This window comes from Erythrolamprus reginae, chromosome 3 (genome assembly GCF_031021105.1).
Source record: "Erythrolamprus reginae isolate rEryReg1 chromosome 3, rEryReg1.hap1, whole genome shotgun sequence".
NCBI lineage: Eukaryota > Metazoa > Chordata > Lepidosauria > Squamata > Dipsadidae > Erythrolamprus > Erythrolamprus reginae.
In genome coordinates, this window is record NC_091952.1 from 116783649 (window position 1) to 116855737 (window position 72089).

The 72089-nt window shown below is 39.8% G+C and overlaps 1 protein-coding gene and 1 long non-coding RNA gene across 2 annotated transcripts; both read left to right on the forward strand.

Annotated features, from left to right (window-relative positions):
* The first annotated feature begins 5347 nt into the window (after positions 1-5347).
* LOC139165782 (toll-like receptor 13) lies at positions 5348-6734 on the forward strand. The gene has a single exon (XM_070749024.1). The coding sequence runs from the start codon at positions 5380-5382 to the stop codon at positions 6550-6552; it is 1173 nt and encodes a 390-aa protein (XP_070605125.1). The 5' UTR covers positions 5348-5379; the 3' UTR covers positions 6553-6734.
* Positions 6735-29273: 22539 nt separating this feature from the next.
* LOC139165783 (uncharacterized) lies at positions 29274-59636 on the forward strand. Its single transcript, XR_011558801.1, has 3 exons — positions 29274-29348; positions 34887-34932; positions 59589-59636. It is a non-coding gene; the product is annotated as an uncharacterized lncRNA (long non-coding RNA).
* The last annotated feature ends 12453 nt before the right edge of the window (positions 59637-72089 follow it).

The window sequence follows — 72089 nt, forward strand, 5'->3', positions numbered from 1 at the left end:
TAAGCAAACAACAGCCGCAATGACTGTAGTGATTCATATTTCCAACCCATTTATTTTCAATAACATCTTATAGGATGGTAGATGAACATTGACCCACTGAACCAACTGCAAATCATTATCTTCCCATCGGGTGTATATATAGCACATGGCCTCCATATGTAAGTGCACCACTTAAAGTGAATTAACCACAAGGTTAATTCAGCAACCCTAAGGTAGACTAGTACATTAGGACTCATTTCCTCTTCTTCATGTACAATGTGCAGCATTGGGATACACATTTACTACAAACTGATGAAATGTACAGTATATCACTCATGCAATAGTTTTCTTGTTGTGTCATTTAACTGGGCGAAACGGTGCATCATGGAGTCACAGATTTCAAACCAAGCTGCCCCAAATGGGCTAACTTTCAGAATACAGTGTTCCCTCGATTTCCGCGGGGGATGCGTTCCAAGACTGCCCGCGAAAGTCGAATTTACACAAAGTAGAGATGCTGAAGTAAATACACTATTTTTGGCTATGAACAGTATCACAAGCCATCCCTTAACACTTTAAACCCCTAAAGTGCAATTTCCTATTCCCTTAGCAACCATTTAGATCATTATTCACCATGTTTATTTATTAAAGTTTATTAAAAAAATATTTATTAAAGTCGGATGAAAGTTTGGCGATGACATATGACGTTATCGGGCGGGAAAAACCGTGGTATAGGGAAAAAACCCACAAACTATTTTTTAAATTAATATTTTTGAAAAAACGTGGTATAGACATTTCGCGAAGTTCGAACCCGTGAAAATCGAGGGAACACTGTATGTTCAAAATCCAAGACCCAGGATTCCAAAGGAAATGAAATCTGGCATGTTGTGGATACTTCAATGCTATTGGATGATGCTGACCTGTTGCTGTGGCCATGTGATCTTCATTTTCAACATTCTATGATAGTTTCCCAGCCAAACCTTCAATCCCTCTCCTACCCAGTAGCAGACACTTATCTACGTGATAGGAAAGGACGGGAACATCTCTGATGTTTCCTCCTAGCTTCCCACAACTCAGTGGGGAAGCCAGCAGGAAGTTGGAAATCGTTCTTATTCCGATTGTTTATTTTAGCTCACCCATGGTCATTCTGTTTCTGTGTTTAGGTAAGGAAATATCTCTGCAACGAGTACCCAATGGAGAAATGGATTGTTTACTTAACTTTTAAAGCTGTGACCATAGTTGGTATTCAGCTGGTCCAGTGATCCTAACCACTACTACCAGTTGGCCTAACTGGTAGTAGTGACCTGCGGGTGGATATATGCCATATGCCATCCTATTTAGGAACATATTGAAATTGTGCACATGCAAGTCACACATGCTCACATTTGTAAACCGGTAGGGAAAATAAGTGAATACCACCTCTGGCTGTGACTAGACATAATAGTAAATTCCACAGGAATCCTGTAGTTAAAAGGAAAGCTGAAAGAAAAAGCCAATAGCATTACTATGGGTAAACTTAGATGGATTTAAATTCCTTCTGTCCTTTGTCAACAAGGGATTAAGTCCCATCTCCACCAACTGATGGATGATGCACAGTGAGTCCATGTTTTAGGGAGGGAGATAGGAAAATATGTGGTGGAATGTAGGCAATATCCATTTGGCAGTAACAAACCAAAAGAAAAATCTCTTTCTTTGGTTACTTCTAGAAGCCAGCAAAGTTACAATATAAATTTCTATGGGTTCTGACCACAACAGTGAACAGAAACAAGTATCTGCCACTCCAACAGGCTGGCAGGGCAAATGGCATATCTATCCCCATAAATATATTTTCTTCCAGAATTTCTCAATGCAGTGTCATACATACTACTTGTTCCAGTTTCAACGAAGCTTCTAGATTGCAGAGATGTTATATTCTCAGGACTGCCTGCACTAGGCTAGACATTTGAAGTTTGAGCAACACAATCTGTTTGTGAATACACATTCATTTCAGAATCATAGTCCTTAAGGAAACAATGCATACTCTGACTGGATTGGATCTAAACATGGTTGTGCTTGCGGTAGACTTACTGAAAGCATTCAGAGTCTGAACTTTTATTTTTGCATTCTTCCTTCTCTGGATCCGATCTGAATCTTAACATTGAGTTTACTACTGGTATTACTTCAATATAGTGACTTAGTTATTTAGCAAGCATATGTAAATAAAGATATATTTAAATTTGCGATCACATTAAGTTCTGTAGATTACAATGGAAAAGAAAATGAATGTTCTGTACATATTAAATTGCTCTATTGCTAAACTGAAATCAACATTACATAAAAAGCAGTTTTGAAATGAAATGATGCAACAAAATACATTTTCATTCTATGCCATAAGTAGCCTACCTCATAATTGTAGAAAAGAGATTGCAGAATATTTTTTTTCTTGATGGGAAGATGCAAAGGGAAGAAGTGTGTACGGTATTTATAATTTATTTCCCCTTTGATAGAACATTTAATAGGAGCGCACATGTTTTGAAAACAATTTTGAAAAACTGCACTGGACCTTGCCCAACTTTAGTGTGGCACTTCTTTGCTGTTCATTAAAGGAGCCTAATCTTCTGCAGGCTTCCACAGAGAAAAATTAAGGCCAGATATAATTCCCCCCCCCCACCTCATGCGTGTGCATAAGCCTGAAAAGAGTGGACTTCTTTAATGAATAACGGAGAAGTTCTGTCCTTGAGCTCACAGGTCAGAAACATTTTTCCCTAATCATTTTTTAAATTTAATGTTTAATTTCTATAATCTGTAACATTTTAGTCATATGGTGCCCTAAATCTTCAGATCACATTTGATGCGAATATGGGAAGGGAAGGGAAGAATTTCCACTGCCATTTATGACATTTAACTGGCTTTATATCTTTCCAAGAGCATTTGTCAATTATCTTATGCTAGGTTTTGCCTTGAAGCTAGATGATTAATTCAAACTAAAGCAAAATGAGGGATCTCTTTAAGTACAACCCAAAAACAGTCTGTTTAACTTCCCATTTCCATTCCTGCATGACAGAGCCTGAAAATAATAAACACGGAGATTTATAGGAGCCAGACAACAATGTAAATGATGTAAAACTGCTGTGCTTTTCTTTACTTCTTTCACATTCTTACATGATGGGAAGTAGTGTCCTTGGAATAGACAACCCGACCATCCAAAGAAACCCTTAGCCAGAGAAGCTCATTGAGTGACTTTGGGCCAAGCACCCTCTCACAGTCAAATCTACCTAACAGGACCATCACTGTGGGAAAATATCAGAAGAGAGAGTTTTATGTATGCCACTCTGAACTTCTGGAGGAAAGATAACAGAGAAGTCTAATAGATAGGAAAAGTCCTACACTTCTGTCTGGTTATGTTTCAATTTGAGAATGCATGAAATTCACTTAATAGTTAAAAAGATGTCATCAAACTACTTGCTTGGTGTTTTCATAGACTTATGCGTGAGTAACGAGTCTGTGTTAAAGATTCTGTAGTAACACAACAGCGACAAAATGCTTCCTAGAGAAATGCTTGGTAGATCCAGTAACAAAAGTGAACTTGGCTTATTGTTCTTCACTCATTGCTTTTAGCAATATGATTCCATGATGTTGAAATTGTGAATCTTCAACCAGATTTCATATCAAGCAGAACTAAACTGCAGTCTTGGAGGGAGCATCAGCAAAGAGGGTTTGCCAATGAACTTGGCTGTCAAGGCTGTGAGGTTCCCTCAATTTCCCCCCTATAGCTTGAGCTATAAATGTTAGGCACAAACTGATGTGTGACAAGAGGAGCAAGAAAAGCATGGCATGGAAGCCACTTTAAACTCTACTGTAGCTGAACACCCATGGTATTTTCTGAATTGGATATAAAGTATAACATGGCTCAAGGATATTGGGTACATTAAAGTCCATATCCAAAATTGTGAAGCGCAATGAGGCAGAAAGTGCTAATGAATTTATATTCATTATCAAGCAGTGACGGTGTTCAGCTAAGGTTTAATCTAGGACTATTTTCAGCAAAATGAGCAAAAAACCTTCCAAATACCACAGAGCTGGATTACTACATTGGGCTACCATCGAAATAATATAGTTAACCATCCAAAGATAATAAATACAGAGAACGCTGTAAAATCTTTCAGTCTTAAAAAAGCTAAAATTATCTAAGCACTTAGAGTTAAGTGACATCGATTTAGACAGGAAGTTCCCAGATTAGGACCAAAAGTTAATGGCTTTGCTTTGTGGATTTGCGTATTTCAGCAGGCCACTGCTTTCCAAGAATTTCCCTCTTGTGTAGTCGATCAGATCCTATACGTGTTTTTGTTTTTTAAAATAATTGTAAAACAATTACAGTAATACCTCGTCTTACGAACCTAATTGGTTCCAGAAGGAGGTTTGTAAGGCGAAAAGTTCGTAACATGAAACAATGTTTCCCATAGGAAACAATGTAAAAGCGATTAATGCGTGCAAGGGGGGGGATCACAAAATGGTGCTCTGCTGGTCGCCGCCGCCCGGCTGTCATGTTTTAAAACAGCCGGGGGGCTTCTTGGCATTCTCCCAAACTTTTGCCGAACTTTTCGGGTTCGGGGGCCGCCGAGAAGCTCTGCCGCCCGCCTGTCACCTTCTGAAACAGCCAAAACGTGGCCTCTGTATTTACAATTATTTACAAGCTGGCAAGATTCCTGTACATTTGGTGTTCATCAATAAAGAAAACTTTTGGAACATTTTTCGGAGCCGTTCTGGTTGCTTGCGCCTAACACCAGAAAAGTTAATTCATACCAGGCAACTGGACTTTATTGATTTTTTTATTTATTTTGCACTAGGGATTCAAACTGCTGACCTTTTGATCAACAAGCTCAGCATCTTAGCCACTGAGCCACCGCATCCTTTACTCCCTACTTAGTCCCTAGCTCCTACTAGTTGTGTCCATTTTCTAAGTCATATTTCTTTCCACTGGATGCTCAAAAATTAGCCCCCACTTAGAACCTGCCATGTGCAACAATCTGCCCCATTAGTAAACAAAATATTATAAAATTTTTCTCTTAATCATTTACTCCATCGTGGTGTTCCATTTGATTACATTGATTCTCATCACATTGATCTGGGTATTTTGGTGAGTTAGGGTTTTCCCAACCATAGCAGGGCAAAGCACTGTCATATTAATTAACTTTGTTTCTGGGGGAGGGGGAATGGTATTTGAGACATGAAATATGCCAAACAATCAAACTGGGAAAGAAATATTTACAAGTCCAAAGTCATAGTGGGTGAAAAATGTCAAATTAGAGGTTTAGAAATATTTCCAGTTCAGAAACCCCCAAGATTCTTCAAAAATTCTTGGGCAGGATCTACGATCTCAAGCTTCAATCTCAGCGTCCTCACGGTTTGAGGGTCATTCCCTCAATGTTCCTCAAGGGCCTGACCTCTTTGCGCCATCTCTACCTGTCGGAGAACAAAATTCTGTCTATCGCCCCGGATGTCTTTGATGACTTAAGACAGCTGGAATATCTAACCTTGGCCGATACCAGCAATGGCATGGGGAATTTCCCCCCTGGTATCTTCAAGAACCTGAAGAACTTGACAACTCTCGACCTGGAGAATGCCGGGTTTCGCACGTTGACCCTCGAGGTCTTTGGCAACCTTAGCAACCTGCGTTACTTTATGTTGGGGAAGAACGAGCTACGGACGTTCAACAGCAGCGTAGCTGAGGCTCTCCCGTCGCTAAGCTACCTTGACCTCCGCAAGTGCCCTCTGGCTTGTAACTGCAATAATATTTGGTTCCGGAATTGGCTGAGCAATAGTTTGGTGCAAGTGGTCTACCTCTACAATTATACTTGCAATTCTGGACATCAGTCTAGTTATGTTTACAGCTTTGATACCCATGTCTGCTTCCAGGATATTGGGCTGTATCTGTTCTCCGCAACCTTCCCAGTTTTGCTGTTGTTCATGTTGCTGCCTTTCCTCTACCACCGCAGCTACTGGCACCTCCGGTATCACCTCTACATCTTGCGCGCTTGGGTCAACGATCACTGGAGGCGGGGCAAAGATGAGTATTACAAGTTCGACGCCTTCGTCTCCTACAACTCGGGCGACGAGAGCTGGGTGCTGGAACAACTGGTGCCCAGTCTAGAGAAAGCAGGCGCGCCAACCTTCCGGCTTTGCCTCCATCATCGAGATTTCCAACCCGGGAGATACGTAATTGACAATATAGTAGACAGCATCCACAATAGCCGGCACACTATTTGTATCATCAGCCGGAGGTATCTGCAGAGCGAATGGTGCTCCATGGAGATCCAGCTGGCCAGCTATCGGCTTTTCGACGAGCTGAAAGACGTCCTTATTCCCGTTATCCTCGAAGCCATCCCCGAGAGGGAGTTGTCGGTCTACCATCGGATGCGGAAAGTGATGCTGAAGAAGACGTACATCGAGTGGTCCCCGGATCCCAACGCTCAGAGGTTGTTCTGGGCTAAGTTGAGGATGGCTCTGAAGACCGGTAACTCTGAGGACCAAGAGGAGAAAATGACCGACTGGTCTGACCAAGAAGACTCAGAGGAGGCGAGCTTGTTGCAAGCCTGATCCCATTTGAGGTGTCACAGCAGGTAGAGTGCTATACTGCAGGCCACTAAAGCTGACTGCTAGATCTACAGATCAGCGGTTCAAATCTCATCGCCGGCTCAAGGTTGACTCAGCCTTCCATCCTTCCGAGGTGGGTCAAATGAGGACCCGGATTGTGGGGGCAACAGGCTGGCTCTGTTAAAAAGTGCTATTGCTAACGTTTTGTAAGCCGCCCTGAGTCCAAGGAGAAGGGCAGCATTTTAAAAAAAATCGAACAAATAAATAAATAAATATTTTGGATTGATTTATAAATTGCTTGGCATCTCTCAAGATCTCTCTTTAAAAGAATTTTGTCTATTTCTACATTTGTCCACTTTAAGAATGAAGCTGTTAAATTATGGCAAACACCATGACACCTATCTATCCACTTACTAGAAAGTTACTAGGTCAGGTGTAGGGAACACAATGGCACAAAGAGAAAGGGTGCAGGTGCACTAAACAATCAGAAGAGTCCAAAAGATACAATAAACATTTAAAATGTTGCAGCCTATATTTCTTTGGTTAACCTGTAGCTTTGGTTTTGCAGTAATGAGAATTCCATTTCCAATAGCACTTGCCTTTTGGCTTCATTGCTACAGGGGTTTTTTCCAAAGCACATTACATAATAAAATTGAATTTCCAGACAGAAGTCAGGATTTTACAGCTAAATGTATATCAAGGGAAAACCTTTTCTTTACACTGGCTGCTTATTATGTATTCTTGACTCTCCCCTCCCTTCCGTTCTTGCTGAAATATTTTCCATAAAGCCATTTGGAGAAGAAATGCATAGGATTAGTTTCCATTTTGTTCCAGCTCTCCAATAGATTTTCTCAGTTTTCAATTTTCTCCCATTGATCACTGCTGTTTTTTTTTTAACATTTTGTATTATTTATTTTATTTAGCCAAGCCACAAACTTACTACCAATGGAATAATTATATCACAATTTTAAAAGATTTAAAATTAATATTCATATTTAGAATCTTGTGTTCTACTTGTTTTGAAATAATGAATTTCCAGAGATTCTGAACTGCAAAGACAAAAAGAAGAAAGTGCAGCATGGTTACTGTAGCGTTCCAGGTGACGTTCAAAGTGTTGATGGTTATGTATAAAAGTCCTATATGGCTTGGAAGCAGGTACTTGAAGGATAATCTCTAAGTGTCCAGCTAGGCCAAACAGAATGGGCCTACTGCAGCTCCCATCAGTCAAAGAATGTCAGCTGTCACAGACTAGAAGGCAAACTTTACAGGTAGCCCCTGTGGGACATCCTCCCTTCAAATGTCCCCAACCCTTTCAATAACTCGTAAGGCCTTAAAACAGTGGTTCTCAAGCTTTCTAATGCCGCGACCCCTTAATACAGTTCCTTGTGTTGTGTGGACCCCCAACCATAAGTCTAGCGCCAATTCTCCCAACAGAGATTGAAGCTGATTGGCAGGAAGGTCAGAGTACTGTAAACACCTTATTGGTCGGATTGTAAAAATAGGTTCCAAGGTGCCAGAATAGAAGCTTTAGTTCTTAACACCATGGGGAATTTGTATTTTCCCATGGTCTTAGGTAACCCCTGTGAAACAGTCATTCGACCCCCAAGGGGGTCCCGAACCCCAGGTTGAGAACCACAGCCTTAAAAGCTTGGCTATGTTTTTAAGTCTGGGGCACTGAATGCACAAAGGATCCCCTTTGCTGGATATATAAAGCTACGGTGGAGCAGTGACAGTTCAATCTCACCAAGCTCAAGGTTGACTCAGACTTCCATCCTTCTGAGGTCAGCAAAATGAGGACCCAGATTATTGGGAGCAATATGCTGACTCTGTAAACCACTTAGAGAGGACTGTAAAGCCCTCTGAAGCAGTATATACAAGTGCTATATTGTCAACAGACCAAATATCTTGCTCTTGTTTACCTTGAATTGGATGTTTTAATGTTTTCTACTGGTTTTTATTTTATTGTTTTAAAAAGCTTTTAAAAATTTAATTGTAATTTATGTTCTAAATTGTAAGTTGCCTAGAGTTATTTACTGAGATGGGTGGCTATAGAAATTGAACTAATAAATAAAGATACCGTATATACTCGAGTATAAGCCAAGTTTTTCAGGCCCAAAAATGGGCTGAAAAACCCGACCTCGGCTTATACTCGGGTCACCACAAGAGGGCGCCGGGTGACCACAAGAGGGCGCACCGCGGGAGCCCGGCAGCTGCAAAACACACGCGAGGGGCGAATCGGGGAAACTGCCAGGAGAAAACTCAACCCCTGTAAACCACAAGATTCCTCGAACTTTTATTTTTTAAAAAATGCCGCCCGCCTCAGAGTAAACGCCCCGCGCGTATAATTAAGTGACTGGGGTTTTTTTCATGCGTCAAGAGGAAAGAATTAAAAACCTCGGGAAATAGAGCGCCCTGCTTGTAACCGCCACTAAAGCACACAACCTCCATCCACCCCCACTTCGCCAGCCGCCACACCTTCGGTGCAGTCCGGATAGAAGTGCGGGGCCACATCTTCTCTCCACCCCACCCACCTCCACCCAATATCCAAACTCTGTAGTGTTCAGGAGGACGGAAAGATGCTTTTTGGGGCGGAGCACGCCAGTCTCTCTCCGCGCTCCCGTCTAGTGCACATCACCCCCGGGGAGGGCGGGATTGACTCTCCGGCAAACGGTCCGAGCATCCCCCTCCACACCCGTGCATCTGGAGTAAGGCGGCGTCTTTTAACACCCCCCCCTTCAGCCATGCTCGCAAAGCCACCCATCCTCCTCCTCCTCCATCCCTCGCCGGGGGGAGACTCCCCTCCTCCGCCCCTTCTCTGACCTTGTAATCCTCGTGGCCGAGGTTTTGCAGGCGCTGTTTGCCTGAGGGGGGCCGGATTTCCACGCCGCCGGCCGGGGGCTCCTTCGGGGTTGCCTCCGCCGGAGAGTGCTGTTGCTGGGGCTCCTGGTGGTCCCGAGATGGGGCGCGGCGGGCTCCGCGCTGCCCCACGCTGAGCGCCGCGAAGTCCAACGTCTTGCTCTCGAAGGCGCCCTCCACGTTGCAGAACATCCCGCCATACTTCTGGCGGGGCACTTGGTCGGCGGTGCCCGGGCGTGCCAGGTAGACGGGCAGATCTTCCTCCCCCGCCGCCGCGGGATCCGGCCGCTCCCGGCCTCTCCGCCCGCTGTGAGAAGACATGGCCGGGAGTCACTGGGGTAAGTCAAGCCGGCGACTCCGTCTGCGAGGCAGAGAAAAAAGGGCAGACTGGCGGGAGACTTCCCGGGCGCCGCTGGCTCGGCTCAGGCGCGGAGTGACTTTATCAGTCACTCCACGCCTGAGCCGAGCCAGCGGCGCCCGGGAAGTCTCCCGCCAGTCTGCCCTTTTTTCTCTGCCTCGCAGACGGAGTCGCCGGCTTGACTTACCCCAGTGACTCCCGGCCATGTCTTCTCACAGCGGGCGGAGAGGCCGGGAGCGGCCGGATCCCGCGGCGGCGGGGGAGGAAGATCTGCCCGTCTACCTGGCACGCCCGGGCACCGCCGACCAAGTGCCCCGCCAGAAGTATGGCGGGATGTTCTGCAACGTGGAGGGCGCCTTCGAGAGCAAGACGTTGGACTTCGCGGCGCTCAGCATGGGGCAGCGCGGAGCCCGCCGCGCCCCATCTCGGGACCACCAGGAGCCCCAGCAACAGCACTCTCCGGCGGAGGCAACCCCGAAGGAGCCCCCGGCCGGCGGCGTGGAAATCCGGCCCCCCTCAGGCAAACAGCGCCTGCAAAACCTCGGCCACGAGGATTACAAGGTCAGAGAAGTTGGCTGGCAACTTTGCTGCGTCACTCGGAGCCCCCTTTTACTTCCCTCTTGGAGCTCCTGTCTTGCAGCTAGCTGCCTTCCCTTCCCCGGGTCCAGCAAAGTTTCCAGCTTGTACAATTACTGCACTAATTCCCTGATTAGATTTTGAGGTAAGTTCTCTCTCTGCTTTTTTTCCAAGTCTCCTTTCTATAGAACTTTGATAAAGTTCCCCCCTCCCTCCCCCCTCTCTCTCAAGAGACACAGAGAGCGAGACAGAGAGAGAGAGAGAGAGAGAGAGAAGGAAGAAGGGTAGAAGAAAAAGAAAAAGGAATTGAGTACTTTTTAAGGGCTTTGTTGGATTCATTCTGTAGATTTGTTATGGTACAAGTAATATACATTCGTACTAATTTTAGCCTGCCAGTAGATTGTAAAAATAAGATACATTATGCTGCTTTCTTCTACTCCAGAGATTCATGAATACTTAAGATGTTTAGCATTTCTGTACTCACTTAGCATTAAGTTTTAGTGTTAAATAATATTAATATTTACCTCTTGGATTTAAATCTATTGTTATTTCTGTGTGGATTTACCTCAGAATAAGTCTCAGTTTTTTGGGAACTTGCTGATAGATATGCTTAAAACTGCAGTCCATCTGTGCAGTTGCCTGTAAGTAAGTCCTATTGAAATCTGTAAGGCTTAACTCAGAATAAAGAGTTGATTTAATATGCAATCCTGTACATAAATTTACTCAGTAATTAACTTGGCTGCATGGCTTGGGGTAGTTTGGTAGAATGTTATGCAATTTTTATGTCTCTGAAAATCTTTTATTCTTAGATGGGAAAAAGAATTTTGTGAAATTATTGTGCAATTTGAATTTGAAAAAATATTGTTTTGTTCTTCTCTCTACTTTATCATTGGATTATAGAGAGAAAAATTAAGTCTCTAAAACACTGTTTTGAGGGATTTTGACTCATAGGTTTTAGCTTGGTTGCTGATTGAACTACTTTTTTTACTTTTTAATTTATTTAATTTTATTTAATTTATTGTAAATATCAGATTGCTTTTATTTACCCACTTTGAAATAAATATTGTTTACCCTCTTTAAAATAAATATTCTAAAACATTTAATCTACCGATGTCTCATTTAATGTAATTTTATTGGTTTCCATTTTTATAAGTTACCGGTAACCACTGCATTTTCTAACCTCGGCTTATACTCGGGTCAATAAGTTTTCCCAGTTTTTGTGCCAAAAAATGGTGCCTCGGCTTATACTCGGGTCGGCTTATACTCGAGTATATACGGTAAGTAGCTACAGCCATACAGTTCTACAATAGAAGCAAGGGAAATCCTAGAAAACAAGTACTTCTGGAAGTTAAAGCATAACATTACTGGAAATCACATTTCTACAACAGTTAGCATGGTTCCGTGTTAAAAGGCAATTTTGGACCATGAGAGTTATGCAGTTTTCAAAATCAGGGGTAATAAGTTGAAGCCAGTTGCAACTTTTTAGCATAGAATGAGACCTTCATCAACATCCACACATCCTCATCTCTTATATATGTCGTAGTAATACCCCTGTTCAGTGAAAGGCTACCAAAATTTTTACTACCACACTGTGGGCGTGGCTTATGCAGGACGCCCTGCATTTTTTTTCAACACCTTTCAGTGCAAATTGGATGCTCTGGGGAGGAGCACCATTTTCGCTACCTCACTGAGTGTCCCCCCATCTGGGCAGCCCCCCCCCCGCCCCTGCTGCCTATGTACAGTAGTCCTCAACTTATAAGTACAATTGAGACCAGAAAGCAAGGCAGTTGTTAAGTGAGTCATGCCCAATTTTTTTATCCTTTTTGCTACATAGTTTAAAAAATCTTATGGTTATTATGGTTTCCTTCTTCGACTTTGTTTGTCGGATGCTGTCTGGGAAGATCACAAATGGTGTTCACTTGACCCCAGGATGCTGCAACCATTATAAATATCTTGTTGCCAAACCTCCAAATTTTGTTCATGTGACAGTGGGGAATTCTGCAACCGACATAAATGTGAGCCACCTTTTTCCAGGACCCTTATAACTTCAAATGGTTGCTAAATGAGTAGTTATGAGTCAATGACTACTTGTATTGTTTTGTTTAAATTCTGACTCTGGGTGTCTCCCACAGTTAAAAGAAAATAAATAAATACAAATAAACAATCAACACCCCCCCCCACACTACCATTAAAATAAATTAAGACTGTAAAACACAATATTCCAGAAGGCTGGTGCCACAGCAGAAAAGACCCTCCACTTAGGCCCCATCAGGGTACATTGCTTAATAAAACATGCCTTTTCTGATGGAATTGTAGGATTGGTAGATGTAACCAGGAAAAAGTCAAATGGTCAGCTAAACCAGTGCTTCTCAAATAGTGGGGTGGATCTCGGGTTGGGGGGGCACAGAGCGATGCCGGGGTGGGTGGGTGCATGAACCCGGGAAACATGTTGTTGTTTTTTTGCCACAGGGAGTAGGGGCTTTTTGCACCAAACAATAGCATACAGCACAGAGCAGGAGATATGAAGTACAGATAACAAACCTTTAAGAGACCATGGAAAAATATGGGCTGAATTTAACAGGGATGAAAAGAAAGGAGGAGAGAGACAGAGACAATGAGACAAATGTAAGTCTCCCCAAACCTAAGATGATGAAGCGTATGTAGTGCTTGGCTTCAGTGTGACTATGGTGGGAGACGAGGAAAGAATGGTATGTTTACTGTATCTAAAAATGTTGGCACTGGACAGCATGAAGCCAAATAAATTAAGGTGTCATTTAAACACATTACACCTCAATCACACTGATAAGTTGCTTGAGTTTTTTCAGCGAAAACATGCTGAATATTGCAAACAATCATCCCAGTGGAGATTTTGGGGGGGGGGGGGCACGAAAAGTTTAGTGAAGGCATAGCAAAAAATAATTGAGAAGCACTGAGCTAAACTAATGCTTTTTGGTATGCTTGGGTGGGAGATAAGCATGCAAATAAGGGTACCCAGGAATAGGCCTCTTGCATTTGGGAATCCTGATTAGTAAACATTTCCAATTTTTATATATTTGCACATTTTGAGCTATAGCCAGTGGCCAAATCAGAGCTGACTCTCCTTACCCCTTCATTGCCAAACCATTATAGAGAAAGGAGATAATAGGAGTGTGCCATGTATGCTCATTTTCTTGAGGGATTGCAGGTTTTACATTTTTTCTGATTGGTTTGTCAATGCTTCCATGTTTTAGTTGTTGACTGCAAATTTAAATGTACTATAGGCCTATGTAGCTCGCAAAGCTATTTTGCTTCTTCTGCTTCTTTCTAAAAGTTTTTGGTTTTAAAATGGCATTTGTTCACTTCACTTTAAACAGAAAACAGCAGAAGTTTAATTTTTTTGTAAAAATTGTCTATACCGTACTTGAATATGTATTTGACTCATACAATAATGTACACTTAAGCAGCAAAAGTCAAGACCCGTTTGTTATAACGGTACACTCCAAAAGTGACAGAGAATACATTCTGCCATCTCTCAGGCTCATCTGAATAACTATTTTTGTTCCTAAAATAACTACTTATATTCACTGCATACTTTTGGAAATTCTGCAGGATAAAATGAAAGGTCTCTAAAGAAATACGTTGTGTCTCAGAAATAACCTTCAGTGGAAAGAGACTGATTAATTAATATGGCTAATAAATAAACAAGAAACGCCGCTTGAAAATGTGTTAATAAAACACCAGGGTGTGTATGAAATTTTATGGAAACTCTACAAGTTTTGGACCTGTATTAGACTGTATATAAAAGATGCTAAGAAACATCTGGAAAAATAAGTCTGATTTTACATTATGTATGACCATCAAGCAACTAGTTTACTTCAAGTTATACAAAAGAGCAGCCAGATGGAGAAAATGCTGCAGTAAGGAATCTGAATTATGAGATTCCAATAAGGCTCCTATATTAAGACTATAACAAATATAATACCATCTCTCTCTCTCTCTCTCTCTCTCTGTGCGTATGTGTGTGTACACGTGTACGCTTGTAGCTCAGATTAGTTACTTTATAAGCTTCATTAAGTTCACATTTGGTTAGAATGTAGATTTCATTAATTTATGGACTAAAACATTATTTAATAATTAGTTTTACAAAAAAAAACAACCTTAAGGATTTTATTTTTGGTGACTTTGTCTTCAACAGGTGGCAATCTCTAGCTGATTTGGAAAAAATACTGGGATGGGAGACCACATGGAAAATCCCAGAAGTGCAAATAAACTGCAGGTCGAAAAACATATTTCAGAAAATGACAGTGATGATTAATTTTCCACATTGTGACCAAGAAAATTGCTTGGATACAGTTGGAAAATTTGGATGAGCTGATTGCCATATAATGCAGATCAGAAGGCATTTCTGCTATGATTGAGTAAGTGCATCAAACATTTAAAGTAGTTTTTGACTCTCATTTTATGGGGACACATACAATCAGAAGTAAAACTGACTCTATTTGGGTGACCAGAATAAGCTTCATTAAGTTGGAAATACTGTCTGGAGGGGGTGGGGAAACGCAGTGGGGTAGTGAAGATGGAGCTCCACCCCAGAGTACCTAATTTGCACTGAAAGATGTTGAAAGAAAATGCAGGGCGTCCTGCATAAGCCACACCCAGTGTGGTAGTAAAAATTTTGATAGCCCTTCACTGGAAATATGCTAACCAGCAGAACAGCCCATAATAAATGTCAATAAATGACAAGATCACATCTATTATTTATACAGTTATCATCAACATTAAACAAGCATATGCACCTATTGCAGCTATGGCAAATTGAAAGAGGCGTGTTACACACATCAGGAAAGGATATAAAAATACGAATATTTGATTGGGATGCAGAAGAATAAAATTACAAGAAAATGAAAAAGAAGAATTATAGGAAGATGGACAGATGCAATTCTGTCAAACGGGATTATGGCATTATTGGTGAATTGTCAAGTCAATTATATGGATTATATTTTTTTAAATGTAAAAGAGAAGGGAGATCTTCAACAGATTTAGCATTCTAATGTAAAAGAGAGGGGGTGGAGTCCCAAAGTCATTCAAACAGCTTTCATATCTATGGTGGGACTAGAATTCACACTCTGCTGACAACTAGTTTGGTGCCTGAACCATTTGACTAAACTGGACTAGGATAGGTTCAGACTATCTCCATATCTCTGTGGTTTATATAGTCAAGGTGTTGTAAAAATGTAGGACTGGAAGAAATTAAATTGCACTGAAATAAACAGGGCGAGGTTTTTTTCCTTAAGCTCAAGAACAGACAAAGATGATCAATAGAGAAATAGAGACTAGCCCCAGGGAAATATATATCTGCAAACTTAGACACAATCATAAGAGATGTAAACATTTCAGTGATAACAGCGGATTTTCTAAAAGTAATATCCTATGATAGTTGAGAAACACACAGAGAGGAGATAAGATCTTTTTGAATTATGGCGTTCAAGATAAAAAAGGAAGTCATCCTTAGCTATTCCCAGAGTAGTATTTTCCTTCCCTTTCCAACACAATTTTGGCTCTGGGTGCAAACTCCCATATTTCACGGATGATGTGGTTCCTGATGTAATCAGAGTTTCAGATCTGCCCAGCCTCAGGGGTCACTTTGGGTTGGTGGAGCACACTTTCTCTCCAGGTACCGGAAATTATCCCATATGGCTCTGTTGGCTTGAGCATCTTTCTGCAGAGGCTTTATGCTGCCACAATTAGGATTTTAGACTTGTTAGTTAAAATTTTATAACTGGATTTAGGTTATTTTATTGTTTTGTATATGTTGTAAGCCTCCCCGAGTCCTTGGAGAGTAAATCCAACAAACAAACAAACAACGCTCAAGAAACTCTTTTAACATTAGAAGTGACAGTGTGGATCCAGCAGACTTTTAAAAGAACAATAAACTTGGTTTATTCCATTCCTAGTTTAGAACATACATTAGATTCTTGCAAAAGCATTCATCATGTGCCACACAGGTTGGCTTAAACCAGGAAAGAAAGTCAACTTCTTCCACCTATATATATATTTTATTATTTATTGATTAAATTTACAAACTACCCATCCTTCCTAGAGGCAACGCTAGGCAGCTTGCAGTCAGGAAAAATAACATATATAAAATATTAGAATTCATAGTAATACTAAATTTGGTTTAAAATTGACAAATTTGGGGAGGAACAGAACAATATGCACACAGGGAGAAGGGGGGGGGGGTATCTTAGTACAGTCCAGAATAACATGACTCTCCCATTGAGGCCCAAAGCCAGTTGGCAGAGCCAGGTCAAAAGAGTGGGTGTGGATTCCACTTTGAAGAGAGGGGAGTAAACTTTTTTTAAAGGATTGCTAGAACTGTTACCACTGCACATATTACAGGTGTTTTCCTGGGATTTTGAAGGGCTGCACTTTTTACTGATACTATCTTAGTTTTTCTGAATCCATTCTGGATATGGCAACTTTAGGTGTTAAGGGCCACAAGGACCTTGTGATCCATCACTGCCAATGCTATATATTCTTGCATTATTACGCTAAGAAATAGCTCATTCATCGTCTCCTGCCTTCATTCCACGTCCTACCTCTCTCCCCATCTAAGACTTGTCAATTGGCTTAGTTTTAAACTTAGATTTAGCATGCTATTTCAGAAGATTGTTAGATTGATGTTCATGAATTAGCCCATCTGACAGGTCACAAGGGACAATGAGATGATGCACTGAATGAGAACTGGGTTGGCTCCCTCCGGCTTCACTCCACATACCACAACTACAATCTATTTGTAGGCCAACTTGATTGGTAGATAAATATGACATTTTATGCACCTGCATAGACTTTCCTACTCATCAGAACATTAGGATCTGTTTGTAGGAAAGTGGCAGGTGGGAAAACAAATTTCAGCTCTTTGAAGATCAGGACAGGAAACTGATACCAAGTGAACTACAGTATTGTAATTCTGCTTTCTTGTCCTATGGCACAATAACAGAATCTCACAAGCCTGTAGTTTCCCCCTCTCCTATTTTATATGAAGCAGAATCAAGATAGGGAAGTTTCAAGTTTTTTCTTCCCTATCTCCTATCTAAATTGATCAATACATAATACTTACTGAATTCCCTCCTTAAAGACATCTCCATATTTCTTTACAAGAAATCAATCAGGGATAATTTGTCCATTCTTTTCTTTAATTTGAGCTGCAATAAATTAGGAATGGGCAATTAGAGCAACACAAAGCTTTTCAGCATATCTTTCTGCCAAACAAGGAACTCCTGGATAATCCTGCACAACTATCCTCCAGTAGCTCCATAAAACTATTGCAGTTTTAACTAAACAGTCATTTCTGAGCCAAAAAAATGGCAGGCTTTCCTTTACAATAATCTGCAAACAGGAAAAGAAGTGCATAAAAACAAAGAAACAAAAATACACATAGACTGTCCCTCTGGTTGAATATTGATGCATATATTTCAACAGTTAATAATCCCCCCCCTCCCACTTGCAAAACAGGTCCATAATTTATGGCCTTCTACATCTTTTATTTGCTAAATTACCATGTGACATTAAAAATATTACAAATATGGAAATCTATTATCTATTTTCTGATTTTGTATGCTTGTCTTTTTTCTTATCTTTTTTGGACTTTGTATTTTAATTTTAGAAATAAAATTAAAAAAAAATACTTAAAAAATAATCTGCAAGCAGGATATCTCACAATTTAGGTATGTGATGTGAGATGATGATCTACAACAGATTTTCCCAACCGTAGCAACTTGAATATGTCTGGACTTCAATTCCCAGAATCCCCAGCCAGGATTCTAAGCTCCTACATCCAGCTGCCAAGGTTGAAGAAACTCTGGTCTACAATATTTACCATTGGCAAGGCTAGAGGAAAAAAGAGAAATTGGATAAACCAGAGAGAAAGGATGAAAATCATTACAGTAAGGTTGGAAAAGCCACCAACGATTTCTACAATCGGGTCAAGACGACCAGCTTCTCCATGCAGTTCCCAGGATAGGAATGCGTCTGGCTGACATCTAGTTTGCACTGCTGAGGTGCAAAAAAACGCAATACAAAAACTTTATTTTCAGATGTGAACTGGGAGTATGAAGGCATTCCCTCCTCGCACCAGATATTAGGGCGGAGGCTGGCTCTTCTCAGCGGAGGCAGCCTTTCCGAAAGCAACTTTCCCGCCTATTTAGATAGTTTTAACCAGCAAATCTATTTCGGTTGCTTTAATTATATTGGGTTCCGTCGCTGTTTGCTGACTTCATGCAATGCTTTCTGCTGCTTTCCCTCCTGCCCCCCACCCCCACATTTTTTTTTAAAGCTCCCGTTTGTCCCTTAATGCCTTCCTCCGCTCCACTTTTTCTTTTTTCCATTTTAAATTAAGAAAATATACGTAGCTCAGACCTGAACTGCTGGAGACCTTGGGGCTCTTTGAGCTCAGTTGTTTGCTCGCAGGCGTAGTTCGGTAACGAAACGTCTGCAAGCAAACCACTGAGCTCAGAGAGCACCAAAGACATCACAATTCTCCCATTTTCCCCCCTTCGGTCTGCTCGCCGCCATCGGGGATTTAAATAATCTCTTCATTTTTCCCCGGTGCCAAACATGCCAATTTCCCCAATCCGTGCGGCTATGGCCTTTCGGTTGCGTCTAGCTAGGTGTGACCTGTTTTCCTACACGTCTAAATCGTCGCAGTAGAGTAAGGGCGCGATTTAAAAACGCGGTCGAATTTGGATTTCGAACTTGACCTACCTGACAGACTTGTTGTAAGTGCTTTTTTAAAAAATTACACGAATGTTTTTCTCTCTCCCGGGAATAGAAGGAGGGGTCTGGTGTGCCCTTCCCTATTTTTGTGTTCGGTATAATCCCCCCAAATTGGAGAAATTTGAAAGTCAACCCAAATCACCAATGCCTTTCAATGTCTCTCAGCCATATTGGAGTCCTCTTGCTCTGGCAAGGAGAAAGAATGGACTCTGGTATCATCCTGTGTGAGGTGGACTCCCCCCCACCCCCTTGGGAGAGATATTTTTTGTTGCCTGTGACCCCAAGAAATAGCTTTATCTCTTAGGGTTCTTTTAAGACGTTGTGTATGTGTGGAGGGGGGGGGATGACATTATATATTTGGAGTGATTGCAGTTGTTTTCCCCACAGTAATGAGAGCTATTTGGCTTTTAGGTGTTTGTGTGTACTGTAGGTTGTTAGGGGAGGGAGGAAAGGAGTTGTATGCCACGTTATATTCCTGGGAGGACTGTAAAACTTTGCTAAAGTTTAGAGGGAGCAATGGGATAAGATCTGGACTGACGCTTATCTCACACATGCCTTAAAAGGCATGTCTCATTTCTTCCATCTATTCTCCCAGGAATATATTAAAAAGTAGCATATAAATCACTGATTCCCCCCCCCCCTCTCCACCATCAATATGTGCTAAATTAATCTGCCTGGTAGGCTATCTCTTCGATCTTGTATTGATAAAATAGTGCCATTATTAAAACTATGGAGATTTAAATTAAGGGCTTTTTAAAAAGTTAATTTAAATCCTGTCTCATGGGTATGAAGATTATTCCCATCTCCACTTATGCTCCAGAAACTCAGGAAATTGAAAACACAAATTAGGGCCTTAATGTACCATGCAGTGTAAGTTGTAAAGATAACACTGAACTTTATTGCTATAATGGGTCTCTGCATCATAATTCACCTTGGCGGTTTAGGTCCTCTTTGGAAGAGACCTGGGGAGACATTGAGGAAATGGCATTTTTTAATACCTTGATATAAATACCTTGATGAATCTGAGCAAGTTTGAAATAATTTTAGAGGAAGAAACTTAACAAGTTCCCAGTCCATGCAGTCATCTGGAGTTCTGTAATTCTAAAATTGTTCTGATACTACAGAAATAGAAAAGGCAGAAATTCAGCACATCCATAATGACCTTGTAGAGACATCTAATAGATTTTCATCTGATATTTGACTCAGATTTGGAAGGTGATCCATTAATATGGCCGGTTAGGTCCCACAGAGTCGGCCTTCTCCAGGTCCCATCAGTCAGGTAATGTCGTCTGGCGGGGCCTAGGCAAAGAGCCTTCTCTGTGGCAGCCCTGGCCCTTTGGAGATACAAACTTTCTCTGGAGATACTTACTGCCCCCTCCCTCCTGGCCTTTCGCAAAGCCTTGAAGACTCATCTTTGCCAACGGGCATGGGGAGCCATGAATGTTGAGAGTTAACTCCAGCCAATATTATGAGTGGCTAGACCCAGTTAGATGAATGTGGATGACTATGTTTAGAATAAATGGGGGTTTAGAATTTTTTAAGTTTTTAATATTAGATTTCTATGCACTTTGTACTGTATTTATTATGTTGTATGCCACCCTGAGTCAGTTGAGAATGGTGGCACAGAAGTCTAATTAATAAATTAAATAATATCACTCTTGGGGGCTGATTTTCCATCCTTCCATTATGGCTACTGTGTCATGAAAGATGCCCTGGTCAACCACTGCACCCAGCCCATCTCCAATTGTCTCGACTCTTGTCTGCTATTGGAGCAAGATGGGATCTGGGAAGAGAAAGTGAGGCTGCCTACGCACACCTCTCCCTCACTAATCCAATTAACACGCAAGTCTTCACACACATACACACACACACACCACCCAATCCCTGGACATCGGATAGCTACTATAAATTAATCAGAAAATCTATCCAGTGCTGAGACAGACTTCTTTATAAAGCTAATAATTGTGTGACATCTGGAAGATCATAGACTGCATGCCTTCTGCATTCCATTTCATCCATGCTCAGAATTTCCAACCACAGCATTTGATTTTAAAATGTTACCTTATGAGAGTAAGAATAATAATAATAAAAGATCTTTATCTTCAAGGGATATGAAAACAGGGCAGTAACTCCCTCTCAAAAGCAGATGTGCAGGGCGGCAATATCGTGCCTTCTCATTTTATGGTCCATGTTCCTAATCTGAAGGATACAGTTTGCATGCCACATGGCTAAAATAGCCCAGTCCCCTTAGGTACAGTACAAGTAGAAGTGTCTGTCCCATGCTTAGGTGGTGTTGAATATTCCCTCCCCAATTTGTGTCTTTAAGGAATTGGAGACACACAGCCTTGTCCTCAGAAGACAAGAAAAATTAGGCCACCTCTGGTTAAAAAGCAGTGGTTTGTATGCTGCTGGTCTTCTTTTTCCATTTTCCATTGAGTCATAACTTCCATATGGGCCATGCATAATAGTTTAGTATATACTGGACAAGTGTAAAGATCTCCAAAGTGACACTCAAGTTTGAATATCTTACTAAACATAATGACATTAGAATACAATATAATTACAATTTTGTTTTCTCCAGTTCCAAGCAAATGTTTACTGAATTAAATGATGGAAATTTCATCCTTTGTATTGTGATCCCTGTTAGATACATATCATAAGTCTTTAGTTCTGAGAAAATGTTTATGAAATAAAATGATGTAAATTGCATCCTCTGTATCGTGACCCTTTAAATACTTAATTTATTTATTTATTTATTGGATTTGTATGCCTCCCCTCTCTGTGAACTCAGGGCAGCTAACAACAGTGGTAAAAACAGCATGTGACAATCCAATACTAAAAACAGCTAAAAACCCTTGTTATAAAACCAATCATACATACAAACATACCATGCATAAATTGTAGAAGCCTAGGGGGGAAGAATATCTCAGTTCCCCCATGCCTGACGGCAGAGGTGGGTTTTAAGGAGCTTACGAAAGGCAAGGAGGCAGAAACCCGAGTATGCCGCCCCGAGTCTTTGGAGAGGGGCGGCATACAAATCTAATAAATACAAATACAAGGAGGGTGGGGGCCATTCTAATCTCTGGGGGGAGTTAGTTCCAGAGGGCCGGGGCCGCCACAGAGAAGGCTCTTCCCCTGGGTCCCGCCAAACGGCATTGTTTAGTTGACGGGACCCGGAGAAGGCCCACTCTGTGGGACCTAATTGTAGGGTGAATAACCTCATTAGTCTTTAGAAGTGAAATATGTAACATAAAAACAGAATGATCTGATTGAAGAAAGAAAGACGAAGAATTGTCACTACAGTATTATGTCTCTACGTTGCTTTTAATATTTTCATGCATTTAGTTTTACAGTTTTACTGTTGTTTTTATTCTGTTTTGACCTTTGATTGGGAGCTGGCCATAATTGGCTAAAAGATAGCCAGCTATATAAATGTAATAAATAAATATATACTTCTTTTTATATATTGTTTAATAATTTCCAGTGTTGAAGGGTCGCTGTTATCCTAAGGAGCAAAAAAGTCAGGAATCTTGTAGTACCTTTTCTAACTAACAAATTTTATTAAAAAGTATAAGCGTTTATGAATGGAAAAGGTGCTGCTACATTCCTGATTTTTTGCCACCACTAACTAAGCCAGCTGTCCTTCTATAATGTCTACAATACCTTATTGTAAAGGATAGTTTGTTAATATAAATAATGCATTGGACACTGTTTAGAAATAACTAAAGTACCTTATTTATTCATAAAATTACATGAATAAGATAGTTGCTGTTACCTTTTTTTTAATACTCATCTCAGCATAACAATAGTTCCACATACAAATCCTCTTGTTTAGTCTATAGGTCATCTTTTGAGTGAGCCAAAAGCACATGTGCTAATAGTTAGTCAAATAGCTACTGTACGCCAAAGTCTGCAATGAAAAATACACCCTTTTGCTTACTGTGTCTAAAAGAGTAAAAGAAAAAAAAAAGAACAATAATGTTCACAGATGAAATACTTCATGCAGTGTTTCTTCCAATAGTTTCCAAAGGGTGATTCCTACTTATAAAACAAACTACCCCATCTTGCTCTGATATTCATTTGGCAGGAATTTAACAGTTTGGAAAGAAAGACCTTTGCATTGTCCAGTTGGATGCATTTCCAAGGCAATGTATTATAATACAGCTAAAAGTATTTTAGAGACCGAGTGCAATTCAAATGATTTTCTTAATATAAAAATTTGTAAAAATTACAAATCAGGGAAAACTCTTTCATGTCACCCAAAAGATTTTTAAAGGGATATCATTTGTTGATGATGTATCCATATTTTAGTTTTAGAAATGTTTATTCCATCTTTACAATAGGTTATTTATAAATTTATCAAAATTGGAGACTGCCAGTTTTCCCTCACAGTTTAGGCAGTGATATATAAAGATAAAAGTAATACTAATTTAAATAATAGAGATGATGATATGGTAAAACTATGCTACAAGCAAATACTGAATTTTATTAAATTTTTAAATTTGTTCCTCTGTACTTTGCTGAGCTAAGCTGTAATTTCAACTTTTAAATGAACCCTCCAATTCATCTATGAGGCATGTGTTCCAAATTTTGACTGAAATGTTGCTTGGCCTGCTTGAAAAAGATAGCTGAGAAGCAGGGAACCCTTCAAAACCTGGGGGCAAACCCTCATTAAGTATAGGTCCTCCCACATATGCCAGCCAACTTGTGTCTCAAATCAGAGGCATGTCAAAAAATCAAGATGGCAGGACATGATTCTACAATCAAATCTCAGTCTTGTCTGTATTGGAACTTCAAATAGTGACGTGGATGAGTCAATAGTCTGACTTGTAATATGGCTGTTTTTCCCCCCAGATATCCGACTTGGAGAAAAAATGACCAATTTTTCATTTTAAAAAAATCTAAAACTTTTTAAAAGGTATCTTATTTTTCTTATAGAAACTTTTTGTTTCATGAAAACTAAGTAAGTGAGGTGGGATAACATGATGAACAGAAAATCTAACTGTTCCTTTAATTACAGCTCTCCACTGCACTTAAAAAAATCCTGTAGTAGCTTGAATTTACACAATAATCTTTCTGTGAATGAAATTCTGGTACACTGTACTTTCACTATTCAAAGAAAATGATACATAATTTTGGATATATGTATGGAACCTTGCATATATTGGACAGGGTATATAGAGTGGTACCTCTACTTACAAACTTAATTTGTTCCGTGACCAGGTTCTTAAGTAGAAAAGTTTGTAAGAAGCAATTTTTCCCATAGGTATCAATCGCAAATAATACAGGCAATTGGGGAAACCACAGGGAGAGTGGAGGCCCTGTTTCCTCCCAGGAGATTCCTAGAGAGGCCCCACAGAGGCTTCTCCCCATCTTTTCTGGCCCTGTTTCCTCCCAGGAGATTCCTAGGGAGGCCCCACGGAGGCTTCTCCCTATCTTTTCTGGCCCTGTTTCCTCCCAGGAGATTCCTAGAGAGGCCCCACAGAGGCTTCTCCCCTCCTTTTCCGGTTACAGTTTCAGAGGCTCTGGTTTATAAGTGGAAAATGGTTTTTGAGAAGAGGCAAAAGAATCTTAAACTCCCGGTTCTTATCTAGAAAAGTTCGTAAGTAGAGGCGTTCTTACATAGAGACCGTGCCTCAATTCCTATTCTACAAAAGATAAGGAAATCTCACACAGACATTGCCAGTCAGATGTAATACAATACAAGTTACGAAGGGATGCAAAGAAACATCTTTTAGTTTGCGACCTGCTGATCCTGAATCCTAGGTACACTAGTCATTGACGTACAACTTAGCAACTTTTTGAAGTTACAATGGGTTCTCCTCAAAAGATAGCTAAGACCTGGGTTTTGAAATTCTGATAGACAGGTCCTCCCCTTGGCCATGTACCTGTATTGCAGGCACTCTTCTGCAACCAGTCTGCAAAAACCGTGGTGGCCCAGTGGTTAGAATGCAATACTAAAGGCTCCTTTTGCTCATTGCAGTTCGATCCTGACTTGTTCAAAGTTGCCTCGGCCTTCCATTCTTCCTAGATCGGTAACCTGAGGAGCCAGATTGTTGGGAGCAATATGCTGACTCTAAACCGCTTAGAGCAGTGTTTCCCAACCTTGACAACTTGAAGAATTCTGGGAGTTGAAGTCCAAATATCTTCAAGTTGCCAAGGTTGGGAAACATTGGCTTAAAAGAGTGCTGTATAGCACTTTGAAGCAGTATATAAGTCTAAGTGCTATTGCTATTTATAGCCATTTGCTGTCATATGACAGTGACTCACATTGTTTTTGCAAAAAAAGGACATTTGTTTCCAAGTTTTTGCAAAAATGCCCCATTGCAAGCAATGGATTTGCTTAACCACCACCACCACCACCACAAAAAAAAAGGTCATAAAAATGGATTGGTGATACAATGATGCACTTTACAACTATCATGCTTTTTTCTATTCATTATAGTCAAGTCAAGGGTTACCTCTACACTGATTCTTTTAACACAGCAGGGGGGGAGGAAGGCTACTTGTTTTTGGAACACAAAATAATGGCAAGAGATTACAGAACAGAAACTATAGCATGCATTATATAAATTGGCCTTTAATGGAAATAAAATCTAGCTTATTACTGTATTATCCTGGATGTATGACAAAAATGCTTTTATTCAATTGCTTCCTGGTAATATAGTAAATGATAGTAAAAACCTTTTAAAAATGTGTCTCATCACTCACAGATAGAATTGCAAGGCAATTCTAATAGTCATGCTTAACCACTGAGAATATATTTGCGTGCAATTACAAATCTGGTTTTCATCCCTATGTGGAAACTGAAAAATAGGCCAAGAGTAGTTTTCCACAATATCCGTGATTCTATAGATATTAGAAGCAACCTTCTGGACAATAATTAGCAGAGGTTAGGTAGTCCATTCATATCAGGCTGCAAAGTTCTGCAAAATCATGGAACTGTTTTTTCAGTCTAGTTTTGTAGCTATACAACACCTGGGTCCCAATCACCTTATCCAGTTGCCCAATTTGAGAGGAGAAAGGGCAGATAAGTTGCTTGAGGAATGATAAAGCAACTGGCTATGACCACATCCCTACATAAATGATAAAACAATAATGATAACTGTTGGGCCCTGATTTTGGCTCCCTTCTTCCCATATTTTGACAGTTCTAGGCAATTTCTAGCACCTGGTGATGATTGTACCAATGTATAAGGTTTGACCAAAATCTGATCTGGTTAATTATCACACAGTTGCCTTCCTAATTCTAATTGAGAAGTTTTATATATGATAAATTCATAGACTGGAAAGATAATAAAGAAATGTTTATCTAGAGTGATATTATTGTAAGCCACTCTCACACTGTGTGTGAGAAAAACCTTCAGATGGAGGGAGTATATGTTGCCTAGTGGATGGTTAGATAAAGCCCCCGAATCTACGGAGAGGGGCTGCATACAAATCTAATAAATGATGATGATGATGATGATGATGATAATGATGATAACAATAACAACAACAACAACAACAACAATAATAATAATAGAGTGTAACTTGCAGCTATATAATGGGCCAAGAAAAAGGCTTGGAGGAGACACTAAGTTCTCAGACTACAAGATACACAGTGGAAAACTATATTTTCAGATTTGCAAGATTTTTCTAATGTAGAATAAAGTAGACTTAGCTCAATCTGGTTGTGTTTCCTGTCTGGTTCTACTTAGTAAGGCTGATAGCTGCTTAGGACTATCTTGTGTTAGATAGGCAGTCATATAGGTTTCCAAACAAATGAACGAATGAACGAACAAACAAACAAACAAACAAATAAATAAATAAACAAATGCAGGTGAACAAAAAGAAAAGAAAAGGCCATTGTACAACTGATTTCCAATTACTGGTATACAAAAGTGACTAGAGGAACCCCTTTTTGCCATATTTGTAGATTTTCAGACCACCTTAAATTCCACAAATAGGGATAAACTTTGATAAAAACCTGAGGCCTCTTCAGTACATTGTTGTCCCAGCTCTTTTATCAGAAGCCTTTATGATAGGAATTAGTTGCAGATAAAGTGCCATTCACAAGACACTCTTTCAATACAGAGCAAAATTGGGTTCTATTTTGACTTAATTTAATTTAATTTAATTTTGTTTAATTTTTATGTTAATTCTCTGATTTTGCTTTTACACTACCTTCTATCGCTGCCCCCCAATTTTTTTTAGTTCATTATCCAAAACCACTTATTAGAAAGTTCAATATATAGGTAAAACTGTTTAAGTCCAATTAAATGACTTTGTAAATGGTTAATGAGCTTGTGTGTCATTACCAAAAGAAAAGTTGCTTTTTGCCCAATTTCAGTTAATTTATCCAAATTAAATTAATTTAATTTGAATTTAAACTTATATTAAGGTTTAGGAAGATTGCCTTATATAAAGGTTATTAATACTGGCCAATTGAAAGGTGTATTAAAAGCTGGCAAAATATCTTTATAGACTTACTCAAGCTAAAGTACCGGTAAGTGCATTGATAGTACTTTCTTTTGATGTGGTGCACACAGCAGCTTTACAGGGCCATTGTCTCTGAACAACTTTGCTCATGTGATCTTAGAGTGGAAGAAACAATTATTCAGGTCCTAATATACCTCCAGAATTCTAGATACACACTCCCACTCCCTAGTTATATTGATTTTGGTACACTATCCATGTAGATTGGCTTCTTTCATTTTTCTTTATGGCTCATTTATGGCTGATATAAATCATGAACTAAGTGTTGTGGCCTGTCCATGTCCCGCACAGCTGGTCACGGATCCTGAGAACCGAAAGGTGATTGTGGCCCTTGCACCTGACACCCAAGTCCGATAGTGAGGACAGAGAGAATTTGGTGTCAGATGCTGAAAGCCAACCAGGGCCTATTATACCTCCTAAGGTGGATATGAGAGAGTTAGGAAAAGAGGAGGAGCCTCTTCTTGATGTTAGGGTATGCAGGGCTGTTAAAAGGCAAGAGTGGCTATGTAAGAGGAGGTCTCTTCATAAATAGAGCTGCAGGCTAATTAGTAACACCCTTAGATTAGCTACGCTCTTTTGGCACACGAGGACAAAAAGGTTCATCAATGCTTTAATCTAACAGCATAGATTCAATATTCTACAAGATTCTATAAATCAATGTTCTGACTTTCCTGGGCCACATTAGATGAAGAGGAATTGTCTTGGGCTGTATATAAAATATAGTTTATGTGTATGAATTATGTAACAGTGGCCCACAATGCTATAAATTACCATTTGGAAAATGGCCTAAGATGCTCCAAACCTGTTCCATGTATTATGGATAGGTAACTAGTAGAAGCATGTGAGACTATAAAGACATATGGAATAACACAATGTATCTGCTGGTAGGTGATTTCTGATAATGGAGTTGGAGTGATCACTTTAAAATACAGGTAGTCCTTAAATTACAACAGTTCATTTAATGACTGTTCAAAGTTATAATGGCATTAGAAAAAGTGACTTATGACCGTTTTTCACACCTGGGACCTTGTAGCATCCCCATGGTTATGTGATCAAAATTCAGGTGCTTGGCAACACATATTTATGACGGTGTCCCAGGGTAATGTGAGATCAACTTTTGTGACCTTCTAATAAGCAAAGTCAGTGAGGAAACTAGATTCGCTTCACAACAATGTTGCTAACTTCACAACAATGATTCACCTAACAACAGTGGCAAGAAAAGTGATAAAATGGGGCAAGACTCACTTAACAAATGTCTCACTTAGCAACATAAATTCTGAGCTCAATTGTGATTGTAAGTTGAGGACTACTTGTAGTTTCTTTCCTTCTGCAGCACTCTGTCTTATGAGCATCCTTAACTTACAAGACCTAGGTCATTTCCACAAATGATTTATAGCATTATACACTTTACATACCTGAAGAGTCTCCTGGTCTATAAAAGAGTCAAACCAGTACACAACGTGAACCTCTGCAAAGGTCCTCTTGGACATACCTGCTACTTGCTCTTTCAGCAGGACCTGAAAATCTGGGAGGGCAGAGTTGAGTGACAAGGGGAGGAGGGGCAGGGGAATTGACTCTTCAGCTTCCAATCCCAGGAACTGGGCCATGAACTCACAAACATAGACACATCTTGAAGTACCAGAGACCAAGACACCTTTCCTTTTTGCTTTATCACACTCTGCTTTCTTTTTGGTCAGATTTCAGATCCAGACTATGGCAGAATCCACATCACTGAGGAAGTATCATAGATTATATTTGGGTCAGGGGTCAGAAAAAAGGTGGGTAACGTTATTTTAAAGACAACTTTAAACTGTTTATGTTGTGGACTTATAAATGAGAAAAGCCCATCATCAGAAGGACACGTCATTTAAATGGTCATCAAGGCATCTTCACCAGGGATGGGTTCCTCACAGTTGGGACCAGAATGCCCAAACTTCTAGTGACCCGGGGGTGACGTCAGGATGGTGTCATGGACCTAGTTTCATTGGTTCCTGTCTGTGGGCGCCACAATCTTTTTTTCTGAATTTTTGGTGATTTTTTAAAAACTGTTTGGACATTGTTTCCTCTGAGGCTGCTTGAAAAAGGGCCCTCCCGTCCACCCTGAGGTTTCTACTTGATTTTATTCCTTCACCCAAAGCACAGCTGATCAGCTTGTTAGCTATGTTTTGGGCTGATTATGCATGCACAGAAACAGAATTGCATGAGGGCATGCTCGCTTGCACGCACGCAGCATTGCGATGCAGAATGGTGGTGAAGCTAAGTGGAACCACCCCTGATCTTAGTGCTGTGGTTATGGGAGATGAGAGTGAACCCAAGGTCCATCAGGTGTATAACGTGCCATTGTCTTATATATGTGTTCATGGCTCTGAGATGTATGCCACATACATCCCACTAGCAAATTCTGCCCAGTTATTTTGCCTCTTTCATCAGCTGAAGGCTTGAAGTATCTTTCCAGCCCCTAGTGCATTTTGCCATAATTGTTAAGACAAATGGGACTGCAGCTATCTTTGTTTTAAACCATGTGCTACATCTGTCTGAGTTTGTTAAGAGCAATATAAACTATGGAGAAAAATCTCGCCAGAAGCCCTAAAGGTTATAATTTAACATCACTATTGCTTCAAATGACTCCACTTTGGCCGCTGCGTGCTTCAAAATAAACCAAGATTTCCTTGGGAGCGTGCCACGGCTCCTTCTCCTTTGACCTCCATTAATCACTCTTTCATAAACCCTAGCAAGCATCTACTAATGTTCTTCGAGTGGATCAATGGTGCTACGTACTCAACGACTTCTAAAGTCTTAATCCTTTTTGGTTCACTAAGTTTTTTACACTCTGTTATAATTAGTTTTGTCGTTGGATTTCAGCAGCAGGACTGCAGAGATTTCCAACATCTGTGAGATCATTTAAGGAGTTCCATCCTGCATGCTGTTACATGTATAAGTAGCCTTATTGCCTTTAGAAAGGGCATGCCTGGCCCTGTAACCACACATCAAAAAGAAATGAATTTATAAATTACTTAGAAATGCAGCAGTGTTTCTTAGATTTCCTGTCTTTCCCCTGTGCCTTGCAGAATGTATTTTATGTCTTTTCCGCTGCCTTCACATTTACTTTGGGTGTAGGACAACACTATACTCAGTCAATGTGACCTGGAATCATTCCAGAGCTGAGGCCAAAAGTCAGAATCAAGGAATATATCCAAACCATAGACCTGGTTAACTCAAAGAACATAACCTTTCTCTCTTTCTCTCAAGGATAGCCTAGTATTCAACCTGAGGTGATGGGTGGGGTCAGTCCAGAACTAGGTTCCAAGAATGTACTTTAGATTTTTGGTTTGTATATCTCAAGGTTATAAAACTTCCAGCCCTGAGTCGCCTCGAGAAGGGCAGCATAGAAATAAGTAAGTAAGTAAGTAAGTAAGTAAGTAAGTAAGTAAGTAAGTAAGTAAGTAAGTAAGTAAATGAAATGAAATGAAATGAAATGAAATGAAATGAAATAAAATAAAATAAAATAAAATAAAATAAATAAAATAAAAAACTAAATAAATAACATAGAAACATAGAAGTCTGACGGCAGAAAAAGACCTCATGGTCCATCTAGTCAGCCCTTATACTATTTTCTGTATTTTATCTTACGATGGATATATGTTTATCCCAGGCATGTTTAAATTCAGTTACTGTGGATTTATCTACCACGTCTGCTGGAAGTTTGTTCCAAGGATCTACTACTCGTTCAGTAAAATAATATTTTCTCATGTTGCTTTTGATCTTTCCCCCAACTAACCTCAGATTGTGTCCCCTTGTTCTTGTGTTCACTTTTCTATTAAAAACACTTCCCTCCTGAACCTTATTTAACCCTTTGACATATTTAAATGTTTCGATCATGTCCCCCCTTTTCCTTCTGTCCTCCAGACTATACAGATTGAGTTCATTAAGTCTTTCCTGATACGTTTTATGCTTAAGACCTTCCACCATTCTTGTAGCCCGTCTTTGAACCTGTTCAATTTTGTCAATATTTTTTTGTAGGTGAGGTCTCCAGAACTGAACACAGTATTCCAAATGTGGTCTCACCAGCATTCTATATAGCGGGATCATAATCTCCCTCTTCCTGCTTGTTATACCTCTAGCTATGCAGCCAAGCATCCTACTTGCTTTCCCTACCGCCTGACTGCACTGTTCACCCATTTTGAGACCGTCAGAAATCACTACCCCTAAATCCTTTTCTTCTGAAGTATTTGCTAACACATAGCCTCATAGTTAATAGGGATGGACACTAGGCGTAGCGGTTTTAGCAGTGTACGAAGAGTAGCATTCCTCCATCCTTTATGAAATTTCATTGTATGAAGTTTTTGCATACATTGCCAAAGGATCTCTCTTCTAGTCTTGGCAGTTTTGGAGAATATAAATAGTGCTTAGACTTATATACCGCTTCACAGTGCTTTTACAGCCCTCTCTAATTGGTTTACAGAGTCAGCATTTTGCCCCAATCTGGGTCCTCATTTTACCGACCTGAGAAAGATGGAAGGCTCAGTTAACATTGAGTTGGTACTGCCAAACTGCTGGCAGCTGGTGGTTAGCAGAAGTAGCTTGCAGTACTGCATTCTAACCACTGCGCCACTGCGGACAAGGTAGTAATGAAAGATAATCAGAAGAAGTAGGAGCAGCCAGGCAATTGGAAGTCTGAGGTAGACTTAACATTAGGGTGTGAAAAGAATCCTTTCTGTCACCCAGATATAATAGCAAATATATAAGAATTGAACAAATAACCTCGCTGAGTGAAAACAAAACAATTTTCAGAAATGCTTAGGTAACCGCTTGGGGTAAATTGTTGGTCTTAAAATATTCCACATAGCTGTTCCTGATCATTAAATGTGGAAGTTAGGTGATTGTAAGTTATTTCTCATGTTAGGGAGAGCACATGTCCAGGTTATATTGTAGCCAGTGAAGGGCTACCAAAATTTTTACTACCACACTGTAAATGTGGCTTATGCAGGACGCCCTGCATTTTCTTTCAACATCTTTCAGTGCAAATTGAGTTCTCTGGGATGGAGCTCCATTTTCATTAACACACACACACACCCCCGTCCGGGAAGTAGCCCACCCCTGATTGTATATATATAGTGCAGCAATATAAATTACACACTGGTAAATTATTATTTCTGTTTGCCCTGCACAGTTCAATATTTATGAAAGCTACTAAGATTTTTCTTTGTTATTTGAATTTACTGATTATAAGAAAACCTTCATGAAAGGAGAATTTTAATAACCCTGAATTAGTAAACTCAGTAACTCTTCTGTGCTGGTTTTGTTACAAAGTCAGGAATGCCAACTATTTCCTTCTGGAGTATTAAAAAGATCCTATTTTACACCATTCTACTCCTAGCTAGTTTATGACTCGTATCAATATAAATGTAATCTAATATTTGAGTAGGGAGGTAAGGACAAGGCTTTGGTAACCAAAAAAATATGCTTAGCCATAAATATTGTAGAACTGCCTTCCTGCAATCATTCATCATTCCACGCTCCAGTAAAAAAAAGAAAAAAGGGTTATAGCAAATATTTGATGCACAGCTCAGGAATGCACTACACAATAAACTGACATTTTCAATTTGACCTTAGGGAGCACTTCTTGGTCTTCCATCTCTTTTTCGAACAGAAATTTATGTCTTAAAGATACAATAGAATCACCATAAGTTGTACCTTGGCAAGGAGATAACTAAAGGCCTTGAATACACATTTATATGCTCACAATCAGTATTTGAAGACATATGTTCTTATAGCCTTATCTTGTCCTGAGTTATTGGGATTTCTTAATCAACTTAATCAGCTAATCTTACATTTTTAATTGCCACTTTTCCTATACTCCTCTCCTAATTAATTTATGTTTGAGTTCAGATTATGGAAGCAACAAAATGGTTTAGTGTTGCCTGACATGCTAATGTCCTGAAAATATATATTACCTAATGTTCTTAATTACTTGTATTATCAAATATATTTCAGACACGTCTAACAGGAGCTAGTAGTATCAATAGCTTTGTATAGATATAAGGATCACTCATCATTCATCATCTCACATAAAAATACAGTATCTTTTGTATATCTTTTGGGAATGAGAGATATTTGAGATTGAGAGATGTTAGAGAGGCTTTTTGAGAGAAATGGTATAAAATGTTTTAAACAAATTTTCAAAAACACAATGTTTTTACTTTCTTCAATTTATGTTCACATTCAGAAAATTGACAGATTTCCCAAATGATCATCTCTCTAGGATTTAGTAAGTAATTCATGAGAAAGAGTTATTCTAAATTTTATTTGGTTTCTCCCTCCTTTTAAAACATTGTATATGAGATGCAAAGGGCCAATAGGATTTGTAATATATGTTCTCCAGACATTTATTAGAAGAACATTTGCATATTTTTACTGGGAAAAAAACTAGAAGAGATGTAAATTACATAAGATATAGGGTGACATCACACATAGATAAAATATAACACTGTAGATTATTTTTCAGGGGACATTACAAAGGGAGAATGAATTGATATCACAAAATGCAATTTCTTTCTCTTTTTTTGCCCCCCAATTGGGTGAAAATGGTTGAAAAACATTTAGAATCTTTGATTGGAATCAATCAATATAATTATTGGGACATGGAAACATCAGTTTTTCTGTTGTAAATCTCCAAATCAATGAAAATTAAACTATGGTTTGCCCACCAGTTTTGCATGTAAATTTAGCATGTGAGGAGTCAAGGGAAACATTATATTGAGTCCAGATAGAGTTCACACATTGCACTAAAATGACTTATTATAAAAATTATAATTAGTTGGGTTAATTTGACATGTTAAATGATACATTTAGGAACTAGTATGTGGTGTAATTATTAAGGTGTTGAAGGAGGTAGGATTGGGGAGACCTAGGTTTTACAGTCCCCTCAGCCACTAAAACCTGGGGCCAGTCACTTTCTTTTAGCTGGATTTGTCACAGAAAAGAGTGATCTGTATGTTGCCTTGAGATCCTGTAAGAAAAGTAACATATAAATAAATACAGTTTATAGCTATAAAAAATAATGTGCTAAACCAAAACTGAAGAAGCAATGTTCTGACAAATATGATTTATACAACCTTTTAAAATATTACTAGTGAACAAAGTACACTGCTTATATTTATGCTGTACCATGTCAGAAGCTACTTCTCAAGATCCCCTGAGAATAAACTAAACATCCAGCTACCTGTTTGAATAATGACAACAGAGATTGGCCCGCTGTCTTGCTTGGAGAATTTGGAAAGTTAACAGTAATATATTTACCATTCCCATCTTTGCAGTTATGGTGCATAAGTGGAGCAAATCTCAAGACAGAACTGCTGGTTGGTAAGTTGCCAAGAATTATTTTTCTTCATCCTACTATTTTCCTTCAAGTGCAGGGTCCACTTTTTGGATCAATGAATGACATTTCATGCGATCAAATGCAGCAACCCAGTCTAATTTGATTATCTTCATGTTTCCATTAATTGTGGCCTGACAGATTGCCAAGAATATTGTAATAGATTCCAGTTCATCTCAGTATTTGCTGTGAAAGTAATTAGTGCAAACATTATGTTCCTCTACTTACTGTTCCTCAATTCTATTTTTTTTTCTACCAATGATCTATATATTTTCTACTGCACCATGCATTGCTGGAGAATTCTGGGACTTGAAGTCCACATGTTTTAAATTGGTAAGATTGAGAAACACTGCTCAATGGTATTCTAATGTAGCCAGAGCAGTGAAGGGCTACCAAAATTTTTACTACCACACTGTGTGTGTGGCTTATGCAGGACGCCCTGCATTTTCTTTCAACATCTTTCATTGCAAATTGGGTGCTCTGGGGTGGAGCTCCATTTTTGATACCCCACTGCGTCCCTGTCCCCCCCCCCCCGTCCAGGCAGTAGCCCACCCCTGAGCCAGAGCACAGAATTAATTGGTGTAAGAATCAGTAAGGTAGAACCATCATCCATTCAATTTATTTGGCAGCATGCTAGAATTACAAATCTTTCATGATCATCTTTAGTGGTTTGTTGAATTACACCCTGAATCTTCCTGTTTCCAAACTTTTTAGAGTAGACTTTAACTTGCAGAGATACCTTCTCCCCAAAATATAAATTTATACACATGATTATATATGATATATTTTAATATTTTTTGGGAGGAATAGCTTGGGACGAAAGACTTGTACACATGTTCCGAACAGCGAAGGCGTGCTGACTTTGGCATTACCAGTGTTCCCTTTGTGGCCATCATGGGCACAAGATTTCACATCTGCACATGCGCAAAAAGCAAAATCTTGTGTGAAGACGTTCGTGCAAGCGAGATTTCAGTGATTTTCGCAGATATTTTTGCTTCTGCTCATGTTCAGAAGCAAAAAAAATAGCTGAAAACCGTTGAAATCTCACTCATGTGAGCGTGTTCACACAAGATTTTGCAGAGGCTAATTCTTGCATGGGGGCACATGTGTTCACATTAGGGGTGCACAGCTACGTACGCATCCCCAAAATTGCTACCGGAACATAACACCTTACCATTCCGGTAGCAGGCCATCACTGGTTCCACACCAATCAATTCATCCACTAGAAATGGCCAACTAATTGACCAGTTGACTAGCCAGTCAACTAGTCATCTGATAAACCAAAAAAATCCTGAGTCTCCTCAAGAATCACATAACCAAATCAAGGAGAGAAAAGGCCTTTTCAGTGGCCCAGGATTGATCTTCCTGGTGTTAACAGATTTCAGTGAAGAGAAGAATTCAGAGATATAATTGTTATGTTCTGGGCTGAGTTGTTCACAGTTCTCCACATCTGTGCCTCTGCCTCCCATCAACAACATTAAATTACAAAGAATTAGTATCAGCACAAGTCTTCTTTCTAAGTCCCAGTAGACACTTCTAAGCATTAACTTATTAAAGACAGGCATGTTTTTGTCTTGTTAATAAAAAGACGTGTTATTGATGAGCACTGTACATCAGAAGCACATTAGGTGGGCAGTCGCCCAGAAAGGAAACAGTTGTTTCATTTCAATGTGTGGGAACTCTTTTCTTTTTAATGAGATACAGAGTTTGCTGTTTCTCTGGATTTAGTTTGAAGGAAGTGATTATCCACCTAAGAGCCAAAAAAAATCTTTGTCAAGGAAGCTGAAGTGGCTAAGATAAGTGGGATGTATATATGAGATAGTGAGGTTTCTTTATTATTTATTTATTAATTGGATTTGTATGCCGCCCCTCTCCGAGGACTCGGAGCCATAGTTCCCTCTAAGCTGAGCAGTGAGCAATCGCTCACTTAAAAATCATCATCAACTCAGAGTTTTCCAAACCTGCCCAGAAGCCGAGAGGGAAAGAGTGAGAGGGAAGGAGAAAGACAGGAAGAGAGAGAAACAGATAGAAAAAAGAGAAGAAGGAAAAGAGAAAGAAAAAGAATGGGAGTAAGGAAGAGAGAAAGAAAATCAAAATCTAGTTTGAAACTAGCTCAACTATTTAAGTGGCATTTTGATATTGATAGAGTTGCCCTATTATGAGCTCACTGTTATAGACACACAGTACAGTATTTTATTTTGAAATTCTCTGAGGCAAAACAGGGTGGGTTTTTTATTTGTTTGTTTGTTTGTTTATTTATTATTTCTGTGCCGCCCAGTCCTGAAGGGACTGCCGCTCAGACATTATACTTTTCCGCCCCCCCCCCCCCAAAAAAAAAAAAAAAATTAGAGGGAACACTGCTCGGAGCGGCTCACAACAGGTTGTCAGAAAGCTCCAAATGGCCTTGATTGAACATGGACTGGAGACTATTTAAAGATGGTTCCCATGGGAGTGCTGGGCCCTCCACTATTTTTGGGGAGGGAGAGATAAGAAATCTCATGCATCCTGGAAAATACAAGGAAAGTGCAGACCACTGCATAATCATGTTGGATAAAATTGTATTTAATTGTCTTCGCTGCTGTTTTCCTTCTGTTCTAATGTTTTGTTTTTCTTTGCTTAATTTTGTTATCAATGTTTTTATTACACTAACAACTAATAATCGCTTTGTGTATGATGGATGGCTATTTAAATCTAACAAATAAAATAAAGCTTCTTAAAACGTAAGCTTCTTAAAACCCACCTCTGCCGTCAGGCATGGGGGAACTGAGATATTATTTCCCCCTAGGCCTTTACAATTTACGCATGGTATGTCTGTATGTTTGGTTTTTATAATAAGGGTTTTTTTAGTTATTTTAGTATTGGATTGGATTGTTACATATTGTTTTTATCATTGTTGTTAGCCACCCCGGAGAGGGGCAGCATACAAATCCAATAAATGAATGAATGAATGAATGAATGAATGAATGAATGAATGAATGAATGAATGAATCAATCAATCAATCAATCAATCAATCAATCAATCAATCAATCATCTAATTCGAGATAATGTCACTGTGACCATAGTTTTCAGGTTCATAATGGATGGTATTCATTGTAAGCAGTCAAAAATTGTTGACAATTCTTGACATCGATCAAAAGTATGCTTCCAATTTATCCAAATGAGTTAGAGTGAGGATGATCACCTCTTTGCAAGGATGTAATTCCATCAGGAAGGCAGTTTGGTGTAAGGGTCAAGGCACTAAAATTGAACCTAGATTAGACTGTGAGTTTTGGTTCTGCTTTAGGCACAAAAGGAAGGAAGGAATCATTCCCAAGAAATGGTAGTGATTTGTTTGCTTTTGTTAACTCCTTAAACCTTTGAATCTTTCCCTTCCAATTTCCACTATTCCATTCCATAAGTAAAATGCTACAGCATAGAATGAGATGTCATGATGTCACAATTTCAGAAATTTATGGTAGAAACTAGAGAGCCAATAAATTTCCTTGTTTTATTAAATCGTTTAGCAGCTTTTTATCACAGTATACTTTTAAGTTGTCTGGGAATGATGAGCCAAGGAAACTTTGTTTTATGGTGGTCCCATCATTAGAGGAAATTAAAGCCATTTTTATCCAACATGTGGTATTTAAACTGATTTATTGCAGGATTAAGTTTGAATTGCGTTAATGCTATTATTTATTGCTTACAAATGTATTGTTTGAATTCCTGAACATTAAAGTTCTGCATTGTAACATTATTTTATCGAAGTTGTACTAGCAATTGTCTTAAACACGATTTTGGGTGGAAAAGTTCGATATACACGAATACATATGGTTATTGTCATTCTGTAACTCTTCTAGCAGAGTTTTACATTTTTATAATCCTCTGGCCTAATTATGAAATACATACCAGACATTTTCATATTTCCATATTCTGTTGTTCTTAGATAGTAATGAAAGAAAGCTTTCATTACTATCACACACACAGCACAAATTTAGTCAGAACTTCATATAGTATGCATCAGGGGTGGGTTCCTTTCAGTTCGGACCCGTTCATTCAAACAAATAGAGACCCGCTGATGGTGCCACAATGACATCACCAACCAAGTTTGGTCAGTGCCGGCCATAGGCGCCACCATATTTTTTGAAAAAAAATATTTTTTTAAAAATGTAACTTTTATTTCTTTTGAGCATGCGCAGAAGCCAAGTTTCTGGTACTTTTTAAAAACTTCTAAACTGAAGCTAACGGGCAGTGGGGTAAGTTAGAACCTCTGGGGCTACCACCATAATATAATATAAATTAATATAAATTATGACAACCTCACATATATCTGAAATATGGATACTTGTATTTTATAAGCATGTTGTATTAATGTTTTGGAACCCATATCGCTTCTCAGACATTAATACCCTTGAAAATGTTTAAAGATACTTCACAAGAAGAGCCCTTCACTCCTCCACTCGAAACAGAATACCCTACGAAACTAGACTTACAATTGTGGGTCTTGAAAGCTTAGAACTACGACGCCTTAAACATGATCTAAGTATTGCCCACAAGATCGTATGCTGCAATGTCCTGCCTGTCAAAGACTACTTCAGCTTCAACCACAACAACACAAGAGCATACAACAGATACAAGCTTAATATTAACCGCTTCAAATTAGACTGTAAAAAATATGACTTTAGTAATCGGGTTGTCAATGCGTGGAACTCATTACTGGACTCTGTAGTGTCATCCTTTAACCCCCAACATTTTACCCTTAGACTATCCACGGTTGACCTCTCCAGATTCCTAAGAGGTCAGTAAGGGGCATACATAAGCACACTAGAGTGCCTTCCGTCCCCTGTCCTGTAGTCTCTCCTATATCTCATATTTCTTCTCTACTATATATAACCTTCAATGTGTATTATTGTGTATTGGACTAACTAACTAACTAACTAACTAACTAACTAACTAAATAAATAAATAAATAAATAAATAATAAACAAACACAAATAAATAAATAAACAAACAAAAGAATGTTAGTTTCCTTCTCTCATGAACTTTTTCAGAATAAAAACAACAGAACAGCAAAGTGATTAAGTATTTGCATGCATCAGAAAACATATGGCAGGTCTCAATGCATTCATCTTTCTTTTTTAGATAGAAGATGTACAAAACAGGAAAGTAAGAAAGTTGAGGCTTGATGTTAATTGTACTGAACCAAAGGGAGTTGAAAGGCAATGCCCTTTCTTTCTTTTTTCCTCTTCTTCTCCACATTTCCCCCTTCCCTCTTCCCTTCCCCATTTCTCCTTCTTTTTGCTTTTTTTTGGTATGCTATATCATAAATTAATAAAATTGTTATAAACAAGTTGCATAGAAATTCTGGTGTAATGTCATTACAGCCTATAGAGATTAAGCCCATTCAAAGCACATGCAAAGCAAATTGTAGGATTGCTGCATTGTAAATAACATAATCTTTCACCAACACTTCTAAACTGAAGCTGATTATGGTTTTCTTCTGTTGGGGGGAGATAAAAAAATTATTTTTATCTGAATGTTCTAACCCTTTTGCCGTGATCTATTAGAATTTATTCTGCCTACAGCAATGCCTTTTCCCCTTACTCAGCTATCTCTGGAGTCTCACATAATTCCAGTTTGGCTTATTGCCTGAAGTGCCTTGCTGAAAGCCTCTGTGATAAATCAGTTTCATTTTGTGATTTTTATAGAAGTCCAGAGGTGAGATAGACAGGAGATGCCTTTCTCCTGTCTCTTGAATTCTGTTACGAGCTAAAAAAAATAAAAAAATAAAAAAATCCATGGAACTGAATGGAGATTGGATCAAATCATCTACTTTTGATCCATGCTTTCTCAATTGTGTGAGTTTCTCTTCTTTTCTCATTCTTGTTCTCCGGGAAGTTTGCCAATTGTCCTAAAGACAGCCAATTAACATTATACTCCCCCTAAAATGAATACAATTATCATGGGTGGGGAAAAACAAGCTTTGATACCAGAGTACTCCCCATCCAAAATGATACAATAACCTTTTGGCCTGTGGTTTCCAGGTCTTCAGAGCCAACTTAGAATAGAATAATAGAGTTGGAAGAAACCTTGGGGGTCTTTTAGTCTAACCCCTTGTTCAGGCAGGAAAACCTATATCATTTCAGATAAATGGTTATCCAACCTTTTCTTAAAAATTCCAGTGTTAGTGCATGCACAACCTCTAGAGGTAAGTTATTCCCTTGGTTAATTGCTCTGTCAGGAAATTTCTCCATATTTCTAGATTGCTTCTCTCCTTGACTAATTTCCATCCATTGCTTCTTGTCCTACCCTCAGGTGCTTTGGAGAATAGCTTGACTCCTTCTTCTTTGTGGCAGCCCCTCAGATATCGGAACACTGCTATCATGTCACTCCTAGTCATTCTTTTCATTAAACTTGGCATACTCATTTCCAGCAACTGTTCTTTATGTGTTTTAGCCTTCAGTCTCTGAATCACCTTTGCTGCTGCTCTCTTCACACTTCAACCACAGGTAGGTTCCTCCCAGTTCAGACCGGTTGTATGGAACTAGTAACAAGCCTGCAATGCTCCTGAACTGGGTTTTTTTTTTTTTGCTTCTGCGCATGCAGAAACTGCCTGGTTTTGGCGCAGAATGCCTGCATGCCTATGCAGCATGTCAAGGAGCGAACTGGCTGCAAGGAAAACCAGAGCCCACCCCGGTCTCAACATCTTTTTTACATCGTGGTGACCTAAACTGAATACAGCATTCCAAGTGTGACCTTACCAAGGCATTATAAAGTCGTATTAGCGCTTCCCATGATCTCGATTCTATCCCCTCTATTAAGGCAGGCTAAAACTGTGTTGGCTTTTTTGGCAGCTGCTGCATACTGGTGGTTCATACTTAAAGGGTTGTCCACTAGGAATCCAAGATCTCTCTCGCAGTTACTACTGTTGAGCAAGGTACTACATATCAAGGTTGACTCAGCCTTCCATCCTTCCGAGGTGGGTAAAATGACGACCCGGATTGTGGGGGCAATAGGCTGTCTCTGTTAAAAAGTGTTATTGCTAACATGTTGTAAGCTGCCCTGAGTCTAAGGAGAAGGGCGGCATGAAAATCAAATGAATGAATGAATGAATGAATGAATGAATGAATGAATGAATGAATAAATAAATGCTGTACTTGTGTTGTCGAAGCGTGGAACTCATTACTGGACTCCATAGTGTCATCCCCAAACCCCCAACACTTTACCCTTACATTATCCACGGTTGACCTATCCAGATTCCTAAGAGGTCAGTAAGGGGCAAGCACAAGTGCACTAGAGTGCCTTCCGTCCCCTGTCCTATTGCTCTCCTATATCTCCTATACCTTTCTTCTATTCCTATATCTCTTCTTCTATTCTTTCATTGATATGTTCATTGATATGATCCTATATCTTCCTTTCTATTCTTTCTTAGATATATTTTACTATGAGTATATCCTCTATAACCTTCATCATACCCACTAAAACCCTCATTGTGTATTGGACAAAATCAATCAATTAAAAAATCAATCAATCAATAAATAAATTTTGTTTTTCTTGCCTAAATGTTTAAGTCTCTCAAGATCCTTCTGTACCTAAAGCCTATCTTCTGGAGTGTTGGCTTAACTTTAAATAAATCAGCAAAGTGCATAAAGAACCTGCTGTCCTCATCCTTACTCTTTATTTCAAACAAACCCCCTAAATAACAAGAACTAGATGAGTGTATCCGAAAGAGTTACCCTCGTAATAGGTGCTGCAGATGGTAATGTGAAGATCCGAGAGAAAACTTTGCTTGAATGGTGATGATGAAAAACTTGTTCAACTTGAGCAATTCAACTGGGTTTTAAAAGGGCAGGGGAGGCAAGGCAAATGATATATTTAATAATGTTGAACATCTGCTATGTTGGGATATCCATGAGCTATTAAGTACCATAAAATTAACCTTTTCTAAAACTGTTCTCTGTAAGAAGATCAATGATATATGGCAGGTTTATCTATATTCTATTCCTACCTATATGTTACACAAAATATTAAGGTAGAAGGTATTTTCCTTTCAGATGTTTAGTTATTACATACTGTGCACAGCTACAGGTAGTCCTTGACTTATGACCACAGTTGACTCCCAAATTTCCATTGCTTATCAAGACTGTTGTTAATTCTGCCCTATTTTATGGCCTTTCTTGCCCTGGTTGTTAAGAGAATTATTGCCATTATTAAGTTAGTTGACACGGTTGTTCAGTCAATCTGGCTTCCCCATTTTTGCAGAAGGTTGCAAAAATTGATCATGTGACCCTGGGACACTGCAGCCGCCATGAACCCGCTGCCAAATGTCCAAATTTTAGTCATCTGGAGACACCTGCAATGGTTGTAAGTGTATAAAATGGTGATAAGTCACTTTTTTCAGTCCTGTTGTAACTTTGAACAGTCACTAAATTAATGGTTATAAGTCAAGGACTACCTGCATGTTGTGACAATATGAAGGCAGTAATACAACAGCAAAATGCATTTCAGCTTTCGTTTCCTTTTCCGTCACCATAATTTTATTTCTTCTTCTGTACCAGCTAAAGCAACATTCCGTACTACCAAAAATACTTAGCCATGTGATCCTGGTCTGTTAGTGTTACTATTTTCGCCTCTATTTTTGAGCTGTTCACTTCTCCATTTGAACATTGATCTTTGAATATTGAATCCCAATCCCATTTACATTCAAAGTTGATTTCTTGCTTGACGAAAAATTATCACTCTTGAGAGGTTTTCTTGACATTTGTGTGCTAGGTAAGAATTTTTTAAGTCCTTCTGGGTTTTAAAAACCATATCCATGAAACAACATTGAGTTGCATTAACAGAGGGATTCAATCAAGATCAAGTAAGGTACTAATATCACTCTATATAAAGCCTTAGTAAGACCACATCTAGAATACTGCATCCAGGTTTGGTCATCACACTATAAAAAAGATGCTGAGACTCTAGTGTGCAGAAAAGAGCAACCAAGACAATTAGGGGACTGCAGACTAAAACATATGATGAACAGTTGCAGGAATTGGGCAGGACTAGTCTAGTGAAGAGAAGAACCAGAGGAGACATTTATTTATTTATTTTATTTATTTTTTTTGTCCAATACACAATGAGGGTTTTAGTGGGTATATATCTATATACACATAGTAAAATACATGATGAAGGTTATAGAGGAGATACTCATAGTAAAATATATCTAAGAAATAATAGAAAAGAAGGTATAGTAATAGAACATATCAATGAAAGAATAGAAGAAGAGATATAGGAATAGAAGAAAGGTATAGGAGATATAGGAGAGCAATAGGACAGGGGACGGAAGGCACTCTAATGCACTTGTACTCGGCCCTTACTGACCTCTTAGGAATCTGGATAGGTTAACCGTGGATAATCTAAGGGTAAAATGTTGGGGGTTTGGGAATGACACTATGGAGTCCAGTAATGAGTTCCACGCTTCGGTTACTGAAGTCATATTTTTTACAGTCAAGTTTGGAGCGGTTAATATTAAGTTTAAATCTGTTGTGTGCTCTTGTGTTGTCGTGGTTGAAGCTGAAGTAGTTGCCAACAGGCAGGACGTTGCAGCATATGATCTTGTGGGCAATACTTAGATCTTGTTTAAGGCGTCTTAGTTCTAAACTTTCTAGGCCCAGGATTGAAAGTCTAGTCTCATAGGGTATTCTATTTCGAGTGGAGGAGTGAAGGGCTCTTCTGCTGAAGTATCTTTGGACATTTTCAAGGGTGTTAATGTCTGAGATGCGATATGGGTTCCAAACAGATGAGCTGTATTCGAGGATGGGTCTGGCAAAAGTTTTGTAAGCTCTGGTAAGTAGTGTGAGATTGCCAGAGCAGAAGCTACATAGGATTAAGTAGCAGTGTTGCAATATTTGAAGAACTGTCATAGAGAGGAGGAGATCAACCCATTTTTCAGAGGACCTAAGGCCAGAGAAGGAATAATGGATAGAAATTGAACAAGGAAAGATTCAACCTGGAAATAAGGATAAATTTTCTGATAGTGAGAGCAATCACGCAATGGAACAGCCTGCCGTCAGATCTTGTGGGGAGCTTTATCACTTGGAGATTTCAAGAGACTGGATCGCTATCTGTCAGAAATGGTGTAGGATCTTCTGCTTGGGTGGGTGGATGGGTGCACTAAATGACCTGCAAGGTCCCTTCCAACTCTGTCAATCTGTTAATTAATTTCTGTTTTAGTGTAGTGTTTGATTTATTGTTTAAATTTACTCATAAGTTTTTTTTTTCATTTAATAGAAATGGTTTTTGATTTACATTTTATATGCCTTCTAAAGAACTTTGGTAGAGAACTGCAATGAATTATAATTATGGTGATATAACAATAATTTATTTTGCTAGTCTTGGTTCTATTCTCCAAGGATGGTTCACAATAATTATGTACACTCAGAATAGCAGTATTTTTATTGTTGCTAATAGGAGTAATTTTTAAAATTGTAAAAGGTTTGCAACATTTCCTCTCACTTTTTAAAATCTTAGCTTGTCATGGAGAACAGATGTGAATGTAAGAGATCTGAAACCAATTCTATAGATTTCAATGGGATTACAATCTAATACTTCGTAGTGTAGTTTCAGCAACATCTGGATGGAGGAACTATATGGGTGGGAAAGCAAATTACAACTTCCCGCTCTAGTTCATATGTGCAAATGGAGAAATCAATTCGTAAAAAAAAGTTCATCTTGCCGTTGCTGTATAATTAGGTTATAATTAGCTTTATGTGCAGAAAGCTTTGTTTGGAACTGTTAGATGTGGGCGTGAAAGGAGGAGCAAGATATGGGAACAGTTCAGCATTTTTTATTCTTCTAGCTGTTGGCAATATGAACTGCCAGCAGGTTGCAGGGATGCCTCATTTATAGGCATCCCTGTAGCCTCGCCAGCCACTGACAGCAATTTATTTCTCCTGCTGCTAGATTAGCCAATCAGCAGCAGCTATGCAAATCTATGCTATGAATGACAGTATGTAACACTCCTCCCCCCTTAGTTTGTGAATAGTCCAATCAGTGAGTAATATAAACCATGTAATCACACAAATAAACAGAGCACCGTAAGGTCTTTCTGGGCCTACGCAATTCAGTCTCTCTGGAACGGACATGCCTATGGTTGCTCTTGATCCCACCTGTGGAAATATCTGGAATCTTCCACTGGGCATGGTGGTTGATGGCCTAGCATCTTCATCCTCCGTTGATGTCATTGGACGCTGGCATTTCCATGTAAGGGTTTGCACTCCTCTACTAGGCTTGAGAATATGGTTTCTTGGTCTCTTGTAGGTAGGGCCTGTATCTCTGTTGGACCTTCTTGTTCGCTTGTTCTGTATGGCCAGAGACTCGTGTTGGTCTGGGCCACCACAGATAACTCCTGGCTAACACTTTCATGCTTATTATTCCAGGGTGCCCTATGTGCAACGTTTCCATCACCCTCTTCTGTAGACTTGGGTACAACTACTCTGTTCCCCTCCACTATTGATATCATGATTTTAAAATTATTGTTTGTATCTTATGATTTATGATCTATGGCTTATCAGTCTGTTGTTTGTATGTACAATGAGAACTTGTGTACTGGAGACAAATTCCTTGTGTGCCCAACCACACTTGGCCAATTGGTTTTTCAGAACAGTGTTTGCCTCTTGTTAATAATGATGTTCAAAATCAAGGACTGTTTCTGAATGAGGTTTTTATTGTGAAATTCTCATAACTGAGAATTTCAAAGAGGAGGGGCCCAGATGTTGTAATGTTTCATTTATAATCTTCTGTGGTTTTGCTTGTCCTTGTTTTCCATCTGCAACATATGCAATGAATGTCCTAGAAACATCATGCCATAGTAATAGTAGCTTTGAGAACCACTTCCTGGAAGTCCCAAGTATTTTGGAGGAATGTGAGGAGGCGAAGAGAGAACCTTGAACGAAAAAGGGAAAAGTGGCAATATGTTAGTTTATTAGGAATAAATCAACTGTATTTGACTGTTGTCCACAGTAGTTGTTCTGGTTTCTGGTAGAAATTTAGCAATTACAAATAACTCTTATTAAATGCATAATTTCATGAATAAAGAAACTCCATTTGTTTCTCTGCTTTCCTGTAATTCAAACACATTCCATACAGGCACTAGGTCCTTATCTCTCTTAGCTGCATTCCTCACATTCCTTCTCCTGCTCCACTTAACAAGATTTATTTTCCTAACAGCATGACTTTGAAAAACAACAAAACTGACTGTTAACAACATAGAATACTTTTGCTTACTTTAGCGCGGCAAAAAACACATCCATTTTCCCTTCGGCAAGCTTGAAACTCCACCCTTCTTCTCCATTGACCCACTGACGTGCCAAATACATCACTACAGTATTTAACCCATTCCTCTCCTTAATATCTTCTTCCAGACCTCTGTTCTCTACGTTTTTGGGCCCTTCTGAATTTAGGGTTAACCCAGCGAGCGTCTGATTCTCCCTCGCTGATCAGAAGTACGTACAACAGTAGTTGAATGATTTAGCTCTTGAATATGGATTACTGACAACAAAATGTAATTCAATTGTTGAAAATTTTCTCAACTTTAAAGACCAGATGGGAATTAGCCTATGATATCACTAGAATGGTGACACTCAGAAAGAAATGGCTAGTTTCTTTCTGCCTGCTTTTAAAGTAAGGATTGAGTTTAAAGATGAGAAATGGAAGCAGAATGCCCCCCTGCCAAATGTTTCCCCTTGACCAGCCCAAAAACCTCATTAGTAAAGTATGGCAGTGAAACAGCCAAATTCCTGCAGTACTGTTCTGGGCTATTGGAAATGGGGTTAAGGATGGAGATGTGAGCTGTTGACCAAAGGTTTCCCAGCTCTGTTCCCATTCTTATTTGGGATAGGATCATTTTGTTGCCAGATTTTGGTGAAACAATCTTCAGATATGGGCGAGGTGTAGATTAAGTTGGGCTATCTACTCCATTGTAAATAACAAAAGTTCCAGCAATTCCTGTTTTTTTCTATGTATACTGTATATTGACCTTTTTAAGATAAGGAGTTATTGATTCTTTTCAACAAGGAACTTAATAAAGTCCAAGAAATTTGAAACAGAATGATATAATAAGGTTAAAATGAAAAGTGTTTGGGGAAACTATTTCATGGGGTTACCTATAGGTCTATGCCTCTTCTTCTACCCTTTCCCCTTAGATTTGCTAATATCCTCTTATACCTATGTTGGTGGAGTTTAACTGCCCCAGTATACATAATGATATGATTGATACACTAAACCCTGCCTTTGTGCATCTAAATGACTATGTTATGCTTCAGGATGTTTTGTTGGATGCTTAAGGTGGTAATCCATAATTGCAGAGTTTGATAAGGTTTGCTTTCAGTACGTAAGAAGAGTGGTATCAAAGTGCCATAATGATCAGCTTGGTGTATTTGGCACCACACTGCCCCTATTTATCTAGGAAAGATAGGTTGAATTGATGGTCACATACAGCAAGGCTTCTGAAGAAGGGGACTACATTGTACACCCTGGAAGACCTTTGTGTTGCAAAATAGTCTGGACTGAGAATGATAATAAAAATTGAAACATTCTGACTGTCAGGGTTCCAAGTGACACCCCCAACTAAGCTGCCACTGATATATGAGAGGGGTTTTTTAAGGAATTTTATTTCAAGAACATTTTCTTAATCATAGCATCTTTACATTCATCATCAAAACAGTCAAAGAAAGGTAAGTGAAAGAGAAAACCATGGACAATACAAAAACAAACTCTACATAACCCACCCCACCCTTGCTGCCTCATTGACAGCTTAGTTTAAACTCATCGGTTTATGGTCAATACTACCAGTGGATATTATTCGGTCATAAGTTTAACCAAATTTCAGGTATTTTATATTTTTTTCAATCCCTTTTTCCTTATCTACTCTCACATATAGTCAGTTATTACGAAATTCTTAAGTAAATCTAATATTTTTAAAAGCCTTTTAAACCTATTCATAAATCTTTTATACAGCTTCCTTTTTTCCCTCTTTTGTCAAGCCATTTGTAAATCTCTCTCCATATTTCATAGTACTTCGTATTTTCTTGGTCCTTAAGCTCCATTGTCATCTTGTCTGCTTCTGCGCAATCAAGAATGTTTTTTATCAGGCTTCTTTCATTTGCTATTGTTTCCTGTTTCCAATATTGTGCTATGTTTATCCTTATTGCTGTTATTATGTGTTGGATTAAATAGTAATGTTCACTGATGTATGAGAGTTATGTATCTTAGATATTTCTAAGTTTTGAAACTAGATATGTCTAGTCCATTCTGGATGAAGTGTTTAATGAGGCTTGGAGAGTACCTCTATTGTTACACACCCTTAAATAAATGCAAGGTTTCTGGAAAGGACTATGTGAATTTTTAACACACTAGTAACTGCAGAAGAGAATGAACTTTCTCCATTTATATTGTGTTGGACTACATCTCCCATCAGACTAGATCCTTAAGATTATGGAAATCTGGAAGATCCCAAATGTCTCCTTACTTTTCTTAAATTATCAATTGGAATGCTAAGATATAGGCTGCCTGCTATAGACATGTTTAGTGGGCTGATACTGCTTCTTGAAATCCTTAACTTGTTTAAGAGGTTTTCAAGTTAAGAATATTGTTATCATTTTTATTCTCAATATAGAATATTGAATTTGTGCAAGTTGGAAGAAAAGTTTCCAGTTCCATCTCCTTAAGTACATGTTCCCTCCAGGGCCAGAGGTGGGATGCTAAGGTTGAATGGTGATGATGTGTGCTCACCCTCATGGGTCTGAGTGCTACCAGAGTCCAGCAGAATTCTGCTACTGCACCTGCGCAAGTAGCAGAATCTTGTGTGAAGATGTGGATGTGCCTGTGTTTTGGTGCAGTTCTTTGCTTCCATGCACGCATTAATAAAGCAAAGGTGTTCATCTCAGATTTTAGAAAGAGCATAATCATACTCCACTCAATATCAAAGTGTCATTCCCCCATTGGAGTGTGAATCTGAGATGGAAGATGAACAGCTGAGAGAGAGCAAGAAAGTGGCTTCATTGGTTGTGGAGGAAACTGAGGAACGACAAAGGCAAGTTGGGCAGAGCAGGGGAGAGTAGAACAAGGGAGAGTGGGTTCATATAGCGACTAAGGCCCACCCCCTCCTCATCCTAGGTCACACAGGGATGAACGCAGAAGATAGCAAGCCACACCTTGTGTGGCTTACAAAGAAAGAAAGGGCCCTGATTCCTTTCACAAGGCACACCAGGGGATGGAGTTTAAAGGAGAGACAGTTGGGAGGGGTGCTTGTTGAGAACAAATTCTGAATTCATCTAGCGTTGAGACTTGTGGCCTGCATCCCTGGCATTCCTCCTGACTGTTTGAATTATTGTTGTGCTTCTGTGTGCTTATCTTGTCTTGCTGAAATTATTGCTGTGAATTCTTTACTTCTGGAACTCATCATCTTGCTCTGCTGGAGTGATATATTGCAGTCATTCTGCTTACAGTATTTGGACTGGAGTATCTGTGGCCAGACGCTGCTGCAGGTTTGTAGGAGAGCTTTTCTCCTGGTTGGAGAGTAAATGGGACATTGGGGGCAAAGTTGGTGCCAATAAAAGGACTCATACCAGTTCTCTGGCTGTGTTGCCTTTGTGTCATGCCCCAGGTCATCACACATTGATGCAGCTATAGAGGTGGTCAACAGTATTAAGTACTTCTGGGGGTGCAGATACAGGAGCTAACAATCTTAACTGATCTCTCTGCACATTAACCTTAGGGAAGCATGCAAACCAGCACCTGCATTTCCTGAGTCGGATGAGGGGAGCACATCTTCCTCCTTCTGCCCTGACCACTTTTTAGAGAGACACAACTGAGAGCATTTTAACAAACTGCATCACTGTTTGGTTTGGTGGTGGCACTGCTTCAGATAGAAGATCCGTACAGAGAGTGGTAAGGACAGCTGTGAAGATTATAGGAAGCTCGCTTCCTGTTATTCAAAATACTGCTTATAAGCTCTAAGTGCTTAGAGCTATAAGCATTGCAGGACTACCCGATTCTGTAACAGCTTTGTTCCCTATACCATCCATCTAGTAAACTCACAAGATGTCTCTCGCCATGTACATTCTCTGTGTCATATAATATATGTGGGTATAGATGTGAATATATTTAGCATTTAATTATTTATTTTGCCATGTTTATGTCATGTATATTGGAGGTGATGTCCCTTTGAGAGCTGTATGCAATAAAATTTCATTTTAATGTATGCCAATTAATGTACATTCAAAATGACAATAAAGTTATTCTAAGTCTGAACAACATAGCAGATAAATAGTGTTTCAACCAGGGATGGGCTACTGCCCGGATGGGGGGGAACGCAGTGTGGTAGCAAAAATGAAGATCCACTCCAGAGTACCCAATTTGCACTGAAAGATGTGGTAGTAAAAATTTTGGAAGCCCTTCGCTGGTTTCAACCATACCTTAGTGAATGCTTTTTCCTATCCTCTCCTTACTATCCAATTTGGGGACCAGTAAATATATTATTGGTGATATTGGAATAATACCAAAGTTAGGAACACAGTTTTGAGTGACCTTTCATTTGCAGTGGGTCAGAAGGAACAAAATTAGTTACTTTAAGCATTTGAGAGGTTTATAGTAGCTGGTGCTTCATGGTAAGGTTAGCTTACAGAGAAAACAGTTCTGTCTCATCAGGAAAAAGTAGAAGGGGGGCAAAATATTTGCTGTCTGATGTCAATTAATTTAACTTGAAAGAAGATGTTTGTCAAATGTTCTCAAATATCTTGGCTGGTTTTTACAAAGAAAGAGATCTTTACACTAAAATCGAACATCAGTTTATGATTTTTACATAGCTTAATCATTCGTTATTACTAGCTGCTGCAAGTAAAATTCAGACCAAAATTCCTAATTTTTTTTTTTAAAGACCCTTGCCTTGCTAATACCCTTTAACCTCACCCCACCCATATAACATTCTGGCTATATTTCTATATGCATTGAAATATCATTTAAGGATCATACACGCTGTTTCCTTTTTCCAAAGTATGCTTTCACTCATCTCAATGTTTGCATTAGGATTCAAAACCACTGGAATTTTCTTACAAAATTCCCCAATAGCTGAAGGAATGTTGATTTAGGTGAAACGTAGTGGAAATCTAATGGGTTGGGTCAACCTATTCCTAAAGCCTTGCTAATATGATTCCCCCCCCCCTGCCCAGAGGTTTCTCCATATTTTTTATTTAAACTGAAATTTACCGGCAGAATCCATGATACCAAGCCAGGGTTTTTTTTTAGCTCTTTTATAACAAGTGTCTACTTGTTCCATCTGCTCCTCCACCTCCAGTTTTCAGCAAGTTGATGAGAAACTGTGAGAAGGATTTATTTATTTTATTATTTATTTATTATTTGGATTTGTATGCCGCCCTCTCCGAAAACTCGGGGCGGCTCACAACAAGTGAAAAGACAATCCAATACATAATCCAATTAATTAAAATATTATAAATTTCAGAAAAACCCCTATACTAACATACACACACACAAGCATACCATATATATATCTTGGAGACCTAGTGGACAATCACTGAAATATGAGCCAGCAGTGTGCTGCAGTTGCTAAAAAAGTCAACACAGTCCTAGGTTGCATATAATAATAATAATAATAATAATAATAATAATAATAATAATAATAATAATAATTTATTAGACTTGTATGCCGCCCCTCTCCGGAGACTCGGGGCAGCTCACAACAACAATAAAAAACAATGTAGGTACAAATCTAATAATTAAAACTATGACTAAAACCCATTATCTTAAAAAACAATCGATATTACACAATCAACAATCGATATTAACAATCATAACCACACATAACTTTTAATAGTCAGAAGTGGAGGGGCATGTGCTAGTTGCCTCATGCCTGGTGACAGAGCTAGGTCTTAAGGCTCTTGCGAAAGGCGGGGAAGGTGGAGCAGTCTGAATCTCCGGAGGGAGTTGGTTCCAGAGGGCCGGGGCCGCCACAGAGAAGGCTCTTCCCCTAGGCCCCACCAGATGACATTGTCCTGTCAACGGGACCTGGAGAAGGCCAATTCTGTGGGAACTGATCAGCCACTGGAATTTATGCGACAAAAGTCAGTCCCTTAAGTAATCTGGTCCAATGCCATTTGGGCTTTATAGGACATCACTAATACTTTGAATTGTGTCCCGAAACCAATCGGCAACCAATGCAGGCCACGGAGTGTTGACAAAACATGGGTAGTTCCAGATGAGTCAGAGCAGTGTGAAGAGTGATGGCTATAGTGTCTTCTGTAGATCTATTTGTTCTGTATGCTATTTATTTTCTATTTATAGGGGGGGGGGGGTTGCTCTCTGACAGATATTGGTAACAAAATATAAACATTTCACGAACCGGGGGGCCAATTGCCCATCCCTGCCATATGAGAAGTCCATTTTGCCATTAGCAAAGAAATAACATCAAGTCAAAAATTCTACTGCTCTTACTGAAAATTGTGGCGATCATGTAAAAGTAGTGCTACACACACACAATCTCTATTTTTGTTCCTCACGTTTCATAGTGTTCAAACTTCTTTTCGTAAGAAGTTCCCATTTAATTTGGAGTTACTTTAGCTGTCCTTTATTGAAGTTGAAGTCGGTGATTAATTCAAGCAGCCCTTTTCAATCTGGTGGCTCCTTAACTCTAGGCTGAGGACTCCTGGCTTCTTTTTAATGAGTCATTTTCCAGACAATGTTAATGACTGTTCTCACAAGACTGGATTTTTCCCTTTGGTCAGTTGTTGAGTCCCACCTATATCATAGAGATTTGGGAGGGGCATTAAACCTCAGAGCAGCAGCAAGATTTTTATAGGTAAATCAATTCCACTACATCCTAATGCGGTCTCAGCCTGGTGCCCTCCCAAATGTAAGGATACTTTGTAGGGAATGGCTGATCTAGCACAGGCTAGTTTCCTAAATTTTCATTTATTCATCAAAGTCAGGAAGACCTTGCTCATTAAATATTCCCTTTGAAAGTTGGAGCAAATTCCCAGTGGTAGCTAACATAACAAACTGACTAGACTTGACACGGAGAATTTCAATTAACCAACAGTAGTCCTTTTCAAGTTCTCTCATTAAAATGTGCTCAGACTGAAATATCAAGCACACTGCAAACAGAAACAGGCCTACTTTCTGCACTCAACTGTCTGCGTCTGCATTTATGCAGTGATCCCCTACCGTTTTTACAATAACACAAAGAAGAAAGAAATATTTACTGATCAAAAAGCACGTAAGCAGGCAAAGGAACACTTTGGGGCTGGAGAAGCCCAAGCAGAAAATAAATGCCAGCAGTACTCGCCTGAATCAAACGTAGATTTGTAGTACTATACCAAACAATAGAATACAAGCAAATTTGATGTTAGACGTGCATGCATTTAAAAGATGAAGCAGGTACTGATGAGAATAGTTGCTTGGCAGAAAAGTAAAAAGAGATAATGAAAATATCTGGAGAGATGTTTTCTTAGAACAATGTTTGCATTATTCTATTGGATCGGTTCCAAGATTCTAATTTGCCCTATCCAAATCCATTTGTCAAATCTGATGTGGCAACTGACTCTAGAACCATAACTCATTCTTATAATGAGCTTGAAGGCTTCAGGTAATGTCAGTGGAAAAATTATGATGCCCCTAAAACGGACAAAGCTGACTGTTTTCTCTTTCTTTCGGTCTTTGTTTGTCAGATTTCAAGGGATCTTGGTGGGAACAAGAGGCTTCTGGCAGGCTAGTGATTCCTGCTTCTACCCACAAATAACCCTCCTCCTCCCATCACTTAAATGACTTGGAATCACCCAACCAGAATTAACTGGCAAAATATCCCAAAGTTGCTGAAACTGGGAGCCATAGTTTGGGAGGAGGACAAAGAATCAGACCTTACCCATGATTGTATTATTGAGGACTATTCCGCCTCCTCCCCAAATTTCTGCAATGCAAGTCTTCAAATCCTGGAATATGAAGGATAGATTGCTGAGGAAAGAGATGTGATGTCAAGCCAGCTGTTGATTTTTTCCTAATATGATTTGATTGCTTATTTGTACCCTATGACAATCGTTTAGTGTTGTACCGCATGATTCTTGACAAATGTATCTTGTCTTTGTATGTACACTGAGAGCATATGCACCAAAGACAAATTCCTTGTCCAATCACACTTGGCCTATTCTACTCTACTCTACTCTACTCTACTCTACTCTACTCTACTCTACTCTACTCTACTCTACTCTACTCTACTCTACTCTACTCTACTCTATTAAATGTTTTCAGTAGGTGTCTTGGCTTGTATTCACTTTTGTTTCCAGGTTTCCGGTTCCTATGTTTTCTGCCAGTGGACACTTGATCTTTTTAATATCATCTTGAAGTTAATCTAGTGAAGGCCTATTAAATCAACAGACTCTTTTTACTCCTGGAAGCTCATGCTCCATTCAGTCCTTATATTTCCAAGTGGACATCCTTCCAGGCTGGGCAGAACATGCTTTCCTATCTTCTGTCCATAGTACTTCCAGTCCTCTGACATATAAACAACAGAAGTTGCTACTTTGGAAAATGAAGTATCACCTCTTCCGTACGGGAAAGTTTCCATGGGCCTACGGAGAAGCACCAGAACAAGCTTTCCCTTATTGCTTTAATTAGCATCAGAATAATGATGGAACCATAAGAGAAGAAAAGAAAAAGATCTGTGTTGGGTCCAAAGGGGATCATGTGAGAAGAGGAGGATTGTGTAAACATCAGATAAAGTAGAGGCAAAACACAAAGACCAATGAGAAGGAACAACCAGAGGCCCTGGGAGATCAGTCCATACATGAGCCAGCCAATAAGGACTTGCCTTCTTGGTACAGATGGAAGGACAAGAAACAAGAACAACCAATCAGGTCTTGTCATGGCTGTAATCCAGGCTAAATTCCAGTCCAGCCCCATCGCCAACCTACTGCAAACCAGACTGGAAGTTTTGAAGTTAGCCTAAGAAAAGGCAAGAACAAAATAGGAGACAATCAATATAGATTACAGTGTGGTATGGCTCTTAATATTCTTATTCCTGAATTGGGCTAATATGGCAACAGATTAAAATAAAAACGTAATTATGTTCTTAAAGCTCTGAACAATCTGATCATGTCAGAAAGTGACTTTTTAATTAAACCATGGTAAAATTCACTTTTTTAAAAAAGGAATCGCTCTTGATTGACAGAGCTTCTTTTTGGATGATGTTTGCCAGGTATGGTTACTCCCTTCCACTCCAGCACCCAATACTTCTTCCTGCCTTACATTTCATCTTAACAGATGCATTCATGCCCTGCAGCAGTATAAGCAGCTATGCTGATGCTGAGATTGTTTATGTACATGTGGAATGGGGGGCTGGGATAGGAGTAATTTTGATACTCCTTCTATCTGCTCTGCAACTTCATGTTTTAACCATTAGTAAATGACCATGAAGTTCTAATTTCCTCCCCATATCTTTGTTCAGCCTTTGTTCATGGTTAGTTCCTTCTAAGTTACATAGCAAAACAAGAAAAGATAAATCAAGTATAAAGGACACAGTAGATTGCCTTTTGGAATCCTTGTACTGTATTTAAAATAAACCCTTCAAACAAAGGCACCTTCAAGTCAAACTCAACTAATGGTGGGATGCATCCACTGTTCTTGGCATATGTATTTTGCTGTTGCCTTCTGTCTCTCCCATCTCCCTCCCTCCCTCTCATCTGTGGGTATATTTGACTTATCATACTGTTTTACAGACATAGCTTTCCCAGCTGGTCCTGCATCTGGATACTAATCAAGATTCGCATTGCTCAACTTTATAGATCAGACAAAGTCAAAATTAGTACTCCATGGCTGTTCAATTACTTTTGGGAGGAAGAGAGGGAGAGGAAGGAGTGGGGGGGGGAGAGAGCACAAATCAACAAAATTTGCTAAAGTGGAGCTTTTAAATACAGTGGTACCTCTATCTAAGAATGCCTCTACTTACAAACTTTTCTAGAAAAGAACCAGGTGTTTAAGATTTTTTTCCCTCTTCTCAAGAACCATTTTTCACTTACAAACCCGAGCCTCTGAAACTGTAACCGGAAAAGGCAGGGAGAAGCCTCCGTGGGGCCTCTCTAGGAATCTCCTGGGAGGAAACAGGGCTGGAAAAGGCGGGGAGAAGCCTCCATGGGGCTTCTCTAGGAATCTCCTGGGAGGAAACAGGGCCTCCACCCTCCCTGTGGTTTCCCCAATCACACACATTATTTGCTTTTTAAATTGATTCCTATGGGAAAAATTGCTTCTTCTTACAAACTTCTTATTCCCATCAGATGCTGCAGTTTTTCTTCTTCCTATCACTAATATATCTGAAGGTTTCATCCCCCTTCTTTACAGATTTGGCAATTTCTTCCTCTTTTGAAGCTTTAGCAGCATATATTATCTGTTTTGCCTCCTTCTGTCTCATTTTATACACCTTTCTGTCAGAGAGACTCTTTAAACCTCCTATACGCAGACCTTTTTTCATTCACTATAGCCGTTATATCATTAATGTAACAGTGACAATTAAGAATCAACTCTACATTTGTCCAGTCTTGTGATGTCGATTATGCTATTGAGGTGAGTTTGTGTATTGCTGACTCAGCTGCAATGTATCTGAAATAGCAACAAAGAGGGTTTTGCTTCAAGTCATCCGTCTCTGCTGTTGGTTAGCGCTTTGACTCCTGCTGTTCCCTTATTTATTTATTTATTTTGCTTCTCACACTACAGAAATTCACCTACTGTAACTTTTCCATTTGAGGTCAGTAGAAATGAAGACAATTATTTTAACTTTAAACTGTTTAGAAGGGGTAGTAACATTGGTGATATGGAAGGATCTGAAGAACATTAAGCAATGCATTAAACAAATCCACCATCCAGAAAATCATTAGAAGCTTTAACTATTGACAGTCATCCAGGTATCCATAGCCATCTTTTTAACATCCATCTTTTTAATATGTGTACTCTCAATACAACCAGAAAGGAATTAAATATATAGAGGAGTGAAAGAAAGAAATTGTAGAAAGAACATAGATGACTGTTATTACTTCTGGTTTTGCCCAATATTTATTTGTCTAACCCGTTAACATCTCTGATATGAAGTCTGTTTGTTTTTGTTAAAGGGGTGCCATTAGGTTTCCCCTATTTAGAAATTATAGGAAAATAAAATCCAGTACATTTCATTTTTGAAATGTGTTTTCCAATTTGTGTGGGCCTGAGATTTTAAGTCATATCAGAATGTGCTATTTTTTAATTGATACATGCATTGAACTTATAAATATTCAATCTTTTGGGGGAGTGGGTATCCTAATTTTTTATAGGATGGGGGGGAAAACTTACTAGCAAACTGAAAAATATGTGGGTGAGGGCCAAGTTAAGGGCCCATATGCTAGAGTGCCCCCTGGTGAAGAATACAGTAAATTACTATATGCCTACAAAATCAATCAAATAGAGTTCATGATACTAAAACTTAAAACATAATTTACAAAGCTGATGATGAAGAAACTATCCATTTTGTGAATATTTTAAAGGTGTTGGTCCAACAGAAGAGACATTTAGTAAACCTCTTGCCTCTTTTCAATTTATCTAGAAGTAGCCTCAATTTTTAAAGACAAATGCCTTCTTCCACTTTTACCTTTTGGAAAGATTTTTAAATACTGCTTTTATTTAACATTTTACTTCATACTCAGAATTAAATTATTTTAGCCTTGCTATGACTGAGCATAGAATTTACATTTATGAAGGAATTATTTTTCCAAGTTTTCTCTTCCTTACATGTACAATGTGATTGGTATGCTTTGGATAATGCAAATTTCAGGTACCAAAATATAGGGATGGATCGGTACTGTATTTCATTTGGGGTTTCTGTAAAACCCCAAATCTCTGTTAAATATACTAAATAAGCAGGCAATGATCCAGGGGTGGGTTCTAACTTTGCTCACTGCCGGTTCACTTCCTATTGCGCGGCGTGGCTGTACCTCATGCGCACGTGTGTACTTTATACGTGTACACATGCAAAGTGCAAAAAAACCCCAAATTAAGCTGAAAACAAGATGGTGATGCAAGTGCAGTGCTGGAAACTCAACTTTTGCCCATGCGCAGAAGAAAAAAACCTCGAAAAAAATTCCCGCCAAAATTTTGAAAAAAAGATGGCGATGCCCATGGACCAGCACTGACCAATCCGGTTTTGTGGCATCATTATGACATCACCAGTAGCTACCAGTTCGGGTGAACTGGTCCAAACCGAAAGGAATCCACCTCTGCAATGATCATTAACATAAGCCCAGTTTGTGTTTTGAGAAGGACATTTTGTTAAGGAAGTGAATACTTCTGATCTTAAATATGAACAGGATTGAGAAGTTAGAATCTATTTCAGCAGAGAAGAATAATTATTCTGTCTTTTATATAAGAAACAGGCCAGATGTTGCAGATGGGATCCAACACAATCAGACTTGCAAGACTGATGTCATCCCATTAGTTGATCAGGAATCAACTCCACATGAGACTGCTTTTATTCTGAGTGGTAATCATAACAAAATCTAGCAAGTCTGATTGTACTTCTTCCCACTTCTTATATTCCAGTGATTTAGGGATACATTTACTAGAGACACTTCTAAATATTTCCATCCTTTTTCCTAGGTAATGGTTCCTGCAAATTTCCCTCAAGATCATCTTCCTGACTCACAATATACCTTATTAGTCTTACTGTACACACAGTTTTCATGTATCTCCCATATCAATATTGCCAGAAATTATGCTTCTGCTTTTCAGTAATTGCAAGTAAATGTTCTGAGCATGATGACTTCAAGAGAGAGAGAGATAATAACTTTAAGCCTTACATTAAAGTTACTTTTGTAGTTTTGTAGGAGAAAACCAGGAATATCTGTAGAATTTTTTTTAAAAAGAAAATAATCAAAGTTTTTGATCATATGGTCAAAACTGTCATCTTGCTTTTTTACATCCTCTTATATGGATGTCCCTGTGATAAGCTATTGCAGCACCAAGAAGAGAAGTAGCTAAGACGTTTCTTCAACTAACATTGTTAATAGAGTTGGGGAGCAATCCTTAACTAGTGTCCCTTTTCTGGTTTCAACCACGTATAACTCAGACATAGGGATTATGGAAATTAGCAATTTTATTTCAAGGCTAAAAAAATAATAGCCGGCAAAGAATGTTAACAAAACAGAAGCTTGCCTGAAGAGTTTGCTAATAATAGCAGTTCACAGAAGAATAGTCCAAATGCAATCCAGGGTTCCAAGAGTCAAGTTAGGGTTGTCATTCAGTCCAGAGGTCCGACATTTTTTACTCAAACAAGATTCATGGGAATGACACCTAAGAGCCATAGATCAGATGTTGTTTCCAACAAAGAGAACATGGCTCTGAACTACTTCTTAAATCAGGCTTCAGACAGATATTATTAATCAAGAGATTTGCTTGGCAAGTAGCCTCATGGAATTGCTCTGCTCTCTGATCACCAAATGTGGAGGCTTACGCATCCTCCTCCTCTGATTGCTCCAGCTGTCCAGGTGGTGCCTCTGTTTGATAAGCTTCATGTGAGTCTTGACTTGTGTTTCCCGAGGCTGACATTCCACAGGTTCAGCTTGAGCAGCTACTCTAGATAAAGCTTCAGAAACTGACTTGTGAGCCTGGGTTGAAGCCAGCTGGATAACCTTGGACCTGTCATTCCCTCTCAACCCAAATTGGTGTCAGGTTCTGTAACAAGCCAGCTGAAAACCAAAAGCCTGTGCTGCATCATGCATTGGTAAGCTTCTCTGTAAGAAATTATATACAGGAGTATAAGATGCACCTTGGTTTTGGGTAAGGGAAATAGGGAACAACATCTACCTACCAGGTATTCATCTGGCTAGCATCTTTAGTCTGTTCAGCTTCAGCACATTATTTTATCACCTGGTTAGGGCTGAAAATGCCTTTTCAAAGGGAGTAGGAATGAAAACAAGCCTGCAAAGACTTAGGGCTGGAATAAACCTTCTTTGGAGGGAGTAGGAAGCCAGGAAGATATTTCCAGCACCTAGTTAGGGCTGGAAATAAAAGCTTTGAATAAGCTACATTTGGAGGATAAGACACACCCAAATTTTCAGCCTCTTTTAGGGAGGAAAAATACAGCTTGTATCTATGTACTGTATGTAAGTATATACTGTACGTTCAAACATAACTATGGGATGCTTTGAGCAATTTCAATCAAACCTGGTACACATATGACTTACTATCCGGCAAAAACCACTGGGGGTAAGACACACCTAGCACCAGGGGTGGGCAGCACGCAGGACGGGGTGGAACACAGTCCCACCGGCAGAAATGAAGATGCGTGTGCAGCTCCAGCTGATCATTGGCTGTCACTTCCTGGATTACTGGTCTCAGCTCGGCTCTCCTTTTCCCCCCTGCTGCTGCTGCTGCTGCATCTGTGCTCTTTGCTTTTTTCCCTCTTTCCTCCTTCCTGGTCTCAGACAAGCTTGCCTCTCTCCTGCCCGGCTCCCTTCCAGCCTCACGTGGTCACCTCCCACCTGAGGTGCAAGCAGAAGGCAGCATCCATTCGCCTAGCTATCCAGCCTGAGGCGTGGGATGACCCAGGAAGGAGAGCGCGGGAAACACAAAGCAAATTGTCACTCCAGCGAGTGACACTTACAACTGACAAGGTTGTAAATCGAGGACTTAACAGTTCACTTGAATGATGATGATTGTTCAAGCCACTCCCACCTGGTCACATGGCTGGGAAGCCACACCTACACAGTCACATTACCATTAAGTCACACCCACAAAATAAGCCACACCCACAGTGGCAGTAAAAATTTTGGCTGTCCATTACTGCCTAGCACCCCTAGGGGTGGCCTTTGGGAACAATGTTCATGTTCTGTACATTGAGCCTAGCTCAGTGTTAGGCCATGGCACACTCAATCAAAGGCCTCTGTATTGCCTAATCAGGCTCCCTTCGCTTTGTATGCCTACTGTGTGAGGGAGACCTAGGCCTGAGTTGGGGCAAAGTGTGATCCTGGGAAGAAAGACCCAAGCTGTTTCCTGCGAGATCATAAAGAGAATGAAGTCAGTACAGGGAGCAAGGCCAGTACAGAGGCCTTGAGTGTGCCATGGCCTAAACCAGCGTTTCCCAACCGGTGTGCCGCGGCACACTAGTGTGCCGCGAGACATCGTCAGGTGTGCCGCGGCGAGAGGCGGCGGAGGAGAGTGGGTGGATCGGGCGGGCAATGGGGCAGGGCGGAGAAGCCAGGGGCACGTTTGGCCGGAGGCACCTACTGCCGCACCTCCCTGCCCCTGCCTTCCCACGGTGCCTCCGGCCAAACGCGCCCCTGGCTTCTCCGCCCTGCCCCATTGCCTGCCCGATCCGCCCACTCTCCTCCGCCGCCGCCTCCTGCCTTGGGGCGAGCAATCCGGGAGTCCGGGACTGTGTGGCTTTGCGCCATGAAGAGAAAACGGCCGACTTTTCCCTGCTGCCGTTTTCTCTTCATGGCGCAAAGCCACACAGTCCCAGACTCCCGGATCGCTCGCTTCTCCGGTCAGCAAAGCCATCTGCCCAGGAAAGCGCCGCGCTGGCCGGAGAAGCGAGCGATCCGGGAGTCCGGGACTGTGTGGCTTTGCACCATGAAGAGAAAACGGCAGCAGGGAAAAGTCGGCCGTTTTCTCTTCATGGCGCAAAGCCACACAGTCCCGGACTCCCGGATCGCTCGCTTCTCCGGTCAGCAAAGCCATCTGCCCAGGAAAGCTCCGCGCTGGCCGGAGAAGCGAGCGATCCGGGAGTCCGGGACTGTGTGGCTTTGCGCCATGAAGAGAAAACGGCCGACTTTTCCCTGCTGCCGTTTTCTCTTCATGGCGCAAAGCCACACAGTCCCGGACTCCCGTATCGCTCGCTTCTCCGGTCAGCAAAACCATCTGCCCAGGAAAGCGCCGTGCTGGCCGGAGAAGCAAGCGATCCGGGAGTCCGGGACTGTGTGGCTTTCGGCCGGGCTAACGGGAGGCGGCGTGAGGCCAGGCGCTGGGGACGTCTGGGAGGGCGAGGAGGCTGATGGCTGCTGCGCACTCCACTCTCTCTCCGGCTCTCTCTCGCTCTTTCTTTTTCTCTCTGTTGCTGGCGTGGTGAACGAGAGAGAAAGAGAGAGAGAGAAAAAGGAGGGGAGAGAGAATGAGAGAAAGAAAGCAAGAGAAAGAGAGGGAAAGAAAGCAAGAGAGAGAGAGAAAGAAAGGGGGAAGGAGGAAGAGGGAAAGACATAGAGGGAGGGAAGGAGGGAGAGAGAAAGAGAGCAAAAAAGAGAGGAAGAAAGAAAGAAAGAGGGATGGAGAGAAAGAAAGGAAGGAAGGAAGAGAGAGAAAGAGGGAGGGAGAAATAGAGTGAAATGGAGGAAGATATTTTTTTTTGTCCAAACTTTTCTTTAGCCCCCCCGCCCCCCCTTCAGTGTTCCCCAGAATTTTGAAAACATGAATAATGTGCCGCGGCTCAAAAAAGGTTGGGAAACACTGGCCTAAACGTATTGTCTGCCCCGCCTCACAGCTTTGGCTCTGTTCCCAGGATCATCCTTCGCCCCAACTCATCGCACAAAGGACAGGACCACCCTAATCAAGGCAAAACAGGTATGGAGGCCAGAGAGGAGACCCAGCAGGGGTGAAGGAGGAGGCGTGGGCCAGGTCAGAGGTTTATGTTCCAATCCAAGGCCCAATTTGAGGAAATGATAAAATGTGTTGTTAGTGGCCTAGAAGTCTAAATGAATGAATGAATGAATGGGTGGTGGAAGAGGCAAGGGAGTGGTATGTCTAAATCCCCCAGCTGTCCACAGATTCCATAGGTGGGATTTAAACAAAGTCCTTATATTTTTAAAACCCTGTAAATAAAGTTGCTTTGATTTGACATTATAGCTTTAATTTATTCTGTTTTCTGTCCAATACAAGATTGGGATAAATAAATATCTTGGCAATGCTGGGTAAACAACTAGTAAATGTATAAAATGCAAAATAATCTGACTTTGGAACTGAGCAAGACAAATGCTGAGAACAACTAAGAGAAGCTTTTTGAAAATAGACTGAGTAAAAAAAAATCATCTAAGTCAGACTTATGATCTGATCTCCTTACATCACGGGTGTCAAACTCGCTGTGTCATGTTGCTGTCACGTGATGTTTCACCATGTTTTTTCCATTCACAGAGCTGGGCTGGACGCATTCGGCCCACAGGCTGCCAGTTTGACACCCCTGCTTTACTTAGATTGTTCTTTGTGCCTTTCAACTAAACCTGGTAACATTGCTAGGTAGTGATTTCAATATGGTAATTGCATGGGATCATTGGAAAAGCAAAATAAAGAAACCCATAAAATCAAAGCAATAATATAATAAGATTTAACAACGACCCACATCTCCTGAGATTGCCTGAAGTCTTGAAATGTTGTTTCCTCGCAGGAGAACTCAGGATGACATCACCAAAATCTTGTCATATTTGGTAATCTTGTGAGATTTGGGCCATTTTGGTAGTGCACCAGTATGTAAATATAAGTGATTAATTACAGGATCCTCACAGGAGAGAAAAATACTTGTATTTGAACACAGATCTATTTTCAGGCTAGAGTTCAAAAAGCAATGTTAATTTGGCTCTCCATGGGAAAACTAAACACTGATGTATTCTATTTCCATATTTTCTATTAAAGCTGCTTAATTAAGTCTCAGAGTACTGACTACATAGGTAAATTGCAAGACAGAGAGCGATTGAGGTTTGCCAGTAGTGGGGAAGAGGGGAAAAAACAGCTGGAGAAGCTGGATGCAATCTATTTAGAAAGAAAGGTTTATTTATTTTTAGTCAGGAGATTGGACAAAGATTCTTAGGATTTCTAGGAATATCAACCAGAAAGATAGTTGAACAAACAATTCTAGATTATTTGAAAAAGGCAGTAAATCTAAGTGCTGATTTATTTGTTTAAAGTGCCAATTTATTTATTCTGTGTATCTAGTCTTTCAATCTACAGTGATCCAAGCTATGCCCAATGTATATAAAACCAGAAAGAAATAACCATGGCTTGTATCAGAATACAACTTTGTGTTGAAGTTTTGCTTCTACTTAGCAAATGGACATTACTTTTGAATGAAATAAAGTGTGTTTCCTTCCTAAAAAAACAACAACAAACAAACCGCAAGTAAATATAAGCCGAACTAAAGTTAAATAGGAATAATCAGTTGAGCCTAAAACTAGTGAAATCAAATAAACAGTGGTATAATTTCTCTGAAAGATGGACAAGGGCCGGATTCTGGCAAATTACTTTGGCAGAAGTGCATAACAATTTGCATGTATATATATTTGGCTTTTGGCATAGCCAAACAATGTCTTTGAAGTGTTTGCCCAACACACCACACAAACATCAACTGCATTTGTCAGCTCAGAAGTAGGGAAAAATCAGTTTTTCAAGAAGCTAAAAATACCGAGAATGTCTTTGTGCATGCTTTTTTTCTGGTTAGATAAATGCTGCCCTGTTAAAAAGAAAAATCTAGGTGATCTATATCAGTGTTTTTCAACCAGTGTGCCGTGGCACACTAGTGTACCGCGAGACATGGTCAGGTGTGCCGCGAAGCTCAGAGAGAGAAAGAAAACAGGAAAAAGAAAGAAAGAGCAAGAGAGAAAGAGAACAAGAGAGAAAGAAAGCAAGAGAGAGAAAGAAAGCAAGAGAGAAAGAGAACAAGAGAGAAAGAAAGAAAGAGAGAGAGAGAGCAAGAAAGAAAGAAAGAGAGAGAGAGGGGGGAGGGAAGGTGGGAGAGAGAAAGACATAGAGGGAGGTAGGGAGGGAGAGAGAAAGAGAGCAAAAAAGAGGAAAGAAGGAAGAGAGAAAAAAGAGGAAGGGAGAGAAAGTGGGAGAGAGAAATAGAGTGAAAGGGAGGAAGAAATAGATTTTTTTTTGTCCAAACTTTTTTTAGCCCCTCCTCCCCCCTCAATGTGCCCCATGGTTTTGTAAATGTAAAAAATGTGCCGCAGCTCAAAAAAGATTGAAAATCACTGATCTATATCATATAGTCTGATATTTAAGAAATTCCTAAAGATTGAAACTTGAAATTCTATAGCTCTGTAAACCAATAGCTTGATTTCCATGAAATTTATACTACGCGTTATAATAATAGTAGAAAAGCTTTTAACATATATTAAAGTTCAAAATTCAAAAGTTAAAGGTAACAATTTGGAAAGCAGTGCAGGGCCTCCCAGAAGCATACTATCTAGAAAAACCATAGCTGCATCACTTTGATGTGATGCAAAGATATGAAATTACCTCCTTTAGATCAATTTTCTTTCATGTGCTCACAGAATAAAAGGCATGGCCTGTGGGTATTTTAATATATAATATTTTTATAAATTATATTCATTAGCGAAACTAATTGTACAAAATGTGTGTGCGTGTCCAATATCTCTATATATAATATACCAGTGATAGCAAACCTATGGCACAGATGCCACAAGTGGCATGCCTAGCCAAATCTGCTGGGACTCGAGCCATTGCCTTAGCTCAGCTCCAACATGCATGTGTGTGCCAGCTAACTGATTTTTGTCTTGCACAGAGGGTCTGGGGGAGTGTTTTTTTGCTTTCAGAGAGCCTCCAGGGCGATGGGGGAGGGCATTTTTACCCTTCCCTGGCTCCAGGGAAGACTTTGGAGCATGGGGAGGGCGAAATACAAACTACTGGGCCCACCAGAAGTTGGAAAACAGGCTGTTACCAGCCTCTGGAGGGCCTCTGAGGGCTGGGGGAGATGTTTTCGCCCTCCCTAGGCATTGAATTATGGGTGTGGGCACTTGTGCCTCCACGATAGCACATGTCCATGCTCTTTTGGCACCCAAGGAAAAAAAATTCGCCATCACTGCCATATACTGTAAGTGTGTACATGGTATGTAAAAAATGCCATGGAAAATTTCAGTCGGGAATTTTAGTTCAATCCCATAGTTCAATCCCTATACAGTGGTATTTCTACTTAAGAACTTAGTTCGTTCCGTGACCAGGTTCTTAAGTAGAAAAGTTTGTAAGTAGAAGCAATTTTTCCCATAGGAATCAATGTAAGAGCAAATAATGCGTGCAAACCCATTAGGAAAGAAATTAAAGCTCAGAATTTGGGTGGGAGGAGGATGAGGAAGAAGAGGAGGGGGACATTCTTCCCTCTCCAAGCGCCCAGAGAAAGATAAATGCTCTGTTCACTCTGGGCTGCCAAAGCCTCCTTAAGAGCCACCGAATGGCTCCTCTGGCAGTCCAGAAAAACCCGAGATGGCCGGGATTAAAGAGGGAATGGCAGGAAACTGGCCGGGCCTTCGTGCCGCTCTCAAATTTCCTGGGAAATTTTTCCGGGCTTGGGTTCTTAAATAGAAAATGGTTCTTAAGAAGAGGCAAAAAAATCTTGAACACCCGGTTCTTATCTAGAAAAGTTTTTACGTAGAGATGTTCTTAAGTAAAGGTACCACTGTATTTGTAGGATCCCTCAGGTGTCTGCCGTTCAAGACCTACATAAAGCTTCTTGGAATGATCATCCAGAGATCTGAAGGTTACTTTCAGCAGTATGATGATGACACTCAATTTTACCTCAGTAGTCTATGTGGTTAGAGAAAGCCTGTGCAGACAATTCCTTCCTACAGTAATGATCTGGATGAACTCCAACTAACTAAATCTGAATTCTGTTAATATGGAGGTGCCATTTAGTTTCTCAGTCCTGATAATTAGGAAGGTAGCTTTAACAGAATACAGAGTTGGAAAGGACCTTGGAGGTCTTCTATTCCCCTGCTGAGTCAGGAGGCTGTATATCATTAGGGACAAATTCTTCTGTGGTGGCACCGGCTCTCTGAAAGCAACTACCTCCTGGGATCTGTACTGCTCCCACCCTTCCAGAAAGCCTTAAAGACCTGGCTCCCAGCAGACCTAGGGCAGTAGATCAAATGATACACCTCCAGATCCGGCCACAAAAAGAGTGCTTGATTTTATTAATTGGGTTTTAAATGGTTTTTTAAATTGTCTTTTTATATGTAAGCTGCCCAGAGTCCTCCAGGAGTTGGGCCACATATAAAATGAATGAATGTATGAATGTATGAATGAATGAATGAATGAATGTATGTATGTATGTATGAATGAATGAATGAATGAATGAATAAATAAATAAATAAATGGCTGCCAATCTCTTCTTAAAAATTTCCAGTGAACTTCTTAAGGCAAGCTATTCCACTGATTAACTGTTCTCAACATCAGGAAATTTCTAGTTTATTCTAAATTAGTTCTTTCTCCCCACAGAGATTAGAACGGCCCCCACCCTCCTTGTCTTTTGCAAATTACTCAAGATCCACCTATATTGCCAGGCATGGGGGAACTGAGACACCTCCCCCAGGCTTTTATATTTTATGTTTGGCATGTATGTGTTGTATGGTTTTAAATGATGGGGTTTTATATGTCTTTTCTCTTTTAATATTAGATTTGTCCCATTGTTATATTGTTTTTTATTATTGTTGTGAGCCGCCCCAAGTCTTTGAAGAGGGGCGGCATACAAATCTAATAAATTATTATTATTATTATTATTATTATTATTATTATTATTATTATTATTATTAAACTGGAAGAATTGACATCTCTCAGGTAGAAGATGCTGTTTTGAAGTAATGTACTAATTTTCTCACAACTTTTGGCTAGCAGGAGAATCAACACCTCCAACCTAAAGTCAAAAGATTTCAGGAAGGAGAAACTATTTTCAGCAGTTTGAGAACGCACAGGCTTAAGCAGCAAGACAAACATTTCCTAAATCATTTAGCTAGCTAACATGTGAGCCTCCTTCCAATTGCTTCCAAAATGTTCCTATAATTTGGCTCTTAACATTCATTGATCTAGTGTCCTTCCTCTCAAAATCAGAATCAAGCAAAAAGAATATCAAGTACCCAATAATTCAATCCTGAGTTATATCTAATGTATTCTCTACTATTGAGTGATATAACTGTTCCAAGGGAAATTTTCAGAGAAAATAATATTGGCAGTCAGCATAATTAGCATGTAATCATGCTTGCACGTCTTGGAAAACTGCAAATGAAAATTGGGGAATCTTCAGAACCTGGAATGGGTTTATTTTCTCCCAAATTAGAAATTCTATTACTGAGTACAGAGAAACATTTAAATGTTCACCTCCTCCGCAGTGATGGTGAAATAATTTGTTTTTTTTGGGACAATGTTTATGGTATTGCATTGGTCACCATACCAGAGTCAGAGATGCATGGTGGGCAGATGGCTCCAGGGTGCCATCTTTGGAAGTGTAGAGATGCTACTAAAAATGGTTAGTGAGGCTAAACTTCAACCCATTTCAGACTTGTAGAATGGCTATATCTTCACCTTGAAGTCAGTTATGGGCTTGAGTATTGTAGATACTCAAATATTTTATGTGATCTATGCCTGGTGTTCCTGGTGGCTCTCAGACTAGACTTATAGTCTAAGACTGTGATGATGAACCTATGGCATGTGTGCCACAGGTGGCACATGGAACCATGCCTGAGGGAACGCACGGCGTTATGTCAGCTGCAGTGTGCATGCCTGCCTTGCCAGCTGATTGTTGGCCTTCCAGATTGCAGGGGAGGCCATTTTTGTTATTCAACGCCCTGAGTTGCCTCGAGAAGGGTGGCATAGAAATCAAACAAACAAACAGACAGACAAACAAACAAACAAACAAATTTTCGCCTCCCCGGGCTTTAGGAAGCCTTTCTAAAACTTGGGGAGAGTGAAAAATGGCACAACAGAACAACCAGAAGTTCAGAAACATCCAGTTTCCCGTTGTACAATTTTTCATCCTCCTCAGGCTTCAGCCTTCCTGAAGCCTGGGGAGGGTGAAAAGCAGTACAACGGACCAACCAGAGGTTTGGAGGCTTCAGTGAGGCCTGCACGCATATGCGTGGGAGGAGGGCATTGCATTATGAGTGTGGGCATGCACTCGCACACTGTCGCATGCATGCGTGCCCTTTTGGCACCTGAGCCAAAAGAGGTTAGCCACCACTGCTCTAAATCACAAGGAGATAGTGAAAAATGTTCAGAATTCACCTTGCTGTGGCCCATGGCTCTTTCTTAAATGCAGCAGGGCATCTGATAATGTGATCAGATCTTTTTTTCTGGGAAGCTAAATCATGTTATAGTAGGAAATGTGAGCTGCCTAGTGAGGGATAGCCAAAGCATGTCAAGAAACGTCCAAGTCTTTTGTTAGGTTTCTAGAAGGTCTTTGATTCTGTGTTCCAAGAAACCAAAATTGTTCTATGAAGAGCAGGGTAAGAAGAACAAACAGTGTGTCTCAGCCAAAGGTCTCCATTAACTAACTGTACCAATTGCTTTTGTGCAACAGCAGCTCCTTTGCTTTCTCATCGTTCTCAAATAGACTTGTCAGCATGAGTGGCCAAAACTGTCATAAGCCATGATAAGGTTTATACTTGGTGGACAAACCATATGGCTCTCAGTAGCAATATGTATGAAATTCCTATAGAAGTCACTAGGGTCTATAAATCAGGGGAATCAAACTTGTGGCCTGTGGGCTGGACATGTCATGTGCTGGCCATGTCCACCCACTGTTTAGCAAAGGGGGGGGATTTGTGATATGTCACATGACGACAACGCGATATTGCACGTTTGACACCCATGCTATAGAATATCAGTGGTTTTCAACCTTTCTAATGCCACGACCCCTTAATACAGTTCCTCCCCAACCATAAGTCTAGTGCCAATTCTCCCAGCAAAACTTTAAGCTGATTTATTTATTTATTTATTTATTGATTGATTGATTGATTGCATTTGTATGTCGCCCCTCTCCGAAGACTCGGGGTGGCTAACAACAATAATAGTAATCCAATACTAAAAACAATTAAAAACCCATTATAATAAAAACCAAATAGACATACAGACATACCATGCATAAAATTGCAACAGCCTAGGGGGAAAGAGTATCTCAGTTCCCCCATGCCTGGCGGCAGAGGTGGGTTTTAAGTAGCTTACGAAAGGCAAGGAGGGTGGGGGCAATTCTAATCTCTGGGGGGAGTTGGTTCCAGAGGGCCGGGGCCGCCACAGAGAAGGCTCTTCCCCTGGGTCCCACCAAGCGGCATTGTTTAATTGACGGGACCCGGAGAAGACCCATTCTGTGGGACATAACTGGTCGCTGTGATTCGTGCAGAAGGCGGTCCCGGAGATAATCTGGTCCGGTGCCATGAAGGGCTTTATAGGTCATAACCAACCGGAAACTGATTGGCAAGAAGGTCAGAGGAATACCCCCACTGTAAACGCCTGATTGGTTGGATTGCAAAAATATGTTCCAAGGCACTAGAATAGAAGCTTTAGTTCCTAACGCCATGGGAAATTTGTCTTTTCCCATGGTCTTAGGCGACCCCTGTGAAACGGTCATTTGACCCCCAAAGGGGTCTTGACCTCCTATAGAATAGATGTATCACCAATGCAAAACTACCATACATGTGTTGTACAGATCTAATTAACTAAGGGAATTCATGGCTAGCCTTGATGGCTTTAAAAAATAATAAATATGCAAAAATGATTCATGGGTCTATAAATATCAATAAAGCTTATTCAGTAAAAGCTTTATGTACAGGAAATTATGCCTCCAAATACCAGAATGCAGTGGGAATGTTGAGACGCTTAAACAACCAGCAACAATACTAGAGGGCCCATCATTTGTGTAGTTGTGTACATCACACTGTGAGCTTTGAGGAGGCATATAAAATAAAAGACTCTAATCTTCAGACTGATCCAGCAATGCAATTTTCAGTTTGCTTATCTCTCCAGTTAGGGCTTTAATGATGGAAATCTATGTCTATTTGATGAAGATAATTTTGTAGGCCCATTTTATCTGGCATCAACAGGTTCTATTAATCTAGGCATTTTACTGACAACTTTTTTGGGAGTTAAGCATGGTGTACATTTGGTATTAAGTCACAAATAACACCCAAAGAGTGGCTATGATTAAATAGAAATGAGTAGTATGATTGGGAAAATTAGAACACTAATAAAAGTATACTGTAGTACAGTAGTCCACATCAATTTTTTATCACTTTTAAATATGCCCTTCCATAGCAGAAATGACAAGTTTCATATTTAATTATAAACAGGATCCCATTTTCACTGCTAGCCTTACTTTAGATGATAATGTCACAAAGA

Coding starts and splice junctions, on each gene's coding strand:
- LOC139165782 (XM_070749024.1), top strand. CDS start 5,380: ATGTTCCTCAAGGGCCTGACCTCTTTGCGCCATCTCTACCTGTCGGAG.